The following is a 72,089-nucleotide window of genomic DNA, read 5'->3' on the forward strand; positions in this document are numbered from 1 at the left end:
ACGGGACTCACCACCAGACAATGCTGGGTTTGTGTCTGAGCCCGTGGCTGAGGTTTCATTTTCAACTGGGTCGGGAGTATTAATGAAGGGATTAGACATGTCATGTGTGTGTGTGTGTGTGTGTGTGTGTGTGTGTGTGTGTGTGTGTGTGTGTGTGTGTGTGTGTGTGTGTGTGTGTGCTAAAGAGAAAACCGCATGGCGTGTGAAGCATAAGGGGATCCAGTCAGTGAGCGCATAAGGAAGCGCTGTTACAGATGATGTGAACAGACACAGCCACTTATCGAAATGACGAAGCATAAATACAAACACACACACACACACACACACACACACACACACACACACACACACACACACACACACACACACACACACACACACACACACACACACACACACACACACACACACATTCACATACACACACAGTACATATACACACACAGTACATACACATTGTCTGTGTGTATGCCTTACACTTGAATGCACAATTCTAAAGTGATTTCACACTTTCTTGACTGCTTGTAGCAGCACGTTCACCGGCATGCCACTGACCTCATTTGAACCTCCATCTCTTCCTTAAACCAAAGCCACACTAGTGCTCAAAGAATACAGTCTTTTCATGCTAAATAAGGAGCCAAAACACTGAACCTCCAGTGAACTTGGAAATCGCACTCACAGTTGTCTAATAGCAACCTGCCAAGGCTCCATCTCTGTAGACCACAGACAAGAGGCTCTTCTCATGTCTACAGTAAACACCCAGCTCAAATGAGTCATGGTGGGAATGCTATGTCTTTTGAGATATAGATGTTCCCACACACATCTGTGTTAAGTTACAAAACCCGGCGCATTTACAGAATTAACTGTCAACTGCCATTTTTTCAATCAAAGATGTGTGCTTTCCAAAACTGTTTAAGTGGTATTTCTCAGGGCTTGTATTCTCAACTTAAACACTGCTCAGATTCAGATGTATCTACTGTATGCCATAGATGGGCCTCAGGAGGGTTGCACAGTACAAGTCTAGGTCTATTACAAACAAATGATCACATGGCTTTAAATTCAATCACTAACAGAATTGGTAGTCATTAGGTAAGCCATAGAGTACATTAGGAGGTTTCAACAAAAAGGCCTGATGTCATTTCAGTCCCCTGCCAACAGAACCTGGAGATAAGAATACATTCTTTTGACAGTGTTCTCTGGCCTGGTGCGCCGTTGGTAACTAAATCCAGCCTAATTCAATCTTACAGCACAACACACACAAGAGTCCCTGTCCCACTGTCCCTTTTCTTCAGCACTTCTAGCCTACCAATCACTCCCACTCTCAGTATCTCCCTCTCTCTCACACTCACTCACTCACTCACTGTCTCTCCCTCACTCTCTGTCCTTCTCTCTCCATGCCCCCCATTCCTCCCTCAGAGTTTCTCCACCTTGTTGTTGATCTGCAGTCCATTCTTGACTCACATTTCTCTGCTGTCTTCCACTCTGGGCTGGACCTGATTCCGAGCAGGGGCCAGGGTAAGGACAGTACGCACACTATGCAAGTTGCATTGGGCCCCGCAAGTTTATGAAGACCCCCTCCTTCAATTATATTTTGGCGCATCAAGTTTGTCACATACAGAAGCTTCAAGTTACATAGCCTTAGATAGAATGACACAAGAAAATCAACAGTTTAGACAGGAGTAGATTTCATATTTGTGGGTTGTTGAAGTGTGGACTATAACTGCTCATATAACTAATCCAAAATGGGGTGGGATGATTGTATTGGGAGCATTGGGGTGTGAGGTGCGACTCTAAAAATTGGGGTGAAGCGATGAGGATGGAGCGATATCAAAAGAGACAGACATATGCTGAGAGACCAAGAGAGAAAGCGAGAGAAGAGTCAAATTGAAGATTGAAAGTCAGTCTTGCTATTCCCAATGAGAGCTGTCAGTCTCTGTTACAGTCACGGGTGTCAGTTTAACAAGCATCTAATTTTAATGCCCCATTCTGCAGAGGGAGAAATCTATCAGAAGCTAAGCACTTCTGAATGATTAGCAGAAGCAGACAGCTGCTGTGGGTCTAAAGACAACTTCGGCTGGGACGGGGGAGCGACTGGGACGCTCTCGCAGTTCAGCTGAGTTCACCAGGCGGCAACGCTTCACTTTCCACAGCGAGAACACAGCCAGCAATCAGGACCTCAGTGCTGAAAATCACACATCATTTGCCTAATGGAGAGAGACTGAGAGACCTCCTGAGTCCACATCCTCAAGGACTTCAGTGAGAGAGAGAGAAAAAGAGAGAGAGAGAGAGAGAGAGAGAGAGAGAGAGAGTGTGGAGGGGTCGAAGGGAAAAATCCATGGCTTGACTGGAGTATCGGACCAAATCTAAACTTGACGTTTGCCTTGATCTGACGTGGGTATTGCCAGGCAGGGGAAAGCCTGAAATCAGAGCCTGAGAGGAATAGTAAAGAGGGCTTATCGGGTAACAGAGGGAAGTGAAATGGAGTAAGGAAGGAAAAATGGCAGACTATAATGTCTGCATGCTCCTATTGTCAATGATGTTTCCCTTATAATGCTTTTTGGGGCATGCATTTTCTTCTGATGCTGATAGCAAAATTTGATCTCCTACAATCTGCGGATCTACTGTTCCATTGTGTGCATGGACATGCATATGTATGTATTTCTATGTGAGTGTGTATTTGTGTGTGTGTGTGTGTGTGAGAGAGTGTGTGTGTGTGTGTGTGTGTGTGTGTGTATGTGTGTGAGAGGGTGTGTGTATAAGAGGCTTAGCAGGGTAGAGACATTACGCAATTCAACAGTGCTGTCATTTGCTCTATACTGGCACATTGGCCCTGCTCAAAACGACACACACACACACACACACACACACACACACACACACACACACACACACACACACACACACACACACACACACACACACCAAAGCATACTCCCACTGACATTCCAACAAATTAGTTTTCTGAGCTGACATGGCATAATGACTGCATGCACAGCCACATGCCTTACAAACATTTATAACATTTTTTCTCTACCTCAGCAAGAATCAGCTTAGCTATAAACTTCCAGCCCCATCAGTAGAAATCTATTTCTCTGGTGCTTCATGGGCAGAGGGGGCGACATGCACATCAGGGTCAGGAACAAAGTCAGAATGAAGGATAGAGAGAGGGAACGAGAAAGAGAGAAGTGAACACAAAAAGCTATGAACACGGGCTACACGTATTCACTTATATTATAATGGCCAATGCTATACACTTATTTCGCACTTCGCCCCCTAATCTAAACCTGTGCCATTTAATCACAAATAATGTTTAAGATATCTTACACATCAAACACTAACCTCATTTCCTCAACTCTTATCATACATATCCAGGTCTGTGTGTGTGTGTGTGTGTGTGTGTGTGTGTGTGTGGCAGGGTGGTTAGGGAGGCTGCGTGAGTGATTTCAGATCTAGAAAGAATGAGTAACACAGTGTTCTGTCTGGTCCTGTGGCAGACGGTTCAGGGCTCTGTAGTTCAGACAACTCGGCCTCCCGTTACTCATCAGGCCTCTTCAGCGCAGACACTTCACTCTCCTCTACCTCGAGGCTAACAGCTCAGCAGTCCACTCTGGGGCATAGCTCAGTAGCCTCAGAGTCCCTTTAGCACCCTATTAGCTCCCATTTAGACGTCCTATTACCACAGGATGCATGGAGGTCTTGTGCTCTGTGTTACTGATCTCACCACGGGGGATAGCGTAATTAAGCACTTGCCCAAAAAGAGTATTATGAGACTGGTAGGAATGCTCCCCGATCATAAACACTGAAGTTACAGCTGCAGAATGAGGTTGGGAAGCAATAACGGCACAGCTAGATATATTACACTTCATAACTGCACATGTTTGCTGAGGTCGAGAGATATTTTAGCTGAGTGGGCAAACCGTGCAGAGTGAGCCACAGTGAAGTCATTTCGGCGCACGGGAAACAAACCGTCGGTCGGTAAGCCGGCACGGTCCTGAGAGGAGGGATTTGAGTGGCAGGCCCTCATCAGTGAGCTCTGCCAGCCGGGGCTCGGGGAGCTGGATTTATTTGCCCCGGCGATAGCACCGTGGTACATCTGCTTTGATTGTGGACGCGTGCACAGATTAGCTTTAGCCAGATGAGCGCTGGGCAAAAGGTGACCTTGGCATTGCGATCGTCCTCATGCCCGCTCTCGCCATCTCTCCCACGTCCCCCTTTTTTATCACAGTCTCCCTCTCGATGTCATTTAATGTTCAGTTTATGATCACTCTCTCTGTCTCTCTATCTAGCTCAATCACCATTCCCCTCCACAAACTGTAACAATAATTTATATCTACTGAGGAAATGTTTAAGCTCTATCCCCCTCACACACATGCTTTCTCTGAGACACACAACGGAGAAGGTTTTAGTGCCATGACACCAATAACTAGCTGCACCTCATGAATTAAATAAATCATCAATAATGGCTTTTTCTCCCTCAGAGATACCATACCCATGGGTGGTCTACGGAAATACTCCCATCTACGTCTAAAGCCATTATGCGTAGAAAAGAACAATGCTGCTTCTGTGGCTTGACTCATGAGAGCAGGATGTTATAGACCAGTGTTTCTCAAACTTTTTCAGACGAAGGACCACTTAACCAATAAAAAAGAAGCGCACGGACCACCTAGCTAAAAAAGATCAGACCTACTTCACTAGTATATTAGTCTACACAATAGGCCTACTCACTGAACCACCTTGCTTATTGTCTTTGCACTTTGCTTATTGTGTCAGAGGAGTCATATTTAAACTGGCATATCTTACATAGACAGTGTTGCAGAACTGTTTGGATTTAGCCTACATACAAGTTGGTTCAATATTGCAAACAACTCATCTATATTATATTTTACCACGTCTGATGGCGGACCACTTGGGATATCTTGCGGACCACCAGTGGTCCCCGGACCACACTTTGAGAAACACTGTTATAGACTGCCATCACTGCACCACACATCACCTACACTGAAACGTTCCCACAACATAATCAGCCTAAATCAACATCTACTGGATGAATCATTTTATGAATAGGATTCCCTACTACTCTGAACCTATGACTTTACTAGATAGATAGATAGATACTTTATTGATCCTCAAGGGGAAATTCAAGGGTCTCAGTAGCATACAGACATAACACACAACATGCACTTACAACAGAAATGGTAAACATTAGTATAAACATATAACTAAACTCCACTGTACACTAAAGACAGTAGAAGATAAGATAAGAAGCTAACAAAACTAAATACTAAATACACTATATAAGTTAAATTAAGAAAGTCCAATGTGCTTGAGGGTGATCAAGCATAAGACGCTTGTACTGACAGGGCCAGGACTGGTGAGGTGCTAAAGGGAGTGAGTGTCATGGTGAAGGTGCAAACAGTAGTCCAACCATAGTCCTTAGTTGTGTGTGCCTGGCAAGGTGCTCAAGAGAGTGGGTGTCATGGTGAAGGTGCAAAAAGTAGTCCAACATTAGTCCAGCAGTGCAATAAATAATATATACAAATAGGAGAGTAAAGTGTAATGTAGACAAGGTAAAATAAAAAACTATTTCAGTGCAAGAACAGGTTGAGGTAACAGTGTAGCAGTAAAACAGTAGTGAAAACATTAGGCTGTGTACAATAGTAAAACAGTAGTAAAACAGTAGTAAGCAGTAGTGGGCAGTCAGTACTAAAAAAAAACATGGACATGGAGAGGGTGGAGAGGCAGACAGACTAAGCAGAGAAGTCTATCTCTCCTCTTCCCTTTAGTGAGGCATTGAACAGTTCAATGGCCCTAGGAACAAATGACTTCCTCGGCCTTTCAGTTGTGCATGGCAGTGGTTTTTGATAGTGCTGTAGAGCGGATGACATTCATTGTCCAAGATGTTTATCAGTTTGTTTAGGGTCCTTTTGTCAGATATTGAAGTGATGCACTCCAGTTCAGCTCCCACTACAGAGCCAGCCTTCCTTACCAGCCTGTCAAGTCGCCCCACATCCTTCTTCCTTGTGCTTCCTCCCCAGCATACCACTGCATAGAAGAGGGCGCTGGCCACAACAGACTGGTAGAACATCCTGAGGAGCTTGCTGCACACATTGAAGGACCGCAGCCTCTACTACTTGAGGTCAGTCCAGGTTAATGGCAACCTTTTTGTTGTTCTGACAAAGGAAATAGCCCATGCAAATTATATTTCTTTTCTGCCACCAGTATCAATGTCTTACAGCAGCAAAGCCCCAAGCACTCTAGGCCATTATAATCCAGTCCGCAGGTAGCCATTAGCAAAGCACTTCAGCACTTGAACTGCAGCCAAACAGTAAAAAGGCCTCTAGATTAGAGAGATTTATACTAAAGGTGTCGTTATAAATATAAATATGCACCACTTGTAGTCAGTTCTTCAAGGATATCTTGAAGTTTGCAACACAGAAGGCATGTTGGAACAGGGAGTGAACCACTTGATTTTTTACTTACAAAGCGAGCAATGAACCATGTATAGAGCTGTAATGTACTGTAGGCGCACACACAAACAGAGACGAACAAACACACACACACACAGACACACACACACACACACACACACACACACACATACCAGACATTATTGCATTTCAACCACAATCACTAAAGTTATCACAACTACACAGGCCTTAGCGTAAATAACTTTACACACAAACACACACAAACACACACAAATACACAATCACCACAGACACACACACATGCAGACATCATGTCATGTGACATGTACTGTCTATGGCCAGCAGTCACATTTTCCTAGACCACCAAGAGCCTCTGGGTGACACCACCCTTTACCACCAGAAAAGAGAAATGGGGTATGAATCATCTGCTTCATAACCAAGGCCAAGACTGTTCATTCCTATAACGTTAGCACATGTACAAGATACAGTATGAACTAACCAAAGGAAACACACACACACGCACGCAAGCACACACACACACACACACACACATACATACACACACACACACACACACACACTCAAGCAGTCTGCTTGAGGTAGCAGTGGCTGCAGTGGCGAGAGCTCTGAGTGGAGATTGTCCTGAGGGCTAATATCTACACACTTCAGTGACATGCACTGTTGACACCTCAGCTGAGCCTGCTAGGACTACACACACACACACACACACACACACACACACACACACACACACACACACACACGTTATTCATGTGCCCTACATATTCCAAAGGACCTACAATGTTAGATAGGCGTACATTTACCTCAAACCACTACACCACAAACAAACTGCTACTCTGCTCTTTTACTCTGACTGCTAGTCTGTGAAACTCTTCACAGAATCGATCAGTTTGTTGTAAGAGGAAGCCTGTGGGAAAGAAATAAACAGAGTGACTGAGGCAACCGTCTCCTGCTTGTCACCTCAGATAGTCTCCTCTGTCTGTCTGTCACTCTCTCACACTCAGGGGATTATCTCATTTACCCACAGACATGTCACACATTACCCCCATAAAAGCCTTCAGTGTCCACGCAGCATCATATCTAATCCAATTACATCTCTCTATTCTGGTCAGACACACACACACACACACACACACACACACACACACACACACACACACACACACACACACACACACACACACACTAGCACACCAATTCACAGGCAGATACACACATTCACATTGGCTAAGTATACACTATACACAACACTACACTGTACACACACACCATGCACATACGTACACACAAGTCTCTATTTTAATTACCAGTCTCCGCTGAATTCAAACTACACAACAGCCAAGATAGTCTTTATGCAGTATACCCATGTGTCAAGTGAGCAGTATTTTGGGAGTGAGTTCTGCCATCAAAATGTCAAATTCTGGTGCACAAAAATTAGAAACTACAAGTAGGGCAAATAGACGAGCTAGGCTGAGCTGATTATTTACTGGGCTGAGCTGCTGCCTCAGAAACCTGCAACTTGGAGAGCAAAACTATTTATTAATTGCTGTCTCTTTCTATCAGGTTGTACTGTAAACAGCAGATTACATGGGCTGGTTTCAGGCTACACAGCTATTGAGCGCATTACAGCGTTTTAAATCTTGGCTCCACTGTCTGAAAGACTTCATGTGGAGCATCATCAATTGCGTCGTGAGCCCACTTCCCCTGTCCGCCAAAGGGGCTCTTTGTTGGACGAGGGCACTGATGATAAGGACACTGGAGAGGACAGCAGAGACCTCGCTAGCCTCTCCGTTGCACAATGATCTCCGAGTCGCTGGCATGGAAACCACATTCCTCTCCTGAATAGTGACTGTGTGGCGACCAGACAACCTGTCGCCAGGTAACCAAGCAAGCGGCCAAGGCAGACACACAAACAAAATCACAAAAAGGACCTAGTGAGATACACACACTAATGCACAGACTTTGTGTCGCTCGATGGTGTTTTATGCCCCCAACGTCGTCTTCCAGGCAGCGCTGCCTCCGCTGACTTAAAGGCACATAATTATAAACCTAACCCCAACCCTAACCTTAACCTTAACCCATGGCTAACCCTAGTGCCTTCCAGGCAGTGCTGCATTCAAGACAACGTTGGGGGCATAAAACAGCAAGAAACCTTTGAGTCAGGTGAGTTTTCCGCTCATGTGTTTGGAGTGACATGGAGAACCAGAGAGGACTTCTCACCTGCACACTTAGTCCTATCTTTGTCCCAAACACTCGGCCTTTACAACGTCTCCCCTAATGCAATACTGAGGACAGCAGGCCTAGTGTGCAGAGGAATGCATCACATTCCTTTCCTCCCCATCCTCACACAACCAAATACACACACACAAGCACACAGACACAACACACACACACACACACACACACACACACACACACACACACACACACACACACACACACACACACACACACACACACACACCAGACACAGCAACAAAGACACACTTCACAAACTCAGTGACCTGTTTCTCCCTCTGCTCTCTTCTTTGATGACTTGCTTAGAACTACGAACTACAACCTCCTCTGAGAGAGAACCGTTGACAAACACACGCAAACATACTCTACCCTCTCACACACAGGGCCTGAGACTGCAATCACACCCTCACAGCTGTGATTGCAGAGTTAGACTCAAGTGTGGGGTGAGATATAGTCTGTGTGTGTGTGTGTGTGTGTGTGTGTGTGTGTGTGTGTGTGTGTGTGTGAGAAGATATAATAAGAGATATAATCGGACAGGTTATATCAGTGGGTGTGACGTATTTGCCGCCCGTTGTGCAGAGCTCATTTAATCACGCACAATCTGATCAAGCTTATCAGACACAACACATTCAGACTGCTGGAAGCATAACACACACAGACAACTGAACAGGCAGACAGTGTGAGGGTGTGTGTATGTGAGCTACAGATCTTACAAGCATATAGGGGTGGTACTATATGGAATACACACACAAAGAGGAACACCGTTTCTCATGGTTCTGTGTAGGTTTGGAAAGCATTCTGGCTAGACATAGACAACAGAGTTGAACCTGCAAGCGAACTGAACATGAAGTATGTTTTGGACGTGATTCCACACAGGGGGTTCTCTTCTGAGAGTGTGTTTGTAATATCATTGACTACAACGCTGAAAGTTGTATAATGGGCACACGTTCCATGTAACTGAACTAGTATTCAGCAAGGAGGAACAGTCACACAAGATGGAGGGGAAAAATGTCAGCCATATCAAAGTTCAAACTGCAACTGTGTTGAACTTTGACGTTATCATAAATATTCAAGACAAGTTTTTACAAGGTTGTATAATGGCTCATCATCAGTGCATCACATCATTGTAATTGTAACACTTGCCTTGTAATATCTCTTCAGTTACCTTACAGACCAGCCCTTCCACATTGTGTGTGCATGTGTGTCACTGCATAAAAGCTTTCAGAAAAAGATTTGAAAATGAAACAAAGACAGGAGAAAAGCAGGAAATCTCTCTTTTACTCTTTCTTTCTGTGTGTGTGTGTGTGTGTGGGGGTTCTAGAGATCGTTCACTTACAGTATGCCTGTGGTGTAGTGATAAAATCCCCTGTTGAGGGCTACAGAATCGTGCTGTGTGATGTGAGTGTGTGTGTATGTCTGCACCACATATGCATGTGTGTGTAAGACAGAGTAGAGAGAGAGAGAGAGAGAGAGAGAGAGAGAGAGAGATAGAGATACTGTGTTCTTTACACGGTGGCATGCAAATGGAAATGTGAGTGTGTATGTATGAGTGTGTGTTCTGCTATGTTGGGAGTGCTTTGTGATAATTTGTTGACTGTGTGTCTGAAGGCTGCTGGGCTGCGCTGTGCTTCTGTATAGTTACTCATGAGTTACTCATGTGGAATAACAATGCACAGATTAAATAGGACTGTGAAATCTACTTAATCTCTGTGTCCAGACAGATTAAACATTCATCCAGCAGGGCTATTTGCTCTTGAGGTGAACTGTTAAATGGAGGCACTTAGTCATCATATGCTTGGTCATCATCATTTGGCAAGAGAGACTGACTTCTGAACAATGGCACAGAGGAAGCACAGAAGAAACAATCAAGTCACTTTTAAACAATAAACTATATACACAGGTAATTTACATCAACATGCTCTGGGGTATCCTTTGCTAATGCTGAATGCATATATTACATTACAGAAAACCCACAGCATCACGTTCAGCTCAAAATGCAGTTGAGCAGCAGATGAGGTATTCATGATGAGGCCATGATGTTTCCTGTCACCATCAGTCCATGAATAGCTTGTGCAAATGAAATGATATAAAAGCTCTGATTAAGACTCCAACTCCAACCTTGATGATGAATGGAATGGGCAGTGTCCCCATGCGCATGCAGATGAGATCATCCTCCATGACACCCTGAATAATGGCTGCACTAAAGGGCTGGAAGCCTGTGCCAACGAAGGGCCTATTCTCTGAGCTTCCTAGTCGAGTTCCCCTCCAACTGCCTCTGCTCCGCTACACTGCACACAGACAGAGGGTTAAAGCAGTGCATGTGAACACCTGTGGCCTGCCTCCCAGAGAGAGATAAGTCTGTAAGACCCTGTGGTGATCTAAGGAAGTGGGTGTGGAAGGAAGGCATTCGGAGGCTTTCCTGGGCCTCGTAAATTCAGCTATCGGAACAGTTCAAGATTAGCTAAAGTGGGATTATGCCCTTGTCTAAAATGAGAAATTACTTTCCAGAGTGACCTTGACATGGCACTGGAGGTCAGGACCTAAATGCAAACTCAAGGAGTTAAAAGAGTATTTTAACAGACATTCCAGAGCTCACTGGAGTAGACTTCAGCCAAAAATAGCCTGAGAGTGTGAGTCACAAATATGAGCATTGAACCTCAAGATAAGGCAGATCTCCGTTCGTAAAGCATCAGTCCAGGAATACATAAACAGGGCTGACCATGGCCATAAGCAACTTGTGAACACAGAACACACTTGTGAGACAGGAAAATGACTGGCGATGAAAAGTGCCCAAGCACAGCGGAATTCAGAATTCAGTGTTCAATGATCCAAATCAGAATGCAAAAAGACAAGTCAAGAGTCCAGAATTCAACACACGACTTGACAAGCACTAACTTAAGACTTTGACATGGCATAGCATGGTTTGGCATGAGAAAAAGACAACACACTAGCACATTGCATAGACCACTACATAAACTTGACAAAATCAACCAGCAAAACAAAGAACACAAGATAAGGTTTAAATAGTGAGGGCTATTAGGTCCATGGGAGCAGGTGAAAAGGGATCAACTCAATCAACAGAGAACCAGGAAGTGTAGCAACATGACAAGAGTGGACAACAGGGGAACATGGTACCACACACACAACCGAATCACAACAGAACACATGGAAAACATGAACAGGTTCTAGAGCCTGGGCCGGATCATGACAAACCTAGGCTCTATACAAGGTAATAGCCAACATCAAGCCATGGAAAGGAAAGTTTTAGTATTCAGTGGACGTGTTGAGTGACCTTTCTCAGAAGTCTACAGTGGGTGTGCGAGAAAACAGGGCATTCATAAAGTGCCTGTTTAAATAACACAACGCAATCTTTCCAACGTAAGAGGGCTATTCAAGTACCTAACACAAAGCTGTGCAGATATTTCAACTCTCTCTGACTGCAAGCCTTCAATTATACGCTACATGGTACTCTAAGCACAATCTCTTGATCTGTTGTTTGATCTGCTACCCAGACTCCAAACATTTGCCCCACTCCTCAATTACTCAGCCTATACGTAAACTCTCACAGGTCTGAACAGGTGAGGTGGCCCCGAGACCCTGGGAGTGTGTCTCTCTGACTCACCCATCCTCTGACACAGTTTATAAGCGGGCGCAACCGGACGTCATCCAGATCACCAGATACCAACACAAAGCAATAAGGAGGCCACCAAGATCAAAGGTGATCTTGTGTAACATAAATACACACACACACACACACACACACACAATGCAGGTTAATGCATGTAAGACCATGGGGGGGTATTTTAGGTGATTTTATGACACAGAGTAAACCTATCATGACATTGTTAACACAAGGTGAGATTTCATATCAACACCAGGGCAAACTGAATGTTTACATATCTGTTTGCACATGCCAAACAGGAATCCATTTTGTTTTGTGGTTTAATAGCACACTGTGAAATGAATAGGCTCATGTTACATGGTACCCACAGTAAGTGTATATGTGAGAGGAAGAAACTAAGCAGGGAGAGTCAGACAATGAGAGACATGCAAAGGGAGGAGGAAAGATTTACAGACAGACATCGATCAAGCACTGACAGAAAGAGAAAGAGAGAGAGAGAGAAGAGGCAGACTGAGGGGGCACAGGATATTCAAAACTTCCAATAGGTAGGTTACTTATATGGTTTCAAACTTTGCCAACTCCAGCAACTCATCCCAACTTTCACAGTTGAATTGAAGCAGTCAGTGTTAGACTTGCATAAAAAAAAATCATTTTCAAGGATGAGTGAAAAAGCCTCACTCATCGTGACATACCATAAGCCAGACAGACAGGGAGGAAGCAAATGAGCAGGAAGCTGTGGTTAGGATTAGAGTGGATATCTGTGCAAGCCATGAAGACCAAGAAATCATAACATCTGAAAATTAACCCCTCACTCTCAATGACAAAGCGCAGATAAAAAAAAACATAATATTTTTTAGTTTAGTTTGAAATGTAATGGTAATGACAGTCCTGTAATGTTGTGTTAATAATGTTGTTAATATGGCGCTTGCAACATGGTTACACATGTCTTATTGTATCATTAGGAAAATCTATTGCCCTATGTTTGCTTGTGGAAGACAGGTCCAATAGAAAAGGATACAATAACTGATTCTGAAACAAAATACGCAAAACAAAATGTCAACAACCTTTCCGATGGACAGGAAGAATTAAATTGGGATGAGGCTGGACCAAAATGATGTTCAGTGTTCACCTGTGCCGAGCTCTCTGACCCAATCAATACATTCTCCATTAGTAATACATATAGTAGCCTACCACTCTATCCCAGGGCGCCTGGTGCTGACCAAGGGAGACCATCTAGGACTGTGGATGCCCAGGCATTGTCCACTGACTTTATTGAGCGTGTTACTTAGTAACCTGATACACCACACTCTCCACTGAATGTAAATACACAAGACACACAGGAGTATACTCATAATGCTTACAAGTGGCTCACACACACACACACACACACACACACACACACACACACACACACACACACACACACACACACACACACACACACACACACACACACACACACACACACACACACACACACACACACACACACACACTGCTCTTAAGGGAACAGCCCATGTAGATGCTGTGTATTTATCATGCATCATCAAGCTCAGAAGAGGGGCTGGGCAGGCTGTCACATCAGTCAAGTGTAAAGAGGAAGGGAAGGCAATACAGAGACAAAGTATCTTATGATGAACATGCTGCATGCTTAAGGAACAAAACATGACATGGACTCAACTGACAGACCATAATAGAATGGAAAAGAAAGAAAGAAAGAAAGAAAGAAAGAAAGAAAGAAAGAAAGAAAGAAAGAAAGAAAGAAAGTTGATGATGAGAAATAAACTGGGATGGGTCTGGTCCGAGCAGGCACAGATAAAGGTGAGAGTCAAAGACAAGACGAATAAAAATGGCTCCATATCATTTGTCTCATATTGAACTGCAGACAAAAATCAACATCGACATTAGCTATTCTTGGCCTGGGGTCTATTATTTTTGTCAATAAACATCCAGAAGTTCTACAATGTCTCCAGCACTTGTTTTTCAACTCAGCAGTCCATGGAGTTATGTGTCTGTAGATGTGAGAGCAAATTTGTTTAAAGAGGTGGTGGTCAATCAGATTGCCTGCTGTATCCTCTCAAGGAAATGTAGGCAACAATGGCTATTCCGATTCATGATTCTAGAGCGCTAGAGAGCATATGATGGGAATAGAACGTACCCCATATGAACAGACGGCACAAATATTTCATTTTTGTTCAGAAAATGTATCTGTACTGCCATACCATCAACAATCCAACCAGGGAGGAATAGCAGACCTGTCTCTCTTTTACACTGACTGACTGATCTGAGGTGACAAAAGACAATACTCAATGGAGCCAGTTCTCTTGGTGTGCCAAATCTGCAGCTCTCAAAAGGCATCCCCAGCAAGCTTCCTCAAACTCAGGAAGGGTAAAACGCCAGAAGGAGGACTAGAAGGCTCAGTTAGCCTGTTGATAGATTGCACAGTTCACAGCCCGTAATCACAATGTTTCAGGGAGTAGCAGTGGTCATTTGAGACCACTTTCCCTCTTCATTTGGAAAGTGATCTGACAGGCCGTGGCTGAGAACTTTCCATTTGAGAGACAAATGAATTGAGGAACAAGAAGGGAGAGAGAAGGGTGGGAGAGCATACACTGTACGCGTGCATACAGTATATTTGCATACATTAGTATTTTCTGTATTCTGTATTGAAAATGTGTTCACGTAACACAATATTCACACACACATTAAAGCAAAACAGGAAGGGGAGAAGGAGAAGAAATCTACTTCAAAACACAGTCTGTTCATCACAGTGGAAGGCCCTGGAGAGAGATCAAGACCCTGACTGACCTTAAAGAGTATCAGCTTTCTAAAAACCACTCAGCCAGAACTCAGACCTACATCTCATACGCCCGGCTTCCGTACAGAGAAACATTGTTTTGAACACACTTCAGTCACCCTTAATAAGACCTGTCTGTTTTAATGCACCTGTCAAAAAGCCAGTCACCGGTGACAGAACATCTTCATGCGTTCAGTCTCATGTTATTTGATCAGGGAATCCGCCTTCAGATCAATACATGACCTCTATGTGTTGTTCCGGGTAGGTGTGAAGGAAAGGAATCCACAGTCTGTTTAAATGGTTAACTTAATGGAGGTCCACGTCACCATGCGCTAAACACAGGGGCAAGTCAATGGGGATCGATTCCGGCATGGAACAATAAAGAATGATGGGGGTGATGTCACCAGCAGTCACTCAGTTAGGAGTGACATCATCGATTGCCTGCCCGGGCAAATTCTGACATGGAGAGGGGGGTGTGGTGCCATAAACTGTAAAAAATCTGGCCTGACGTCAAGAGCTAGTTCCACAAGGAATGATATTAAATTGCACACTGGACTAGATAAGGGACATCAGGGAGAAAGGACTGCATATTTTCACAATGTCTGGATTTTAACTCTTGAAAGCTCAAGACCAACGAGTTGAATCATATACTGATTCTATACTGGCAATACACTGTACCATTAAGAATTACCAAAGGTCATGAAGTTTGTTTGTGACATAATTCAACCTACTGACCTAGACTGACTAGTCAACTGGCTTATTACTTGGTTTTTCACACTGACTAAAAGCATCACTACATTGCAGGAAAAGTGTGTGCTAGAGAGAGAGTGGACTGCTACTAAGAGTTAAGGCTAATATGAGTGGCCTAATGTAAGCAACAAATTACACTGTCATTTTATGTGCCCCAAGGTAATGTGTATTTGCCCAGGGATTTCACCATCATATCATTTGTCTGTCATCATATTATCACGCCTAAAAACACACTCTGTACATGAATGTGTGTGTGTGTGTGTGTGTGTGTGTGTGTGTGTGTGTGTGTGTGTGTGTGTGTGTGTGTGAAGAGAGAGAGAGAGAGAGAGAGAGAGAGAGAGAGAGAGAGGATGAAGGGGTAGTGTTGCATGTATGGTTTGGGGATGGGAGCGCAGGACCAAAATCCCCCATTGGTGCCATGCAGTCATTTGCTGTTGGACAAACATCCATCTACAGCAAGAGTAAACTCATTAAGGTATAGTATATCTTGCTACTAGTAAAACAAACTCACCCACCAAGAAATGGTATTTAATCAAAGCAACAGTATCTCAAACTAACTCTAAGTCTATATGATGCTTCCATCTATGCGTCAAACTGCGAGAACCGAGAATTTACTGATTTGTTTTGCTTATTTTTACCCAAATTGTCTTTTGGTTAACTCCATTAACTTGATGGTCAATGTTGACATAGGACTAAGGTATTCAAGGAATGTGACCCTGTTGGCAAATATATAAGGTCTCGTAGATCTATGTCTAAAACAATACGATGATTTCCACGCAGACAACACAATGCCCTCTTTGTCCATATTTAAGTTAACTGTGCTGGTCCTATCCTGATCTACTTCCTAAACTAAGTAGGCTACCCTCCTCCAGGCCGGGGGCATGAGGTTTTCGGCTTAAACGGTCTATTCTTCTGGGATACCTTACTTACAACTGTTGTTACTTTACGCATAAAGTTTTTTTTCCTTTAACTGTCACACCTGTTGAAGCCGCCGTTGAATCGGCGCTAAGAACGGCTGATAGGCTATAAGCTCGATGAACAAGTTTACTAAATGTCGCATATTGCTTACTGATCGTAACAGTACATAGCAAGGGAACAATAAAAAAGATGCCAAACAGGATGAGAGACAGGATGTAGGCTAATGCTTAAGCGACACGACGAAAGAAAAACAAAAACCAGACAGGACATGAACTGATTGTCGAATAACAGTGAAAATGAAAACTGCCTATAAGCTAACGAGCCAGTAAAACATTTGGTTGTCCTCCCGTGTAACCTATCACAGCCTACTTGATTTTCAGAGACAGTCACTTGTTAACAACGTTCCCTTCTGATAACGTGGACAAAAAATAAAAAGCATTGATGCGCATGGATAGCAATTAAGGACAAATAATGATCTGACCTCTAAGTGCTGTTAAACGTTCAGATGAAACGATTCAGCGTCGCATTAGGCAAATGTGCCAAGGCAGTCTCTTACCTATGTATTTCATGGAGCCGCTACATGTGATCTTCACGCATCCAGATATCGATTCTCCGGGGCTGTAAACCACTTTATTATTAGTGAAAGTAATGTCGAATTCCTGGAGCTTGCCCATTTTGCCGTGTATGACTGTCCCTTTCCGACGCGCTCACTACTCGGGTTGAGTCTGAGCAGGAGAGCGACCAAAGCGGCGCAAGAGCGTCCCACCTGCAGCACGCGCTCCCTTCTTCTCCACCCCGTTTCTCGTGGCAGCGGCCCTGTGTTGACGTCATTACGATAACATTTGATTCATTCATTGAGATCGGGGTGGTCTGTTCCCTGCATCCGTTCACCTCTTGCCGTTAAATATTTCCAAACGCCGTAACACATTTGCTGATGTCTATTCAATGTCCAACTCTACATTTATCTCATGATTTGCCCAAGGCACAAAGAAACACCTGAAATTATGTAGGCCTATAATACAGGACAGGATAAACTATCAATATATCACGGCAACTTTAATGATAGCATGTAAACTTTTATATATAACCGGTATAAAAACTCCCCTTTCAATTATCTTACTACTCAAAGCAAGCCACTCAGGGCCATACTCCCTCTCTCTCCCTTTCTCCCTCTGTATGCAAAATATTGTCCTTTGTAAAATTAACGGAATGGCTGAGCTTTCACAACAAAATTTCCATGGAATAGCTAGATCAATTCTGGGCTACCATGATAAAGTCATAATGCATGTGTGTTTGTTGACATTAGAAATAAGTCAGTGACATTCAAATGAGTCAGTATTGAACATTGATGTATTCACTTAAATCATGTTTGAATTACATGTAGATTGACCAAAACTATGATCTTTTCTGTCAACCAACCAAAATAACAATGAACTGCTGTGGCATATTGAGACAGGCCTGTCAATAACACATGTCTATATTTACCACTTGGAAATGAAGGCAAAGAACATTTGTTTTGTTGACAATGGGTATTTATTTATGTAGATTAAGTTAAATATCCAAAATGAAAATAATAATAATAATAATAAACAATTGACCACACCTATGTTGTTCTTCAAATTGACATAACACTTGCAAATTGCTTAGATCTGAGTAAGGATGGACTGACACCTTGTGGTTATATTGAGTAAGTGTTGAGTATCCATCACTGGAGGTACTTTTGTTTTATGTATAAAGTTACTGGTAGTTACTGGTTAATGTAAACATTGAACTAAAAAGCATCAGACCCACCTCTCACATTAAATAGCACATGCATTATGTTGTTTTGCCATTTCTCACATTAGAAACAAGAACATATATTATGATTTGCTATATAAACACCACCACTAGTTATATTGCCAGCACTGATAGCTAACCAGCATGTCAGGAAAACATTTATTCGCAGTATTACAATATATACGATACAAACATGAAGGCTACCTGTCAGCAGAAGATTTTTTAAGGCATTCCGTAGAAGGCATACACCTAAATACACCAACTCTAACTGCAAGCTGTTTTTATCCATTAACTTACACTTAAATATAAACCAAAATATATAAATGTATCTGTCACAAAAAAAGCCATATTTAGACTATTAATTTACTGGCCAAACAGAGGCAAGGTGCTGGAGACTCAACTAGTTTAATTCATGTTTTATTTTTAATGGACTGTTGACAGTACCATCCTCCATTATACGCCCCTGCACTTCCTCAAGCCTCTTCATCATTTTCCGTTTGATCCAGGAAGCAGGTGCGAGCTATGGCGCCAGTGACCGCATACGGGTCACAGTTCGCGGCAGGCCGCCTGTCCTCGAAGTACCCACATTTATCCTGACCGACCTGTCGTGGGATTCTGATACTGGACCCGCGATTAGCCACGCCAGCAGAGAACTCCTCGATGCTGGATGTCTCGTGCCTGCCAGTTAGGCGTCTCCAGTTGTCCTTGCCACCATGAGGATCATACACAAAGATGTGCTCTTTGTGTCGTTTGCTGAGTTTCTCAATGGCATTTTCGATATGTCTGCAAATACAAGGATTAGTTTAGCCAAATCTGCCAGTGTGTATGGGTATGGATCAGAATGGACTCTTATTATTAATGTAGATTATCATGGTTAGTCAATGTCTTTTTTCTGTTAGCATAATTCAAGACTGCATGCAATAGTGATATTGATGTGAGTGTCTGTGTCTTTGATATGATTTCACACTCACTGCAGTCCCCCCTCTCCTCTCATTGCTTCCGTGCTGACGTTGGTGTGACAACCAGCGCCATTCCAGTTCCCTTTCATGGGTTTGGGGTCCAGAGAGGCCACCACCCCAAAGTCCTCACAGACTCGATGCAGCAGGAACCGGGCCATCCACAGGTGGTCTCCCATGTCTATCCCCTCAGATGGACCAACCTGGAACTCCCACTGCAGGGAAAGGAACAGCAAAGGCTTTCATTAAACAACCTTAGGAGAATGCAAATGGCCAGGGAGATATATATATATCAAAGAGGAATCAATGATCTACCATGAACTTCCAAATGACCTACCTATCCAGAATGATCTACTAACATAACACGTCTAATATACGGTATCTACGATATGTTCGGAAATCTGAACGTGTCTGCTTGAAATGGACTTTCTCCCTGCAAGTTGTAGGTGATGAATGCGACCTCTAGTCTGTCAGATGAGGTAATGATGACAGAGTGATCTACCTGTGAGGGCATGACTTCTGCATTGGTGCCACAGATCTTCACTCCGGCATAGAGGCAGGCCTTGTAGTGGCACTCTACAATGTCTCTGCCATAGGCACAGTTAGATCCCACTCCACAGTAGTATGGTCCTGAAGAAGTTCAAGAGGTTCAAAATCAGTTTCAAACAGGTATCCAATGTTTATATAAAGATATAAATGTAGGTATTTATATATATTATAAAGTTATTTATGCAAACACACAACAACAGTTGTTAATGATATAGGTGCACTATATTGCTTCATTTTGTAACCAGATATAAGCTTACTGAAATAAAATAACAGCATGAAACAGAAAATTTGATTTATTCTTTGAATAAACTAAGTGTTTCAGTGGCCAATATATGTCCATATGGAGATCAAAGGCATCATTATGATCCACCCACAGCAACTCTCAACATGCTCCCGAGAGCTGCTCTGCATCATTGCCTTTTGTGACAGAGCTCTTCAGAAAATAAACCTCCACACTGCTCCACTCTGATTCATCAGGGGCCACACACTCACCCTGGGGCCCAGGGAAGCCATTTTCTGGCCAGCCGTATGGGTGTCCATTTATCCCTAGGAGGGTGTACTCCTGCTCCATCCCAAACCACGGGTGCTCATCTTTTACCCTCTCCATCACCTGATTGCATTTGTGACGGTGGTTTGTCTCTGCATACAAAACAAAGATTGCAACAGCGATTATTGCATAAGAAGAGCACTGGAAAAGTTATCATGATGTATACATTGCATAGGGTTTGTATGTTATTTGTATACTATTACAGACCTTGATTACTTTAAAAGCAGTATAAAATGTGTTCAACTTCACTTCAAAGTTAGATTTTTGTCAATGCCTGTTTTTTGGACAGAAATTATGCTGTACAGGACTATAATGTAACCAGATTTTGACTGAGTTACATCAGTGAAAGGTGCTTATGAAGTAAACACACTCCACTGCATTGTCCTCACTATAAAAGTCAACACCAGAGAAGCGTTGAGATGAAATTGCCTTTACCTGCAGGCTTGCGGTTGTACTTGAGAACTTCACACATGACAAGTTTGTTGGGGTCCAAGGTGAAGGGGTCCCTGAACATACAGACAGGGATGAGAAACATGTCGCTGTTGGAGCCTTCTGCCTGGTCTGTGCTGGAGCCATCAAAGTTCCATTCAGGGATATCTACAGCAAAACAAGGCCCACATTCAGTGAGAAGGATTTCAGACGTAAGAGTTCCAATAAAGACAGACAGGATGGGATGAAATAAGCACTGGATAAATCTTGCTTCTTTTTGACACCATTTGCTTCTGATGTACTTCTATAGAGAGAAAAAGAGAATAAGAAAATGGCTGAATACCATTGATCAGTAAAGGTGATTATACATGGGGCAACTATTTGAGCAATGCTGCTGGGTAACCACATAAGCAGTTCCATTTATTCAAATTAGAAGATCGTGATTAAAGTTCTCCGGAAAATGAATTGTTGCATATATTAATGGGAACATGCCAGAATAACAATGATGAGGAACATTGCCCTGCAACATTGCTCAAAAAGCTGCCCCATAAATCATCAGCTTTAAGGGACCACCTGTCCCTTCAAGGGTGCTGTCCTCTTACCAGCGACGCCCTTGGGTTCTTCCTCCAGGGTTCGGGTCTTGTTCCGCAGGCCCTCTCCGGAGCCGTCGATCCACACGTACGTCACCTGGCACTTCTTGCCCTGGGGGAGCGAGAGGTAGTGCTGGCGCAGTGTCTTAGGCAGGAGGGAGCTCTTTGACACAGACATGGCTGATCAGTGGAAGAGTACAGGGACATGTAAACCCCAGCAGCAGAGACTGTGGACGGACAAGAGGATGATCACTAAGAAACCAGCTATGATAAGAATGATGTGCTGAAGAAACCTGTGGCAGAATTGCTGGAAAGAGGATACCATTCCTCATGGCTCCAGCAGCTAAAGCAAGCGTGTTAAACTGCTACTTATACAAATAAAATCTCTTTCAGGGCATGTGTTTTGGACTCATTTATGCTCTTAATTTGACCTATCCCCAAGAACTCAAGTATACATTTGAGATCCTCCAGAAGGTGTTAATGAACTTGGATGGAAATAAACTGCCCCCAAAGGTCTAAAGACTTAAAGGTAAACTATGCAGTATTGGCATATTCCTTACTGTTTTCTCGGTTTTTGCTTCTTTTTTGCTGGCTCTGTCATGATGAATGTCTGAGAAACTCCATCGCTACCTTTTTCTAGCCGGTGTCTGGCATGTATGTGCATTTGAATGCAGTAAAGCAATTCGTTACACTCGTTATACTTCCTGACACTGAGGCCGTCGGCCCACCGGCCCACAGTTGCAAGGGTGGTTTTTCCGCTCACAGGCGCTAGGGGGAAGCGAGACGGCCACCATTCAACCCGAAAAAAGCCATATAACCATTCCAATGACTCTGAAGCTGTTAAATTAAGGTAAATTAAGCTAAAAAACGTGCACATTAAGCTAAAAACTGCATAGTGTGCCTTTAAGATTAAGATGCTCCAGTAAGTGATGCTCTAGACACACAGTCTTGTTGGACATTTCTTGGACAACAATGTTTTACAACATTTACCTGATAAAAAAAAACATACTATTAAACTTTATCCTTCACATTCAATTTATGTAATATAATTAGATGGAAAATTGTCATGTGATCAAATGACATAAAGCCAACATTTTAGTCAAGTCAAGTCAAGTCAACTTTATTTCTATAGCACATTTAAAACAACTGAATTGAACCAAAGTGCTTACAAACAAACATAAAACAATGACAATGGTACAACAATAATAATAATATAATATGGGGGGAAATAAATAATAAAAATAATAAACAAATTAGTCGAAAATAAAATAAAGAATAAAGAGTGTGTGTGTGTGTGTGTGGGGGGGGGGGGTATTAAGGTAGATTAAAAGCTTGGGAGAAAATGAAAGTCTTTAAGTTAGACTTAAAGCAGTCTTAAGAGAGAGAGGAAGAGAGGACTTAATATGTACAGGTACACTATTCCAGAGTTGGGGGCAACATTTTAACATTTTAAAATGAACTCTGTGCTCCACAGGTAACCAGTGCAGATTAGCCAAGACAGGAGTTATATGCTCACGTTTCTTAGAGCCACTTAATAATCTAGCTGCTGCATTTTGAACTAGCTGGAGTCTGTTGAGAGTGGAGTGGGTTAGGCCTGCATATAATGAATTACAATAATCTAGTCTAGATGTTATGAAAGCATGTATAAGAGTTTCAAGATCGGAGAAGGACAGAAAGGGCTTCAGTTTTGCAATGGTTCTTAACTGGAAAAAGCTGCCTTTGACCACACTATTTACTTGCTTATTAAAATTTAAAGAGGAGTCAGAGAAAACCCTGAGATTCTTGACTTCACTGTAGCAGTTTGCAGAGAGAGGTCCTAGTGCATTTTTCAGGATGGAAAAATATTGATATCAGTTTTACTTTCGTTCAGTTGAAGAACATTTCTTGCCATCCAGCGTTTGACGTTACTGAGACAGTTAAAAATATTCTCCAATGAACAAATGCCATCAGTGTTAACAGGCAGGTAAAACTGAGTGTCATCTGCATAGCAGTGATACTGATCAAGTTTTAGAGTAAGTCCAGTTTGGAAATAACCATGGCCTGTACAATAAGTTTTGTGGATCAGTTTTTGTCAGATAAGACTTACACAAAATAGTATGACATGGTATCTGGTACAGCCTGTTGTCTTTGTTTGTGAACAGATTTTGACATGCCTTTTGACAGATCACCTCTCCAGGTCAAAAAGAGGGAAAAAACATGTCACTCAAAATACTGCACTTAAAGTGCACTAACAGGGATGTGTGAAGTTTTACCAATTCAATTATAGTTACTGGCATTAAGGAGCAGTTTCTGGCCAGGTACAGTATTTGTTCAATAACTCACTGTTCAAAACCAAGAAAGTTTCATTGGCTGTTGGTTGCAAAAAATATATTATCTGGACAGAATACTTTTTAATGATATTTTTTGTTTTTAAATTTAACCATCATTTTTTGGTGTTGTATCAATGACAAAAACATTCAAGTAATTTCTTTGAAATTATTACTGTTAAATCTGCTATGAAAACCACATAAACTATTACCTATTACCTTGGATTTTACTTCCAATTCATTTTACATTCTCCAATGTATTAACATTAACATTTTTCATAACTCCATGTACGTTTCTGTACATAAATGTAAGCACTGTGGCAGTAGTAATGCAATATTTAGAAAATGTAGGCTACTCTTGTACTCTTGATACTCAAGTACTTTTAAAAACAAGTACTTCAGTACTTTTACTTAAGTAGACATCTGACTGTTGTACTTTTACTTGTACTTGAGAAAAATGTAGCAAAGGGTATCTGTACTTTTACTCAAGTAATAAAGCTGTGTACTCTGTCCGCCTCTGTTACCTACACACTGACAGATAGATGATGTTTCTGATGCCTCTAACACAAAAAAAAGTACATAGGATCAAAAGGTATAACATCAAAGATACAGTACTGTTCAAAAGTTTGGAGTCATTTAGAAATGTCCTTGTTTTCATCATTAATGTTGTAAATGACAATTGTAGAAAGAAATGGCTGATCTTTAATGCAATATCTACATTGTCCATTATCAGCAACCATTCATCCAAGTTCAAGTTTACTAAAAAAAAACTGCTGACATGACTAAAAAAATACAACTGATCTCAGCTGGTATTCTGTCTATAATGGAGTGGAATGGAAATTTGTGACCCCAAACTTTTGACCAGTAGTGTATCTTAAAATGTATAGTTCACATATCTTACCTTACAGGAGGAGCTGTGTGTTGTCAAGTATCCCGTCTCTTGACTGAGGTTTTTAAAAGCAGCCAGTCCGTTTTGTCTTCCTGAAACCAAGATTCCACTCGTGAGGAAGGACAAAGCGCAGTGACATGCACTGCAGTTTACCTTTATCTTACAGTACCTGGAATAACCTGTTTAAGCTGACTGCACATCTGCTGTATAACCAGTTGTACTAGGGAAATGCTGATGTGGCGCTAGGCTATGTGTTGTTTACTTTCTTACTTTTAATAAAATACATAGAATTAAAGCTCTGATTAAATCAAATTGGAATACATAATTTCTCTGTGGAACTTGATTTGCATACTGCACGTCGTATGGTTGTATGGATACATAATTGTCGTTGTGCTCCCAATTTCACAAAATTGTCACATAGGCCTATGTATTTTACATACATATTTTAACACTGTACACCCCAAAATATCTCAATATAGGATGCTGGACCAGCAGATCTTGGTGCTGTTTGAGCTGGCTCCTTCCCCAGAGACACAGAGGAACACTCACTCGCTGAGTGTTACAGGAAGCAAAGGGAAGAACAGCCCCTCTGATCTGATCTGCTGAGCCCAGCACCTCACCTGAACACATCTCAATACACAATTACTGCACAGAGCTGCACAGGCCCATTCTCTATCGCTCAGCAGTATGCTTACTGTACTTTTCATTTCACACGTATCCCAAAGCACTCATCAGAGAAGTGATGCGTCAGTGGGAAAAGCTACATGTCCACATATTTACAATGATGATATAAACAAGACAGTAAGCATTCGTGGTGTAAGCAGTTAACTAAGAACAGATTAATTAACTTGTTAATCATTAGTTTCTACAGCACAGAGTAGTATATTTCCACAACAGCTGTATTAGATGTATTACTATCTTTCTTGGAAAAGATTCAAAAGTCAAAGAAAATTCAGATGAAAAACTTTGGAAGGAAAACTTCCAACAAACCCTTTTGCCGGATATGACACATATAAGGAAATCAAGGTTACTGCATTCCTGAAAACTCATTTAGTCAGAATATGATTTAATTTGACAGCAATTCCTGCTTCTATGAATATTTATGAATTTATTATTAAGTACATCCACTTCCTGGAAAGACATTTTAAGTTCACACCCACTGACAACCAGGGCTGTAGGGCTTAACAAGCTTAGACATATTGTGACTAGCTTTAAATTACTTTGTTTGTTTTTTATCCCCACAGACAGTAATATTGACTAAAGGTGGCTAGGGTGACTTTTTGAGCAAAGTTGCTGGGCAACTACATAACCAGTATCATTTATTCTAATTGGGTGATCATGACGATTTGAAACGGGAAAGAAGTTGTTGTCCAATTTCAATGGGAACATGCCAGAATCATAATAGTGAGGAACATTGCCAAGCATCATACTGTAGCTGAAAAAGTTGCCCCATGTTTCATCAGCTTTAGAAACACCATGTCATTGTCTAAAAGTCTAAAACCTTCATTCGAAGAATTGTGCTTCACAGACTGCTACTATTACCTGAGGGTGAAGCTACTCTTCACAGGCTGCTACTATTACCTGAGGGTGATACTCTTCCTCCTGCATTTCCTACTGCTGGATGGCAGTCACGAAAAAAGGCGCCCTAAAGGGACCTCAAGATATCATCCAATTCTTTTAACACGCTCTATTATGACATCACGATGACGGACTATTGTAGGTATTGTATTAATATACATCATATATGTATTATGTATTGTCTCTGAACATTGTAAAGTATTAGGACATCCACTTTGGTGTATTTTCTATGTTAGGTAAATTTGTAACTGGCCTAATTAACCAGGTACATTTTTGTTGATAAATGTTTTGTTTATTGTTAACTCTGTTGATCAATCTGTTTTTACACTATACCCTCATTTTACATAATCAGTCCTGCTAAACTGCAAAGTATCAGAAAATGCCTGTCCCTAACAAGTAAAGGTTATTTTAATCAATGGGCTTTGCTATTGTCCATGTGGTGAAAAAAAGAACAAATCTAGTGAACTTTACAATTAGAATTTATTCCAAAACATACAGAATATTTCAACAATAGAATTGCAATGTAAACAGTTATCATCATACATGAAAAACACATTGAGAAACACCAAAATGTGTATAGAAATACTTCATACATTACAATTTGTATACACAATGGACTCTGAATGTATCAAATTGGGAACAACACACACACACTCTCTCCCTCTCTCTCTCTCTCTCTCTCTCTCAATTCAATTCAATTTTTCAATTCAAAATTCTCTCTTTCTACAAAGGCAGTCAGTGGCATAGTTGACCTGAAGTCTCTTTAATTAAAGTAGGGCCCTTGAGGGAGCTGGTCTCACATCTCAGTCTTGCATAGTCTGTCTCCCTGTTTTTTCCCTTCATGCCTTCCTGACGATGCGCCCACTCTTCCTCCAGTCCCTCCCTCGGTCTGTCCTCATGGACTGGCTGCTCACTCGCCAGGTGCCTTGGCACACACGAGAACTGGGGACACAAACGAGGCGTGGCGCAGCGACACCAGACGCGCAAGCAGGGCAAAAGACAAAAAGAGATGATGCCACGGTATGTTTTAGTATCACATGCAATAGCAGAATAGAAATCTGCTAACGTTCATTACTAATGCATGCGATGAAACGAACACAAACACTAAGGTACACAGCCTACATGCACGCTCACACCAAACACACACAAACGCGCGCGCGCACACACACCCACGCACGCACCCAGGACAGAGACCTAACCTGGAGCACCACATAAGTGCAGCGCGTTTTCTGGGCTTTGCCGCTTCTCTCCGGTATTGCATCCAGCCGCAGACAAGCTCGTGGGCTATCATCACGTACAGAAGAAAGATGAGCACGGCTGGGTCCATCTCTTCAGCATGCACGCGCTGTGCTGGTATTCACTATTCGTTGAGCGACAGGGTCGAGGATGGATGGACGTCGTCAATGGAGACGAGAGGAGATTGGACAGATGGAACTCGCGTGGGATGCCCGTCGTTTGGATGAATTTATAACGAGTGGAGACGTCAACATTGACATGAGTGTTCACCACTTCGCGCAGTGCTATTGTGAGACCATTATTGTCCCCGCCTCTTATACATTTGATCGATAACGGCCTGCTCATGAGCTGACAATCATAACACAATTAACCCATTTCTTTAGGCATAGTATTGTTGCGTCCGTAGCCCATGGATAGATGGTCCAGACACAAGATTGGAGAGGATGTTGCCTTGGAGACCTGCCCGTTGCTATGGAAAATGTACTAGCTGAGTACGGTGACTCAATACGTATTCAATGATCTATATAACCTATTATAGCATAGGCTACTTAGTATTTCATTGTAGCATACCTTACGACACATGTTGTAACACATTTAGCTTCCATCAGCCCACGCGACAGGGTATGTTTAATCATTGAGCACTTGGTGTGTAGATAGATATAAGTTTAGATAGATAGATGGATGGATGGATAGATGGATACATAAATAGATAGATAGATAGATAGATAGAGATAGATAGATAGATAGATAAATAGAGATACTTTATTTATCCAGAAAGAAATGAAGGTGTCCAATAGCTTATACACATCATACACAGACAGGACATCCACGCACACACACATACAACAAAAATACAAAGGAAGATATTAGTGTGCCCTTACAGTAGCCTAAAGTTAGATTGTAACATGTTAAAGGAGCGGTAGGAAAAAATGCAGAAAGGTGCAACATATCATAGTGCAAGAGAGTGTCAGTGCAAGTATACATTTCCAGTGTAAATTATATACCTATTCAAGTACAGGCTACACAATATTGTAACGTTTGAAGGTTTCAGGACACCAAGCGTTGCTCAATGCAAGCTTTATTGTGAGTACGAGGGCAGGGACTCAGACAAAGAACACAATGCAAACAGGGCAGGTCAAGTAGACACACACACTACACATACAGGGGAGGACGCAGCCCCCCACACAAAAAGGATCACACACGAGGGAGAACTAAAAGGGGAACATGTTACAATAAAGACGCTAACTTTACACTTATAACTTAGGAGAAATAACGACATAAACCCAAATGTTCACTCCCGTATCCCAGCATGCCCTGCGTGGGAGAACGCTACGCAATGTCTTGTGCACCGACGTTACATAGCTCCCCAAACAAGCCATTGCCGTCCTCGGCAATGCCCACGAGGTAGCCACATGCTAACGTTGGCGCGCGTCGCCCGCCACTCAGTTCAGTGCGACAGTACCGCCAACTCACGCGGGGGTGCGCCGCAGGAGCTCACTCAACGGGCCACACTGCTAGCAATCCAGTGCGGGCGTGCTAGCAGCCACGCGTGGCCGCCCCCCTCGTCACCAGCTCCTCTCAGCAGCCGCCCTCAGGCTGCACTTTCCTTGGCGTGTCACCGCAGCACTCCTCCTCTCCTGGCGGGGCCCTAGGTGGCCTTTTTTCAACCGTCGACACTGTACCAAGCACCGGGTTCGAGGGGATCAGATGAAGCTGCACCAACGCCACTCCGGCTCTGTCGTTTTCACCGACCAGGACAGACAGGCACCGACTCCGCAGCAACCGGACCGCGCTGAGCTCTCCCGCTGCAGCTACCGTCTTCGGCGTCCCTCCTCGTGTTGCCTCCTCGCAGAGCCGTCCTGCTCTGCTCCCGGCCCGTTCCACTCCCTCGCGGCCTCAGCGGAGGCACGACCTCCGAGATGGCCATGCTAACGAACTCCACACAACTAACTTGTTTTAAAGGCGCCGGCCAACAGGCCAACTAGAACGGGCGCCCACACAGCACGGTGCCTCTCACACGCACCCAAAAGTTTTAAAGTTCAGAGTTCAGAGGGCCTTTCCGTCAAAGCTGCCCCACCGTGTCGGAGTTCGCTGCCCCCCAGCGCCTCTGCCAACCGTCCGTCGTCCAGGAACCTCTTCCTCGCCGCTCTCCCTCGGCTCTGCTCACGTGTCGCGGCTCGCAGTGGAGTCAGCGCCCAGGCCAGCGTCGTCTTCTCCGCGACCGCTTCTTCAAGCCCCTCTTCCGGCAAGATCTCTTCCCATGGCAGCAGGCAGGTCCAGGCGACAGCTCCTCTCCTCCGGCGGCAGTAACGATAGAAGGCCTCAAGCTCTTTAGCAGCCCTTACAAGGGCTCTCTCTGGATCCTCTTCCGTGGGCCTCCACCCAGTGGTATGGTCTTCCATTCCCAGCTTCTCTCGCTGGGCGGAGGCCATGGTCGAAAGTCGCTTCTGACACCAATGTAACGATTCGATAGCGACACACACAGTTGTCCAATCAAAAGGTTTATTAGTTGAAGCGAGAATCAGCCAAATACATAGACCAAGACACCATTACATAGGAAACACAAGGGAAGTCAATAAAATAAGCACGATACACGAACAGGGTTGTCACATACAATACACCGGGTAAACACATGAGGTAAAACCTAAAGAAAGACTACACAAGCTAACACATACATAACAAGGAAAACACAACAACACTAACTAAAACCGACATTACACAAACCAGCATTCTGGGAGGCTAGCACTCAGTCCAAAAGACACCGACATTACACATATAAAAAAAATAATAATAATTACTTAACTATACATGGACAAAAGTAAAAGACTTAAAGAAAAGTTTAAGTTAAAGTTGAACTATCCATACAGACAAAAACAGCGTGGTGCTGAACAGCGTGGTGAATTGACCATGCAGGCAAGCTAGCAAAATAAACAGGTGGGGATATAGCCAGTAAGGGAGTCAAACAGTGCCAATCAATGCAATCCAGGGTAGTCCAGGGTAGTTTATGTGTGTGTATAAAGGCACCCAGATGAAGGCATGGTACAAAGGGCATTGTGCAGAGCAGACTTTTAAGTCAAACACACCCCTCTCCCGTGTAGCATTGAAGAGCTAAATGGCCCTAGGGACAAAGGATCTACGCAGTCTGTCTGTTTTGCAAGACAGAGAGAGGAGCCTACTACTGAACATGCTCTTCTGCTTGGAGAAAGTGGAGTGCAGGGGGTGGCGGTCATTGTCCATTATAGAGAGCAGTCTGCTCAGGGTCCTCTTATCTGCAACTGATGTCAGTGACTCCAGCTCCATGCCCACCACAGAGCCGGTTTTTCTCACCAGCCTCTCCAGTTGTCTAGCATCCCTCTTCCTAGTGCTGCCTCCCCAGCATACCACAGCATAGAAAAGGACACTGGCCATGACAGACTGAATTTTAATGTTTTTATTGTTAAGAGGATAACCCCTTGAGATGAAGCATCTCGTTCTCGAGGGGGTCCTCGGGACAAAAAAGACAATACAGCACATGTACATTCACACCCTCTAAAGCTCTCCCTCATCCCACCTCGCCCACCACACCCGCCCCACCGACTCCAAAACAAGACCATGTATTAAACATAATACAGTATTAAGAGGCATGTGCATACATACATGTATACACACATAATATAGGTCTACATACGCACACCTACACCCATACTCGCATATATACACATAAATTAAAAGAAAGAATAACATGTATCCCAAGTATTTGGGTATTTAAAACAAAAATCCAGTCACACATGAGGAAAACATTTACAGGAACAGTTTACTTGCAGGTGCAGAGCAATGTTTTGATAGCTAGTATAAGTATATACTCTTTTGATCCTGTGAGGGAAATTTGGTTTCTGCATTTATCCCAATCCGTGAATTAGTGAAACACACTCAGCACACAGTGAACACACAGTGAGGTGAAGCACGCACTAATCCCGGCGCAGTGAGCTGCCTGCAACAACAGTGGCGCTCGGGGACATGGGTGGACTGGCCATCTGGCAAACCGGTGGGCGATATATAATTGAATCATTTTGGCCAACGATCGGCCCAAAGGAAGGACAATCAGCGGCCCATTGGTTACATTTCCTTATTGACACTTGACTGATCCAATAACAGCTCACGTCAGGCTCCACCCCTCCTCGCATTTTGGCTCAGAGCCAGGATATTGACTCCAATCGGATATTGTGAGCGCATCAAAAGTTAATCGAGCATAGCCTACCATCGAAATTGCGGCCGGGTGCGGTAATGACAATAGTGCAAAAGTAACACTAATGTAGAAGCTTAAAAAATACAATATTGCAAGTAGGCTAGCATATGTCAGCAACATGTTGAAGTTCATTGAGTTTGAACGAGGATGTAAGCAAGCATACAGAGCAGAGGGACAGTGAGCAGGTGGTGGAGAGTACAGGGAGCCTAGTTGAGGCTACATAATAAAAACTCAGTGGTGGAGCAGGTAGGCTATGTGTGACATGCCATGCTGACGATGATGATTACGATGACTTATTAATTGCGATAATGTAGGCTAATGATATGGTAATGATAATGTAAGGCCGTGCTGTGATTATAATGACAAATAGCGCAACTTAAATGTTCTAAATGAATAATTTGCAAGCCCGGATAGCAAAAGAGAGTCAAATCGATGTTAATTGTTGGTCAGATTGATCAGTTTCCGTCAGACGCCCAAAATTCAACATCGATGGCATGAGTGGTGGTTGGTCTCTCAAAGTAGCATCAAAGGGTTCTATCTTGGAAGGGTTATCATGGGCTAAAAGATGGGCTAAAAGACTAGACTGACGAAAAATGTAGGCTACAAAACATCAAGTCACATTCATGCACAAGCCAACTAATATACAGTAACCTATATGATAGGCTACTGGAAGACATTAAAGATAATTAGTTAATGTAGCTATAATGTTCCAAAATGTACCAGCAATGTATAGCCTACAGGCAGGGTAGGAATTTCAAAATGAAATTGAAAATCATAGGTTTACAGGCCATGGTGGCCTTGGTGCCCCCTTCTTTCAATGTTCTGCTTTGCGTCCTACTAATAGCGATTTTTATTTAGCGTGTGGCCTGTCAAAATAATCTTAGCATTCACAGTGCAAATTAATTTAGTCTTTTACGCAGTGGAGAAAATGACAGCGCAGGAAAGAAAGTGCGTCCAAATTCACCCATTCTTCTCAGTTGAACTACTCACGAAGTAGCCTATTCATCACACAGACATCACAAGTATCACAAGAGCTTTTTCTCAGCTTTTAAACGATGTTAGCCGATAATTGTTGTGTTGAACGGTTCGCGAGAAAAGTAAATAATATAATTAAATTTAATCATACATTCTACTGAAGGTTTTGCGTCCATGATCTCCCTACCCATTCATCTCGGTGGAATACTTCACGAACCCTTCTTTTAACACACGACAAACCGTATATCAGAATAAACAGCAGACCTTACCGAACACAAAGGTGTAAAGCAGTCCCCTGTACAGTTAGTCGTTCCAGAGTAATCCAGTTTTGAATTTGCAGTAAATTTCTTGGATGTCTCCAAATTTGGGCTTTAAGTTTTACAATGTGTTTAAATTGTTCCACATGATTTCATAATGGGCCAAATACAAAAATAAATGTTACAAATATCGCCTAGATATTAGTAAATCAGAGGACAGCTGACTAACAGTTTGTGAAAGTAGCCTTAATGATCACAAAATGCTAAGCATGCATCTAGGCTATTTGAGTTTCTTAAAGCTGAGCTGTGCTTAAATTTAAATTGTCATGATTTCATAGCAGGCCAAATATAAAATAAATGTTATATATAGCCTAGATATCTGTAATTATTAGATGATCAGATGATTTACAGTTCTATGTAATATGTCATGTTTCATGTTTTTGTAATGTTTCATACAATGATGCAGGTCTACTGCAGTCAATAGGCTAAATACAACTTTGATCATTTTTATAGCCTACTACTGTATAGTTAACTTTGGCCTTGGTGCCCTGACATGTGGCCTTTGTGCCCCCCACCAAATATGCCCAACTGAAGGCCAAGTGGCCTTGCCCCCAGAATGGTGAAATTCCAAGCCTGCCTACAGGAATAAAATATTTCCAGCAACAGCCCTGTTTGGGTTTGTGTTGTTTCAGTTGTCCTACACACATGTACAGTGATTAACGTCTACGACAATCTAGGTAATTTAGCTCTTTACACATAGGCTTCAGTAACTGTTTGGTGCTGCTGTCAGTTGAGCATTGTATAGTTTAATGTAGCCTATTGAATCATTTGAAATGATACTTTGAATTCAAGCAGAAACTCTTCTTTAATAATTGCTTGTATAGCCTAGGCTACTTGAATATGGAGATCATGTGCTTCATGGCTACCTCTGATCAGTCAGATCAGCCAATGAGGCCTACATCACTTTCAATGCTCCATGACAGTTGAAATATATGCATATTTAAGGGTAATGCAAAGATTTTGTATTTAACCCTTAAAGGAGTACCGTCACACCGGTGTGACGGGAATGTTGAGAAATGAACATTCTAAAGAATATCTGGGTTCATTGAATTCAACATAGAATTTTAGAACCTTCAATTGTTGCGGAACTTAGAATGTTCAAAAACCTACTCCTTTAAGGGTTAATTAGGTGTGCCCGACCGATTTGAGGGCCGCTTGGGCCAAATATGCCAGGGCCGATTTTTGGTCCCAGTCCGCCCCTGCTCGGGGAGCAGTGAGGGGTTAGGTGCCTTGCTCAAGGACACTTCAGCCGTGCCTACTGGTCAGGGTTCGAACCGGCAACCCTCCGGTTACAAATATGAAATGTGAAAGCCAGAATTCCAAATTGTTTAAACTTTTTTCGATATGAACTAGGCCTATGCTATGTCCATTGTTCAATTCATCCCATTTTGTTTCAAATTTGCGCATTAGACAACATATTTTATCTGGTCATAACAAGGAGAGGCCGACAGTAAGCCTATACTTGTTTTTTTATGCTGGCAACAAAACAAAAGGGTTCATGAATGTCTTTTTTCTAAGTGTTTCTTTCAATACCACCATGGCGACAAAGAGAAAGACGTAGGCTATGATTCGAAATGTAAGCTGACTGTTGACTGAAATGTAAGCTGACTGAATTTGGCAAACAAAATTCAGGAGAAACTGTATGTTTTATTCTTCCTCATGCTGTTTCATTCGTCCTGACCAGGAGGGATAATGAAACATTATGCACGTCCCACTTTTGCTTAAATAATTCCTGAACAGTTTTGGTCAGGGCTGAAAATGCAACTGTATTTGACAGAGGACAGATGAAGGTTGCTAGTGACAAAATATTAGCTTTCAGTGTGGTACTATCTCTTTGTGTGAAGGGAATTAAAGGCCTCTCTCAAATACTAGCCGGTGCAGTTTGGCGATATGGGAAAATAAAAGCCCAGGCTATTATTTGAAGTTTTACGGATAACCAGCCTTTATTTATCCAAACCTGTAGCAACACAGGCGTGTAAAAGAGACAGGCGTCTATTTGGGACTCGGCTTTTATTTGAAGTTTTACGGTATGTGTACAAGATGGATGTGTACCTGTAGTGGTGCCAGCACCAGGGTGGGACGCCTTGGTACAGCAGCTACATTACGGTCACATTGGCATCACTAGAATGAAAACTTTAGTGTGAAGCTACTTCTGGTGGCCAAACTTAAATGCAGACATTGAAGCTGTAGTTAAAAGATGTGTTGCATGCTAAGAACACCGCAACTCGCCAGCTCCAGCACCACTTCATCCCTGGAAGTGATCGTGCAAACCATGGCAAAGGTTACACATTGACTATGCGGGACCTTTTATGGGACACGTTTTTGATCCTGATGGACGCTCATTCCAAATGGATGGATGTTTACCCTGTAACAACCTCAACTTCAGCCATCATGATTGAGTGTCTAAGGAAGAGTTTTAGCAATCAAGGAATACCAGAGACAATTGTGTCTGATGCTCATGTTTTGTGTGTGCAGAATTCAGGGAAGTCATGCAGAAAAATGGGATGAAACACATCACTTCTGCTCCTTATCATGCTTCCTCCAATGGTTCTGCTAAGCGCACAGTCCAGACATTCAAGTCAATGATGAAGAAGGCAGGTGACGGAAGCCTGACCACTAAAGTGTCAAGAGTGGTTTATTTACCGCATTACACCACTAAAGTGTCAAGAGTGCTTTATTTACCGCATTACACCACTAAAGTGTCAAGAGTGGTTTATTTACCGCATTACACCACAGTCCACCACTGGGCTGACCACTAAAGTGTCAAGAGTGGTTTATTTACGCGATTACACCACAGTCCACCACTGGGCTGACCACTAAAGTGTCAAGAGTGGTTTATTTACCGCATTACACCACAGTCCACCACTGGGCTGACCACTAAAGTGTCAAGAGTGGTTTATTTACCGCATTACACCACAGTCCACCACTGGGCTGACCACTAAAGTGTCAAGAGTGGTTTATTTACCGCATTACACCACAGTCCACCACTGGGCTGACCACTAAAAGTGTCAAGAGTGGTTTATTTACCGCATTACACCACTAAAGTGTCAAGAGTGGTTTATTTACCGCATTACACCACTAAAGTGTCAAGAGTGCTTTATTTACCGCATTACACCACTAAAGTGTCAAGAGTGCTTTATTTACCGCATTACACCACTAAAGTGTCAAGAGTGCTTTATTTACCGCATTACACCACTAAAGTGTCAAGAGTGCTTTATTTACCGCATTACACCACTAAAGTGTCAAGAGTGGTTTATTTACCGCATTACACCACTAAAGTGTCAAGAGTGGTTTATTTACCGCATTACACCACAGTCCACCACTGGGCTGACCACTAAAGTGTCAAGAGTGGTTTTATTTACCGCATTACACCACAGTCCACCACTGGGCTGACCACTAAAGTGTCAAGAGTGGTTTATTTACCGCATTACACCACAGTCCACCACTGGGCTGACCACTAAGGTGTCAAGAGTGGTTTATTTACCGCATTACACCACAGTCCACCACTGGGCTGACCACTAAAGTGTCAAGAGTGGTTTATTTACCGCATTACACCACAGTCCACCACTGGGCTGACCACTAAAGTGTCAAGAGTGGTTTATTTACCGCATTACACCACAGTCCACCACTGGGCTGACCACTAAAGTGTCAAGAGTGGTTTATTTACCGCATTACACCACAGTCCACCACTGGGCTGACCACTAAAGTGTCAAGAGTGGTTTATTTACCGCATTACACCACAGTCCACCACTGGGCTGTCGCTTGCTGAAATGTTACAAGGAAGGAAGTTAAGATCGACATTAGACCTAATTCATTCGGACCGCAGAATAAAGAAACGGAAACAGAGCATTCAAAAGAAGCATCATGACAAGGAAGTTTCAGGGAGAAGTTTCCAGGAGGGAGACAAAGAGATCACAAGGAATTTCAATCATGGACCTAAGTGGATCCCCGGGTTCATTACCAAGATAACAGGTCATGTCTCCTACAAGGTCATGCTAGGAGATAGGACAAGGACTTGTGGTGGAACCCCTGGGGCTGTCTGCATCTCCTGGGGCAGCTTTTGCAGTGTGTTTCATTCCTGAGGAAAATCGCTGTGTTCCAGAAGCAAACACTCAGGGCGTAGCAAAACCTGCTTCAGAAAATGGCAAACCATCAGCGATTGACTTTCAACCTCCAGGCACTCCAATGCAGTCACAATCTTCGACTGCACCTGCACAACGGTCGGTGAGACCTGTATCGAAGCCAAGTTATTTGAGAGACTATGAGTGTTGGAGGAAAACAAAATGTGTGCTTTGTACTTTGGTGTTGATTGTTACTCAGAGAGTCATGGTTACATGTAAATGAAAAAGTGTTTACACATTATTTACTTTTGTTTCAGTGTCAGGGTTAAATAGGAGTGACTGACCATGTTTAATTGATTTTGCAGGGAGATGTATGTTTTTCACAAGAAGTATATTCTGTTGTAATGTTTGTTTCACAGGATGAAGGCAATAGCTTAAAGGGAAAATCCGGTGTAGCGTCTTAAAACAACACAGATCTTGCATGTTTTTGACAGAAGTACTTTAGCATAAGTGACTTAATTTCAAGATGGTGCCGACCGACAAACGACTCAAGGTACAGATAGTTTAATAAACTATCTGTACATTTACAAAGTTGTCAATGCCTCAGTTTGTGTGTTAGGACCCTCATTATACTACCAAAGGGAAAAAAATACATATTTCACTTTTTTAACGTTTTTTTTTTAATGTTTATTCATTTTCAATTTCACAACAGTAAACAAATATCCAATATGCAATACCTTAAACAAACAAACAAACAAAAGAAAGAAAAACACACACACAGCGACTCAGTTACACATATACAGTTCATAAAAAAAAAAGTACAACAGTATGCCTTCCTTTATGACCTTTCAGGAAATCCTTTTAACAAAAATGGCTGAGACATTCGGGTCAAGGTAATTCAGATAACTTTTCCAAACTTTATAAAATTGTTTTGATTTGGAGTGTACTGTTGGATTATCTGGTTGTTGCGCTGTGTTTTAGTTCTAATGTCTGTATTGAAGATGGTCAATAAAGCTTGATGGCTGGGTCAGGATCGGCAATTAGATGATTTATTGTAGATGGTACAATAATGACAGATAACACAGGCTAAGTCTCGAACAGTAAAACTGCAAGAGTGCAGAGTCTAACAGTTGGTTGTTAGAAGCGGCTACTTGAACTTCCCGACAGAAGATGCTCCTGGAGTCAATTCCTCGATCTGTCTCAGAGTCAGAATCTAAGACAAACCCTGTTACAGTATACTAAAACATACAAACGTCAATCATGCCAATGTGGCAGCCTGGCAGGTGCCAACCAGTGTACAAAACCGGCTCTGACCAGATGGAAATACCAGTGTTGTAATGTAACGGAGTACAAATACTTCGTTACTGTACTTAAGTAGAAATTTCACGTATCTGTACTTTACTTCGCTATTTAAATGTATGTCAACTTTCACTTTTACTCCACTACATTTCCTAGATAAAACGTATACTTCTACTCCGTTATATTTCCACTAATCATCTTCGTTACTCGTTACTAAAACATAAAATTAGAAGAAATGTGTGCGACTGCAATAAGGGAGGTTTGGTGAATCACTGCTCCTAGATAGCATTACGCGACGCCCTCCGCACGCTCGCGCTCTATTTCAGCTTGTTTGTTGCTAAAGGAGGAGGGCGACAACTGAAACTGCCATGGAAGCACGAAAGCACCAACTGGAGGACCTCCCGTTATCATAGACGACCACCCGGCGATAGTGATGAACTCGGTGAACATGGTAGTGGTGAAGATAACGTCATATACCCGTGGCCGTATTTGCAAGAAATGTTTCTGTACATTGTCAGCTTTCTGTGAAGCTGAACACTCCGCTACCTGCCTCAGCGGCCTGTGAAAGGCTATTTAGCATCGCAGGACTTGTCTTCAGTCCAAAAGAGTAAGACTGAATCAGGCCCGGGTGGGTAATCGAGAATTCCCCGGGCCGCTTCACTTTTGGGCGGTCGAGGAAAAACATATATATAAAAACATATATATATATATATGTTAGTCTATCTTTTCTTAAAGTAGGACACGTTCCGCATTATGTGTATGACACCAATGCAATGCCTCTGCATGGGTTGTAGCCTACGTGAGGGAGTTCTCCCCTCCCAAAAAGAGTTGGTTGGGTCCATATAGCGCTTCTTTTCCAAAAAGTTTTCTCAGATATTGATAGCCGAGCCGGCCCTACAGTAGACACAAGTGCCAGGAAGGATGGACGGTAGAAAGAGGCCAGGAGAGACTGAGCAGCAGATCAACTAGTCGACCACTGAAAATGATGAGCCCTAATTAGTGATGAGGAGGCCATGACTACAGGGACAAGTAGAGAGGAGAAATAGTAATAGGATAGTAAGAGCTGAAATGTTGCTTCATTTATCCAATTTCCCCACTATGGAAAACGTGGGCCAGTCTTGGACCTGAAACTCCCGGGCACTGAATTCTGGCAACTTTGAAAACCAGCTTCTTTTGAAGATGAACAGACACCTTTTCAGTTTCAACTAATGACTGGCATATTCGTATCTGCTGGACATAGGTGGCCTGTTTGGAAGGTTTAGGACTGTATCTCTGACTAAATGTGGTTGTAAAGACTCCGGTGTGTCAGTCAAAACTCAAATGATGAGGAGACAGGATTTTGGAGTTACGTTTCTTTTACCTCCGAATGCAATGTAGTCTGTAATACACAGAAAGTAACCAAAAGGCATATTACAATCAGGGTATTATGAAATACAAAGGCAATGCACCATAAATTGGATACACATTGTACACCAAACATAAAATTGACATGGCAGACAGCCAATGACTTTACTAAGAGCACCCTCTACTGGTCGCTCAAACACAACCATGAAACAGTGTAATGCTATATGCAAGGGCAAGTACTATCACATGTCTACTTAGAAAGGACAGTTAAACTAGTAATTATCAGAGCCATGCAAGGGCAAGTACTATCACATGTCTACTTAGAAAGGACAGTTAAACTAGTAATTATCAGAGCCGGACAGTAACGGAGCACATTTACTTGAGTACAGTACTTGAGTACAGTTTTGAGGGATCTGTACTTTACTCGAGTATCATTTTTGTACTCATGACTTTACTCAAGTAGATTTGAGAGGCAAATATTATACTCTTTACTCCACTACATTTCTATCCATAACGTGAGTACCCGTTACTTCTTCTAAAAAAAAAGAAAAATCTCGGAAACCCTCAATTTGTTGTTTCCCTCTCAAACGTGATTGGATTGTGCAGGCGCCACTGATTGGGACAGCCTATCAGCAATCACCTTCAGCTTTCTGCCAAAGTCAACTCCATGGTTAGATTTAGATAAGAGACGAAACCATGGACGAAACATTGGATGAAGATGCAACAGGTCCATCCCGGGAATGTGCCAACCTGTGGCCCCACCTCGCCAGACTATTTCAATTTTCTGAACAAGTTAATGACAGTTTTCGCTTCAAGTGTTTCAATTACAAAATAGTATTTTGTATTTGAAATACGTATTTTAAATACATGTATTAGAAATACTGCCCATCCCTGGCAACATGGTAAAAAGATGAAAATGACTTGATTTTACTTTCAATTCCTTTTACATTCTCCATAAAATGTAATGTTTCTGTACTAAATGTAAGGTGGCAGTAGTAATGCAATATTTAGAAAATGTACTCTTGATACTCAAGTACTTTTAAAAACAAGTACTTCAGTACTTTTACTTAAGTAGACATCTGACTGTTGTACTTTTACTTGTACTTGAGTAAAATTTAGCAAAGGGTATCTGTAGCCTACTTTTACTCAAGTAATGAAGCTGTGTAGCCTACTCTGTCCGCCTCTGGTAATTATACAGTTCCAAACTATAGGCCTACAATATATCTCTACAATTTCGCTAGCAGACAACAATAGAAAGGAGATGCTAACACACTGCAAGAAAACCCGCGGCTTTATGCATTTAATCTCGTCTGTTAATCACGCATTTCTCCCGAACTTCCGCGATTATAATTAAATTACTGCCTGCACATTTACCTCGCGGTTAACATCATCGTTCACAATAGCACTTTAGAACATTCATTACTTACATTATGTCATGCACTAGCACTCGTGGCGACTTCAATATTACAAGCAGGAAATGTCTCTGTGTAGCCTAAACCTTTCTCTGCGTAAAACTGACCACACTAACGTTCCCTTTCTTCTTCACTGTCTGAACTATTTCGCGGGAAAATGCTGCGCAATGAACATGTGACTCAGCAACTACCAACGGGTCATTGCTACCTATTAAAGACATAGTCACAATTTACACATAATAAATGAACATATTGATAGAAATTAGGGACCATAATTATAATGCAAATATTAACTGGATTAGTCCAAGAAGTCTTTTCTACATGGCCTGTGTGTGTGTGTGTGTGTGTGTGTGTGTGTGAGAGTGATGCTGCTTTCGAGATGTCTCGTAAATGTCTCGTAAATCCGCCGCCCGAGTTGGAAAGTGAAAATTACCCAGCTTTCTTGCGGCATTTTGGGCAGGCACGCCCACTTTACCTCGGAGTACTTGAGGGTACACCGAGGTGGACGTACGACCTTACAACAAACATGGCTGCGCCCATAGTTGAGATGAGATGACATGTATTTTTTTGCATATGTACAGTACTGTGTTGGTCATGTTAAAGTTGATGTAATGCTCTTACACACTAGATTACATTGCTGCTTCAATCCGGTCACCAATTCATGCATTGCACGGTCTTGCTGTGCCTGTAATAAAATGTAACAATTTGTTTTCCAGCCGTTTAGTTAGAGGCTACATGTAGCATAAAACAATAACAATGACTAGCCTCCTGCTAATGCCCCTCGTGGCTCGAGAGAAAGGCGTTCCTAAAGCCACTCATTGGTACATGTTGTACGGGTGAGTGTACGATGATTTACGAGACATCTCGAAAGCAGCATGAGATGGTGACCTGGGGAGTAAGCCCTAGAAATGCTCATACCACATGACCAAAATGTTCTCCCTACAAGCAGGTCTTTTTTTTTTAAAGAAATAAGTTATTATGAACGCCGCTAGCAAAGCTAGCAAAGCGGTCATATAATGATTGTCAAAGTTTTTTTTTTGTTTTGTTTTGTTTTTTTTCGTCATCTACTTCCTGAATTTTTGGTCAACGATACCCGGGACAACGAAACACCGGTGCACATGAAATTTGGTGGGTATGTAGCCCCACTAGACTTTTACGGAAAAATTTTGTTTCGTCCCCGGGGGCCACTCCCCCCCCGTGCTGGGCCCCCCGAACCACAAAAAAAGCAGTTTTTCCTAAATAACTACCTGAACCGTGGCACTGAGGATGAAGAATCTTTTATGGTATGTTGGTCTCAAGGGCCCACATCAACCTGGCCCATAATCACTCATTTGTGATTTGCACCTGTAAAAAAATGAAAATGCAATATCATTCTGCTTTAATCGCCCCTATCTTCAGTTAAGATGTTCAGAACTGCACCAAATTGTATGTGTATGATTGACCTGGCATTCTCTGGGGTATGCCAAGTTTAAATTAGAATTTCATCCATGGGGGTCTAAAAAATTTAGGTTATGTGTACATTTAGTGACTGTACACTCATTGGCCTGTAGATGGCGGCCTTTATATACACATGCACACACACACAGGTAACATACTATTGGTATTAGAACGGCCGATACATAATTACAAATTCAGTTGGATTAAAAGAAAGCCAAATATTCATCATCATCATCATGGCTGCATTTCCAGTATTGGCGATAAGTAGTCGTTTGTCCACTAGATGGCGATCGTTGCAGTGAGACGTAATTTTGTTGGAAGTTAAAAGTGGGTTGGAAAAACAATGGGCTTCCTACAAGGAACTGTAGTTTACCGCAGAACATCTAAGGATTGGACGATGTTCACATGAAATGTAATTCCCATTTCTTCTTGAAGCCGAAATAAATCTGAGAATGTTTATCGGACATGCTTGGTTTTTACTGCAGGTACGTTAATCTTATAATATCAATAAGGACCTAGGTACAATAATGTTACTGTTAAGCGTTGGTTGAGTGATGGAGGCCAATTTGATTGCATTTGTAGAAAACTATAAATGCGGTTATACCAAGCAAATTGATAGCAGCACTGTAATTGTATCTTTTTCGACTGTCATTTGTTGCAAGTGCTACAAAAATCATTCTGTGCAATGGAAGATTTACCAACGTTACACCGGTCTGATACAGTTTTGCCTATACATGGAGACTGAGACGCCTGTTTATTTGTTTTTAAGTGCGTGCAGGGTGTGAGAGGGGAATCGATGTGCTTTGATTCCAGCTTGGTAGTTGTAGTCTGTGAGATTAAAAAGCACGGTGTGTGAAGAATCCAAACAATGACACCTTCATTTCATTATGGCTGCTTTAGCAAAACACCTTAAGCTACTGTGTAGTGGGTCCCATTTAGAAGTGTCTACTTCATTCTGTCTACTTCATGACTCATGGAGCTGCGTGAATTTTATTATAAACTTTTACGCCGCGATATGGCAGTTTAAGTCCGCTTGATACTGTAAGGCGTAGCCATTGGTTTCAAAGGAGATTTTATTTGTGTCGCCAGCATAGCCTATTGACAATTTATGTTGTAAATAGGCCTACCTTATAGGCCTACCTGTAGCTTAGGGAAGCTAACAGCTTTCTATTATGATCTAGTTTGTTAGTTACAGTTTTGTCATAACTTCGCTGATGCATTTTTTGCATTTAGAATAACCAGAGCGTGGATATCTCAATCGAAAAATTAAACAATATCGGAAGCCTATGGACTAGGGCTGGGTGAACCCAGCCTGATCTGCCTGCTATTTATTTTTTTTTGATTTCTTAAAGATTGAGCTTGGTCTGGTGAAAGCCAGACAAGCCATGGACCTCAGTTACACACTGCAAGGGAACATGAATCAGCCTATATTTGCACGAACAACAACGGACAACAGCTCTTCAACTTTGGCCCGTTAAGATGTGTATGAACAGTCTAGCGACGCATTTCATCAAGGCCCATTTGGACATGTCAGTTATTTGCACCACTGGTTAGATGTAAAACAGCATTTTGTTTCAGACTACTGGTACTTAATTTGTGCATTGACAATAAAGTATCACATGAACTAAAGATGACTAAAATCTTATGCAGAAGAAGAAACATTCACAAAAAATCCCTCTATCCAAAAATGACCTTTGTTTTTGATAGCTGTTGAAAACGGCATGGAACTGACAGAGATGTTTTTGTTTATTAATAAATAAATAAATAAATAAATAAAAAATATATAACATTATGCTGATACCTTTTGCTTTTCCCAAATACAATGTAGCCTACAGGTGTAAGTGACCTTTCATCAATCCAGTTGCAATGGATGAACTGTGATGAACTGCCCTACTTGTGATTGTTTAGAGATTTTAAAGGTTTTATAACAATGTTACAACTTCTTTGGCTATTCTACAATCTATTCACCTTTTCAGCGCCAGTAGGCTACTTTCTGTGCAGCCGCACACACACACACAGGCATGCCAAACAAGCATACACAAAAGTTTCAAGAGTAGGGGATGGAGATGGAGACAAATTGATTAGTGTGATTTATTTTCACGCTATGCGGTACATCTAGTTTATTTTTCATTTTTACCTGAACTTCATACAAAAGTGACATTTCTGTTTCTGTTTTTTTCTTTGATGTCAGCTCTAAAAATATGCTGTTTGTTCTTTGAACTTAAGAGAATTGTGTCTGAAAAGTCCTAGAAAAGAATGTGATTTTGATTTGATGAGTGAGATTAAGAAGATATGGGAACCCTGAATATGCTTTATGCTTTACTATAAGAAAGCCAAAATAAAGTTCACAATAAAAGTTCAAAATAAAACCGCTTGCTTTTTACTTTTTACTTCAAATACTTTAGTACATTAAATATCAGAAAATTACTTTTGATACTTAAGCAGGAATTAATGCTATGGTACGCACACCCATCACTGAAAAAAAAAACATTTCACTAATGGTCCCCACACCCTCATAGATGTTGGGTTTGGAACTGAGCACTAAAACAAGTTGGATAGGTTGGATACTTGGATAGGCCCTCTCCTCTTTAGCCCAGATGTGTCCATGATTTCCAAAAAGAATGGCACATTTTGATTAGGACCTTTTGAACAGGACCTTTTTCCATGTTACCTCAGTCCATTTTAAACAAGCTCAGGCTCAAAAGATGGTGGTATTTTCTGTATTGTGTTTCAATACAATTTTGGCTGTTACAATTTTGGCTGCAGTTTTTGAATTGAGTATCAAACTGTGCACATAGATAATGGTTATCAGAGGTTGTCCTGAGCCCATACAATGACAGGTGTGGAAACAGGTCTGGTGTTGATGCAGTGCCATCTGAGGTCCAAAAGACCACAACCATCCAATGTGTTTTTCAGCTTCTCTTCCTTCCCTTGTTTGCAAAGATTTCTCTGGATTCTCTGAATGTTTTAATAATATTATGTCCTGTAGATGATAAACCCCCCAAATACTTCACAATTTCATCTTAAGAAGGATTAAAATGGCATTGTTTCATCATTTGTGCACACAGGTTTACACAGAGTGATGAATACCCCTACTTCTTTACTTCTAAGAGATCCTGCCTCTCTGGGATGCTCTTTTTCATACCCAATCGTGTTGCCATAGTTACCAGTTGAGAAACATTCCTCCTTTTGTTTTCTTTATCATTACACACCTTATCCAGCATTTTGTTATCCCTGCCCCAACTTTTTTTGAAACATGTTGCTGGTATCAAATTAAAAATGAACATATATTTTCCATGAAATAGTCAAATTTGTCATTTTCAACATTTGATATGTTGTCTGTGTCATTTTTGCAAGTAAATATGAGTTTAAGAGATTTGCAGATTATTACATTCTGTTTTTATTCACATTTTACACAACGTCCCAACTTTTTCTGTTTTGGAGTTGTAACATACAGTATGAACACATCAGAATACAGTGAGAATACCCCAGAATTCTACAGTACCATGTTACTGTATATATTCCAAATGCATCAAATCAAACAGCACCCTATACCAGCCTTTTTCAGTTGAATCTCTATCATTTATCCACTGCAATACAATATTCTTCCTAGCTGCATATGTAAGAATACAATACAGTCTCTGATTTGTAAACAAAACATATCTGGCTGGAAGGCCTAGAATAAGAGACATTGGGTCCATCTGTAGTTTCAGTCCTAGACCAATATCTTTGTAACTCATGACCAAAAATAATGAGTTAGTGTTTCAATTTCTGTTTTACATTTAAGACACATTGGTGATAAAGTGGGATTGAAATTGTGTGGATATATGCATTCTATACAAAATCTTAAATTGTATTGACTTGGTACTGTTACATACTGAAATTGTCAATATCTCTTCCCACTCATTATCATGAATTGTTACAGAAAGCTCCTTCTCCCATTTTTAAGTATAAGTATATATACTCTTTTGATCCCGTGAGGGAAATTTGGTCTCTGCATTTAACCCAATCCATGAATTAGTGAAACACAGCACACAGTGAGGTGAAGCACACACTAATCCCGGCGCAGTGAGCTGCCTGCAACCACAGCGGCGCTCGGGGAGCAGTGAGGGGTAAGGTGCCTTGCTCAAGGGCACTTCAGCCATGGCCCACTGGTCGGGGCTCAAACCGGCAACCCTCCGGTTAGAAGTCCAGAGTGCTAACCAGTGGGCCACGGCTGCCCTCAGGATACGGAATATTTTTCTCTTGCAAAGCTACAGGTGGAATATCATGCATAGCTCTGTAGAGTAGCCTAATGGACATTTTCCCAACTGTTCCAAACAGCACTTTCTGAAGCGGAGATACCTCAGTATTACTAATTAGGGTATATCTTATTTGCAAGAAACGAAAGACATCATGTCTGGGGATATTGTATTTCTCAACCATCTGATCAAATGACATTAGAATTATCAGAGAATAAATCTTTCAATACGTTAATGGCAGGGTTACCCCACTGTCTAAAGCCAGTGTCAAGCAGCCCTGGTTGGAAATTGGGATTGAAGAATAGGAGAGAAAACGTATAGTTTGGACCTACCCTCAATTCTACGCATTAATCGCCATACCTTAATTGTGTTGAGCGTAACAGGGTTGTCACAGCACAGCCTGATAGTTCTAAAATTCTTAATAAACAACAGGTCTCTCAATGAATATTTTGAAAGGGAGGTTTCAACATCCAACCAAGTAGAAGTTTTATCTTTAAGATCCAATCATAAATAAATCGCATATGAGCACATAGCTGATACTTTCTAAATCTTTCTAAGTCTAGACCTCCTTCAGCGCTTGGCAGCTGTAAAGTAGCTATATTTAGCTTTGGTTTGTGTTTGCTCCATATAAAAGAACTAAGCCAGCCATTTAGTTTTTTTGCAACTCCATTAGAAAATAAAACAGGGATCATTTGGATATGATAAAGTACTCTGTCTAGGCAATATGTTCATCTTAATGGAGACGGGAAGAGAATTCCAGCGCTCCAAATCTTGTCTCACTTTCTCAAACAAGGGAACAAAATTAGCTTTATACATTTGCTTAAATGTAGGGGTTATAGATATACCTAAATAGATAAAACCTACTGGAGACCACTTAAAGGGGAAAAAGGGCAGTGCTTTAGGTATTGAATTTAGACTTTCAATCGGCATGGCCTCTGATTTTGTCAAATTAATTTTGTAACCAGAAAATTTGCTAAATAATGGGTGGCTGTGGCCCGGGGACCAACCGAAAATTTTCTGTAAAAGTCTAGTGGGGGGAACAAAAAAAAACCTTTGACAATCCCTATATGACCACTTCGCTACCTACGCTAGCGGCGGTCATAATGAAATAGATGCCAGGAGAAATAAATGTGGTAGGCCTATCGATCTCTGGCGGTCCTCAGCATCTGTAATCACATTCAGATTGATAGATTTATTTGTCACATACACAGTGTACAACAGATAGTGAAATGAAACCCTATTTAGCTCCATGACTAAAATGGAAAATAATAAAATAAATAAATAAAATAAATAAAAGATTAAAAGCAATAATTAATGATTAAATTAAATAATAAATGAGATGAATAAATATAGCTTCTAAAATATATAATAATAATTATAAAATAAAAAGACTACTGTAAGTGACTCTTTGAGTACTGTTGGTAGGAGTGTAACACCCACCAACGTAATAATTTCCCACCAACGTAATAAAAATCTGCACAAAATCTGCACATTTTAAACGTAATAATCCTGCCAACGTAATCATTTCCCACCAAAGTAATAACTTTTCCCTACTGCCAACATAATAACCAAATTTCCCACCAACGTAATAATTATTATGTTTGCAGGAAGTATTACGTTGGTGGGAAGTTAAAAAAGTTATTACATTAACTTCCCACTAATGTAATAAATCACTGATTTAGTGATATTATATCTGTTTTATCAGTTGTAAGTGTATAGCTTTCAACAATTGCCATGTAAACCATCTCATGACCATAAAACATGGTACTTTACTTATACCTCTACTTATTATTCATCACCTTTACCAGGAGCCAAGCAAAACTACATAGACATCCCTTGTGTGTTTTAGGGGTCCAAGTAGTGAAGCTGCGGGACTCCTATTGTTTTTGTTCTGATTTTTAACCCATTCATGAAAATGTTTCTGCAGCAAAACCGTATCTGCAGTCATAACCATAATAGGTACAGACACCAAATGTTCACCTTAGGTCCCAAATCAGTGCATGATCTCACAAAGAAGAAACGACCGAATTCCGTCTATAGTGGGTGCTATAATAAGCAAACTTACATTTTTGCTCGTATTTCAGGAACTGTATGGAATGGACAATGGACTAGTTGCACGAAAGGCTCTTGGTGAGCTTGTTTGTTTCCTGTGGAGCTAGGTGTGTTTGAACCTAAGTATATATTCTTTTGATCCCGTGAGGGAAATTTGGTCTGCATTTATACCAATCCGTGAATTACTGAAACACACTCAGCACACAGTGAACACACAGTGAGGTAAAGCACACACTAATCCCGGCGCAGTGAGCTGGGTGCTCGGGGAGCAGTGAGGGGTTAGGTGCCTTGCTCAAGGGCACTTCAGCCGTGCCTACTGGTTGGGGTTCGAACCGGCAACCCTCCAGTAACAAGTCCGAAGCACTAACCAGTAGGCCCCACACAACCTGCCGCTAATCTGAATGTAATTAGTGTCTACACGTCCTTCTTTATCGTAATGTGCTGATTCACTTGGTGCTTCACCCAACGAGGTCCGTGTAGACACTAATTACATTCAGAATAGCATCAGGTTCAAACACACCAGGTTCAAAAGGTCAATCCTTCATATTTTCCCGCCATTTTCCAAAAACTCAAAAGTGAAACTAATCTATCTCCTCCTTGACCCTTGATCCAATTCCTATGAAATCCAGTACACATCATCTTCAGACCAAGCGGAATAGGTTGGCGTTTTTCAATTTTTGATTTGTCACTCCGTCTGAAAGTTGCACATCAATCCAGTTTTGGGACATGGCCTATAATGATTATATTACCTATATCGTATCTTGTAAAGGTCCAATACATTTCAAACTTGGTACGCATAATAAATACTACATCTTCTGGATGGACACCAAACAATTCTGGACAATTCGGTCAATAGGGGGCGCTACAGCCCCCACCTTTATTCTACTAAAGCGCACTACTTGCCATTTTGTTTGGACCCCGACAATCACCACTTGTGGTTATATTTTGTTATTATTTCACTTAGATAAATAAATGCCATAATTACAGTTTGTAGCAGCCCTAGAACCATATAGTAAACAATTTTTAAATGTAGTATAGGGACAGGGACTGTTTAAAGGGACAGGTCCCAGACTCTTTAGGCATCCATTGTGTTTTTGCCTTACATAGTTCAACACCTTTAGTGTGGGCCAGGCAGATTACTGCACAGAATATCATTGTCTTTCTACCTTTAGTTATTTTCGTCACCTTTTTTCTGGGGGCCAAGCAGCTGTGAATGCACCCAATAGCCGGCTTCAGACCGTCGAGCCAGGCCAGGCTAGGTTAATTTGAGGGGCCACCTGGTTATAGTAGTCCAGGCTACAAGCCTCATGTCCCTGACACGTTTTTGTCTAGACTGTCAGGCCATTAGCCTCTCCGCATTATACCTCGACACGCCCTCGCTTGTGAAAACGTCACCAATACCACCCATTTTCAAACAGGATAAGCAGAAGGTCGCAAATCTCTTTCCTATACTGTAGCCTACGCTATCGAAGTCAGTCATTTCATTTCTATACAAACCAAGATGGCGGATTCCTAAAAACGCAAGCACACACAACATACGTGTATCTAAATGAGCTATGTACCATAAATTACATTTTACCGTGACTCGAAGAGCTGTAAACAGTGTTGTAAGGCTGTGTGTACAAATCCGCTTGGTTCATTTATCAAATGTTATTTTGAAGTATTAAAACACATCTTTATTTTAGAATTTCTTAACAAAAGGGGCTGAAACTGAAATTGGAGCTTTTACGATAGTTCTTTAAGTAGCCTAGGCTATTCCACACTATCAATAGCATAAAACACACTGGCAGGAATAATTTAGTGGGACGCTTGTCTATGTTAATTAACTCATAAGTTCACTTTTCAATTCTAGCCTACTGTGCTACATGGCGACCTCTGGACAGAGTTAGCTTACTGACAGGCAAACATCTTTAATAAGGACGTAACCGCTATCTCTAAACTCGGTATACTAGCAAATACTGCTGTGCTTCCATTCCATTCTATCATGTTTCTCGACTTCACACACAACAACGGGTTGACCCCGCCTTCACCTTGACCCCACCCCTAGACCCGCTCTTGCACCAAGTGGCCCAACGTTTGGGCCAGAAATCAGGGGCCAGTAGCACCAATATAACCCCCAAGTGGCCCCAGTTAGCACCCCCACCTGAAGGTGTGAAAGCAATTAGCCCCGGCACGGCCTGGCCTAGCTCGCTTTGGCTCGACGGTGTGAAGCCGCCTATTGTGTTACTGCCTTCTCTTACTGGGGGCCAAGCAGTAAAGCTGCAGTGTTTCTACTCTTCTGACTTATGTTTTGATAATAAATCGAGGTGTACCAATTTAAAGAAGTAATGGACAAGGCAGAGGCAGAGCTCCACGACGCCCAGCGGAGTGGAGGTTCCTCCACCCAGTCCATTAATTCTGTATATTGGGACACCTTGAAGGCCGCCTTCAAACTTATTCTCCAGTTGGCACTGTGTACACTGTGGGTAGCTTGTTTAGGGTTAATTCCATTGTTGTGAAGCCTGCTTCCAGCTTAAACCTTTGTTTGCTGTGGCTGATATATAGTTACCATTCAAAACAGCATTGATATGGAATGGAACCCTACCAGCCAATTAGAAAAGATTATTTCTTCTGGGTGATAAATCATAACACTATAATGGCATTTGCTATCGATATAATCACTTTCTTACATACTTTACTTGAGACGAGTAATAACAACTAGAAAATGTAATTTCGAGGAAATTACCAGTGCATGAAAATGCAAAACATACTGTACAGTATATGAACATAAAATGCAAAAAAACCTTTTATTTGGAAACAGTTGTGGGCAGAGGAAACAGTTGGCAGGAGTCATAGTTGATAACAACTGACAGTTGAAATGGCTGAACAGTTAAATAGTTGAGTAGTTTAAATAGTTAAATTATTTAATAGTGAATTATTGTAGTGAGGACACTTATTATGACGGCGGTCATATAGGTTTAGTCAGATTTTTTTTTTTTTTTTTTTTTTTTTTTTTTTTCGCATGCCCAAATTTCTGTCAATGATTCCCGGGACACTGAAAGACCGGGGTACACGAAACTTGGTGGGCATGTAACCCCACATGGATAGCATGGAACCATCATTTTTCGTTTTGATCTGTAGCCCCCCCGCTGGACTGGACCCCCCGAAAGGAGGGTAGGGCAGACACAGTTTTCTGTGAATATCTTGAAAACCGTAGGGTTTAGGAGGACCATTTTTTTTTGTATGTTGATCTCAAGGGGCCATGTCAACCCATTCCATAACCACTCATTTCATGTATAGCGCCACCTAGTTAAACACAAAAAAGTAAAAATGAGGTGTTGTAATTGAAGGTATCTGTGACCTAACATAGTCAAAACTGCACGAAATTGGAAGTGTATGATCATTATGACACCCTCTGTATGCACGCCAAGTTTTGTGGAATTCCGTTCATGGGGGGCCACACAATAAATTCATTTATGTTACTATACACCAACTGGCCTGTAGGTGGCCGGAGACAGTTTTCTGTGAATATCTCGAGAACCGTAGGGGCCTAGGAGGTCCATCTTTTTTTATGTATGTTGGTCTTAAGGGGGGGCATGTCAACCCATCCCATTACCACTTATTTCATGTATAGCGCCACCTAGTTCAAAATTAAAAAGCAAAAAATTAGGTGTTTTCATCACAATATCTCTGGCTGACAAGGTCAAAACTGCACGAAATTAAAAGTGTAGGATCATTATGACACCCTCCGAATGCATGCCAAGTTTTGTGTACTTTCGTTCATGGGGGCCTTACAATAAAATAATTTATGTGTACATTTAGTGGCGTATACACCAACAAGGATTCCCGGGACACTGAAAGACCGGGGTACACAAAACTTGGTGGGCATGTACCCCACATGGATAGCATGGAACCGTCATTTTTCGCTTTGATCTGTAGTCCCCCCTCGCTGGACTGGACCCCCCCCAAAGGAGGGTGGGGCAGACACAGTTCTCTGTGAATATCTTGAGAACTGTAAGGCCTAGGATGACCAATTTTTTCCGTATGTTTGCCTCCAGGGGTCATGTTAACCCATTCCATGTGCACGCATGTGCATAAACAGATACACACGCACACACATACATTTACAGTAATCATCGTACTCACACAGTAGACATACTCACACAGTAGACATATGTACGCATGCATGCACATGCACAAACACACATACACACACACACACACATAAACATAAACTTGTACACGCACACATGCACACAATTCAATAATTTTTCCCGTCATCTACTTCCTGAATTTTTGGTCATTGATACCCGGGACACCGAACCACCGGGTTACATAAAATTTGGTGGGTATGTAGCCCCACTAGACTTTTACGGAAAAATTTCATTTCGTCCCCGGGGACCACCCACATACTATCGGTATTAGAACGGCCGATACATAATTACAAATTCAGTAGGATTAAAAGAAAGCCAAAATAAATATTCATCATCATCATCATGGCTGCATTTTCAGTATTGGCGATAAGTAGTCGTTTGTCCACTAGATGGCGCATCGTGACACGTAAGTGCAAGTGCAGTGAGACGTAATTTTGTTGGAAGTTAAAAGTGGGTTGGAAAAACAATTCCTACAACGCTTCCTACAAGGACTGTAATTTACCGCAGCGAACATCTAATAAGGATAGGACGATGTTCACATGAAGTGTAATTCCCATTTCTTCTTGAAGCCGAAATAAATCTGAGGATGTTTATCGGACATGCTTGGTTTTTACTGCAGGTACGTTAATCTTGTAATATCAATAAGGACCTAGGTAATGTTACCGTTAGCGTTGGTTGAGTGATGGAGGCCCATTTGATTGATTGCATTTGTAGAAAACTAAAAATGCGGTTATACCAAGCAAATTGATAGCAGCACTGTTTGTATCGCTCGACTGTCATTTATTGCACGTGCTACAAAAAATCATTCTGTGCAATGGAAGATTTACCAACGTTACACGGTCTGATACAGTTTTGCCTATACATCGTGAGACTGAGACGCCTGTTTATTTTGTTTTTTTAAGTGCGGCAGGGTGTGTGAGAGGAGAATTGATGTGCTTTGATTCCAGCTTGGTAGTTGTAGTCTGTGAAATTAAAAAGCACGTGTGTGTGAAGAATCCAAACAATGACACCTTCATTTCATTATGGCTGCTTTAGCAACACACCTTAAGTTACTGTGTAGTGGGTCCCATTTAGAAGTGGCTACTTCATTCGCGCTTTCCTTCACTCATGGAGCTGCGTGAATGTTATTACAACTTTTCGCCACGATATGACAGTTTAAGTCCGCTTGATATTTATGTTGTAAATAGGCCTACCTTATAATCCTACCTGTAGCTTAGGGAAGCTAACAGCTTTCTATTAGGATCTAGTTTGTTAGTTACCGTTTGTCATAACTCCCTGATGCATTTTTGCATTTAGAATAACCAGAGCGTGTATATCTCAATCGGAAAATTAAACAATATCGGGTGCCTATGGACTAGGCTGGGTGAACCCAGCCTGATCTGCCCGCTATTTATTTTTTGATTTCTTAAAAGATTGAGCTTGGTCTGATGAAAGCCAGACTAGCCATGGACCTCAGTTACACAATGCAAGGGAACATGAATCAGCCTATATTTGCACGAACAATAACGGACAAAAGCTCTTCAACTTTGGCCCGTTAAAATGTGTATGAACAGTCTAGCGGCGATTTCATCAAGGCCCATTTGGACATGTCAGTTATTTGCACCACTGGTTAGATGTAAAACAGCATTTCGTTTCAGACTACTGTTACTTAATTTGTGCATTAACAATAACGTTTCAGACTACTGTTACCTAATTTGTGCATTGACAATAAAGTATTACATGAACTAAAGATGACTAAAATCTTATGTAGAAGAAGAAACATTCACAAAAAATCCATCTATCCAAAAATGACCTTTGTTTTTGATAGCTGTTGAAAACGGCATGGAACTGACAGAGATGTTTTTGTTTATAAATACATAAAAAATAAATAAATAAATAAATAAATAACATTATGCTGATACCTTTTGCTTTTCCCAAATACAATGTAGCCTACAGGTGTAAGTGACCTTTCATCAATCCAGTTGCAATGGATGAACTGTGATGAACTGCCCTACTTGTGATTGTTTAGAGATTTTAAAGGTTTTATAACAATGCTACATCTTCTTTGGCTATTCTACAATCTGTTAATCTTTTCAGCACCAGTAGGCTACTTTCTGTGCAGCCGCACACACACACTCAGGCATGCCAAACAAGCATACACAAAAGTTTCAAGAGTGGGGGATGGAGTAAAATATGGACACAAATTGAAGTGTGATTTATTTTTGCGCGGAACGGATGTACAGGACTGAGCGGCGGTCATATTTTGTACCGCTATGCGGTACATCTAGTTTTGAAAGTTTTTGGCAGAGGAAATAGTTGAACAGTATCTGTAGTCTTAAGAGAGCCAGATTGTATGCTTAAAGCCTGAGACAGAGTATATAGTTTAAAAGTTAAATGTAGGCCCCAGCCATGGCGCAACTGGCTGGGGCACCTGCACCGTACGCCAGCGACCCGGGTTTGATTCCCGCCCCGTGGTCCTTTCCAGATCCCACCCTGACTTTCTCTCCCACTCACTTCCTGTCATTCTCTACTGTCCTGTCAATTAAAGGCATAAAAGGCCAAAAATATTCTTTAAAAGTTAAATGTAGATAGTGTAATGGATGTGATAGACAGAAAGTTGAATGGATGTTGATAGGCAGATTGTTTAACGATGTATTGCAACATCAGATGCAAGTCAAATTTGTAGTTTCTTATGTCTCATTCTATCAAACTACATATCCGCTACCCGATCTGGCAAACTTACATAGCCTGGTTATAGCCGATAGAGGGCCGAATGCCGTTCACCCTGTTACAAGTTGATGAACCACTAAAATGATTTTGAAAACATTATGTTAAGGTACAAAAAATTCTTTGGTGTTGCTTTAAGTTTGTAATTGTACAGAAACTGTAGAAATCATGTTTGCCCAAGAAGTAATAAAGGGTATGAAAAAGTCGCATAGCATGGATGTGTAATGATTTTAAAAATAATTTCAGATGATTATGCCCACCCACAATGCACAATGTCCCTGCTACCCACAGATGAGATGAATCCAGAATGCCTTCCTTATCCACAAATGAGGATATCTTTCCTACCTTCCTCAAACTTAAATTCCCATAGGTTAGGCTACAGAACAAAATTGTCCCAATTTTTAATTTTAACATTTTAAAAAACGTCAGGACCATAGAATAATGTGTGTAATGTCACTGCATTTACAATACAAACCTTGTGCCAGCTCCAAATGTGCATTGCATGGTATTGTGTAACATTCTTCTGATGACACCACCAGGGTCAGGTCTGCAGCCAGTAAACACACTGCAGAAAGCAGAAGCAAAGGGCTCTATCTTGGCGATCTAAAACGCATGGTCACTGGCGAACAGCTTAAATACATTTAGGGGTTTGTCCAGTCCACATTCGGGATGGTTTTGTTATCAAATGTTGGGCGCTTGGCGCAAAAAGCCGGTTCTTATGTTTCTTAATCAGTCATGGGTGTGTTTTGGGCGTAACAACCTTTAAACCAATGAAAAGGACATCTGTCATTCCCTTTACTGTAATAGCAAGCAGCGCAACTTCAAACAGCGCATCAGTATTTTGATAGTCAGCGGCACATTTGAAGGAATCTGCTTGTGTGCGAGACGGTATGGAACAGATATTTCACTAAACCATGTGTAGCAGGATGAAGTGGTGTAGTGCCCACTTCTCATTTGAGCTCCGATTGCTGCATTGTGAATAGCTCTCTGTAACGAGATGTGAGCCAACCACTATCGGTGCGCCTCTATTTAAATCCAGAATCACTCTCGTTACGAGGTGCCAGACGTCAAAGGCCCATCCCGTTTTTGCCTCCCTGACATTCGTTGTTGCCGCAGGTATGATTGAGCTCCCCATGTTTCTTTTAGGCTACTAAATCTGTTTACATTGCTGCTTACACCTAGCGCTTCCTCTTTATAAAATCCCTTGTGTTGGACTTCCACCTGCCAAGCGTGCATCCTAGATTACGATGGTACTTTACCCATTTCACAACATTCTAGGGAAACTTTCAGTATGTCATTTTAGCTTTGTAAACAGATGTTTTGGGGTTTTAGGAATTTACACCAGTCACGCTGGGCTCCTTGAAGTAAGACCTCGCTTGAACGGTATGTTGCCTTCACTGGCACTGGTTTTATTTCTCCCTGAAGTTATGGTGTTTTAATCAAGTATTTTGTGTAACAGGGATGGCCAGTTAGCACAAGGGCGCGGCAACCATCACGCTGGTCCTACTAACACCTGAACATACTGCTGCTTTGTCGACTGCTGGTTCACCAACCTTCCACAACAACGTCTGCGGATAGCGTGATTCGCTTGCCAGCTGGATTGAACTGTGTTCTGTTCTGTGTCTTTCGTCTTTGTGTGTGCAGCGTCTAAATGAATGAATGAATGACTGAATATGTTGTGATTGTGTGTGTGCATTGAGTGTCTAAGTATCCTGATTGACGCAACTGAGCATTTTTGTTCATTTTGTTTATGAATTTGTCAGTTATCTCTCTTTGCTACTGGAAGGAGGCCATTTGTGTAGCACTGCCGATACCCAGTGTGACAGCGTTTGGCTCCTTTTACTTGATTGTGTTACTGTGTCATTCCTTTTATTTTACATCTCATCTCATGGTACCACTGACAGAGGCCCTCCATAGTGCTGCTGATCCTCAGTGTCTGCAGCCTCGTTTTGAGAGTATTTGTATTTTGTGTTTGTTCTGTGTTCATATGACCCACCACTAGCCGGAGGCCTTTTATAGCTGTGGATCTCTAGTGCCAGGGCCATCAAGGTCCCTGGCCTGTACTGTATTTTGTTAACCTGTTCAGTTGTGTGTGTGTGTGTGTGTGTGTGTGTGTGCATGTGTGTGATCCCCTTAACCCTGTGTTGTGTTCCTCTCTGTTTCCCAGGAGCTGAGGCCCAAGGTGGAGGTGTAGCGTCCCTTTTGGTGGCGGGATACCCCGTGTCTTTGTGTGCCGTGCCTTCTTTTTCACTTGTTGTGACCATATTTTTCCAGTGTGTGTGAGTGATTGCGCACGTGTGAGTGGTTGACCCCCTGGAGGCTCGCTGGCCTCCCACTGGTCAGCGTCAGCCCTGCCTATCCTTCTCCCCTTCCAGTGTATGCGCATCCATGTGTGTTGGTGCAACATGTTTGTTCATTGTCAATAAAAGCTTGATTTCCTTTATGGAACCACGTCTCCAATTCAGTTCACGAACCTGAGTGCCTTTTTGGGTTAAGGTTACTGATGTGTGAGTTATATCTTTGGGTGCAAGTCCCATCGTGGCGTAGTCAGCAAATGTATCCGGGCTCAAAGCCCCTAACAACCATACCACTTGCCACACATGCTTTACTAAAACCTAGCAGAGAATAGCCTACACACATTTGCACTCGTCTATTATTTGCACTCATTGGGAAAGTGAAACTAACTTTACCGTGGTCTCATAGTCAACCACAACAGTTATACACAGTTAATTACTTTCACTATTGACTGACAATGGGTTACCATCGAAAACATAGTCTGAAAAAAGCAACACTTACCCCAATAATGTTCAAATGACTGAATAAAAAACCTAAAGACATTCATCCTGCAGAGGAGCTGCTACTTACAGTACATCTCGTGACAGTGCGTCTTCAGCTGTGCTTCATATGCGCCTTTCGCTATGGACCAGGTTTTTCTTGGTCAGTGGCGTAATGCTTTTTAGATGGTGTAAGATAGCGATTTTTAGATCATGCGCCAGACCACACCTTATGTCGTTAATTGCCACACCCCTGGGCACATTGTTTTATAAAGTGCATGGCGAAGTGAAACGCATGGCGAACATTGCAAGATAGGAATAACATAAGCTTTGCGTCATGATAAGAATATGCTTTGCGCTGTGTTCTAGATCGCCAAGATAAAGCCTAAAATTTCGAGAATAAAGTTGAGATATCATGTTGACTTTAATCTCGACGTGTTGACATTAAACTCAAAATAATTCATAAAATTTCAGAGAAGTTGCAATACAAGAAAATATTGACTTCATTTAAATATTCAGCTGTGAAAGTTTTGTGCGGATATCAATTACTTAAAATGTTAAGCCTATTCACCTGTGATGTGTGTGAGTTCAGAGTTCGGATGGCCTGGGGATAAAAACTTCTCCTGAGTCTCTCAGTTCTGGCTTTGTGACTACATAGGCGTCTTCTTGATTTCAGCGGTAGGAATAATCCATTGTTAGGATGAGAAGAGTCCTTCAGGATCTTTTGGGCTCTTAGGAGTACTCTTCTGGAATAGATATCTTGTAGAGCAGGGAGTTGAGTTCTTATAGTACGTTCAGCTGAGCGCACTACTCTCTGCAGAGTACTACGATCTCTAACTGTGGAGTTCCCATACCAGGTGATGATGCTACCAGTTAGAACACTCTCAACCGCTGAAGTGTAGAAGGCCTTCATGATGGATGCAGAAACTTTGAATTTCCTTAGCTGACGAAGGAAGTAGAGTCGTTGTCTGGACTTCTTTAGAACATATTGAGTGTTAACAGTCCATGTTAAGTCTTCAGTAATGTGGACACCAAGGTATTTAAAACTTGTGACTCTCTACAGGTTGCCCGCTAATCATTAGTGGGGTGTAACTGTAGTTCTGCTGCTGCCTTCTGTAATCCACTACCATTTCCTTGGTTTTATTGACATTCAGTGTCAAGCTGTTAGATTGACACCACTGTGCCACCTCATCAACCTGCTCCAAGTAGAGCTGTTCATTGTTGTTACTAATCAGGCCCAAGATCACTGTGTCATCTGCAAACTTGATGATGGAGGTATGACTACTGTTGGCTTTGCAGTCATGTGTGTAGATGTTGTACAGCAGTGGACTCAAAACACAGCCTTGGGGAGCACCAGTGCTGATGGTTAATGTGTCAGATGTCAGACCCCCCACTCTAACCACTTGTGAACGGTTGGTGAGAAAGTCAAATATCCAGTGACACAGGGATGTGTTCAGTCCTAAGGCCTTCATCTTTGTGACCAAGGTGAGAGGTACTATCGTGTTAAATGCTGAACTAAAGTCAATGAACAGCATCCTCACATAATTCCCATTCCCCTCCTCCAGGTGAGTTAAGGTGGTGTGCATGAGGTTTGAGATGGCATCCTCTGTAGACCTGTTGGAGGGGGTCGAAGGAGGCAGGGAGGGATGAGCAGATAATGTTTTTCACAAGCTTCTCAAAACACTTCATCACTGTAGACGTCAGGGCTACTGGGCGGTAGTCATTCAGACATGATGGACTTTTGTGTTCCGGTACTGGAACAATAACAGACTGCTTGAGGCAAGTAGGAACTGTCTCTTGAGCCAATGATGTGTTAAAGATATAAGTGAACACAGGAGCTAACTGAGCAGCGCAGGATTTCAAAACCCTGTGTGAAATTCGATCCGGTCCAGCAGCTTTTCTACAATTTACCCTCCTAAAGGCATTGCTCACATCGACCTCAGAGACACAGAAAGGTGCATCCTCATTTGCTTCACATGCTGCAGCTAGTGCAAGATAGTCTGTGTTTTTCATGTCAAAGCGAGCATAAAAAAGCATTAAGTTCATCAGGGAGGGCTTTACTCACATTCATCATAGGAGGGGACTTTCTTTCAAAGCCAGTGATGGTTCGGAGTCCTTTCCACACTCGTGCTGGATCACCCTCCAAGAAATCAGCTTCAACTTTGTCTCTATAGCGCCGCTAGCATCTTTAATTGCTCTACGTAAACTATAAGATGCTGCTTTGTAATCCGTCATATCCCCTGAAATAAGCCCAGCATTATAAGTCACGGTGCGTGTCTTTAATGTCGTTCTCACTTCTCTATCCACCCATGGCTTCTGGTTAGGGAAGCTTCGGATTTTTACAGTTGGGATGATGGAATCAGTTAGCATATTGATGTAACTCAATGATACTTCCGTAAACTCATTGATGTCAGCAGAGTTCGTCTTGAACATCTCCCAGTCAAGGTTGCTAAGGGCGTCCTGTAGCCTGGCTTCCGATTGGTCAGTCCAGTGCTTGACCTCCTTCGTCACTGGGGGGTCCCTCTGACTTCTCTGTTTGTACATAGGCAGTAGGAAAACAGCGGCATATATATAAGTATATAGTATATATATACTCTTTTGATCCCGTGAGGGAAATTTGGTCTCTGCATTTATCCCAATCCGTGAATTAGTGAAACACACAGCACATAGTGAGGTGAAGCTGCTGTTGATGCCGACGCAGTGAGCTGCCTGCATCAACAGCAGCGCTCGGGGAGCAGTGAGGGGTTAGGTACCTTGCTCAAGGGCACTTCAGCCGTGCCTACTGGTTGGGGTTCGAACCGGCAACCCTACGGTTACAGGTCCGAAGTGCTAACCAGTAGGCCACGGCTGCCTCTAAATCTGATCTGATGCATGATCTGATTTTCGAAAGCTGGTAGAGACTTTGTAACTAGCTTTTCTGTTCTTGAACTGTGTGTAGCAGTGATCCAATGTGTTGTCACCACGTGTAGGGAAGTGAATGTGTTGAATAAATTCAGGCATGGACCGGTTCAGATGTACTTGATTGAAATCACAATAAGCACAGCTTCAGGGTGCGTGTATTGTTGTCTATTTAACACTTCTTGCAATTCTGAAACCGCAGCACCTGTGTTGGCTTGTGGAGAAATGTAGACAGCGTTGAATATTACCGAAGTAAACTCACGGGGCTGGTAGAAGGGTCGACCCATCATCGCTAGATGTTCTAGATGAGGCTTAGCAGGACTTTGAGAGAACGGTGACATTTCTAGGATCACACCACTTGCTGTTAGTCATGATGCAAACACCGCCACCTTTCAATTTTTCCAGATTCCTCAGTCCTGTCAGAGCGAGCAGCAGAAAAAACTCCACCGAGTGATGGCACAGTCCGGTACAAGTTCAGTTAGCCATGTCTCAGTAAAGCATAGAATGTTACAGTCCCTGATGTCTCTTTGAAACTGTATCCTCGCTCTTAGTTTATCCATCTTGTTCACAAGAGACTGGACATTGGCTAGGAGAATGCTAGGCAGTGGAGGCCTATGAGCTCTATTCCTCAATCTGTTACGGGCCCCAGCTGGTATTCCTCAGTGTTTTTTCCTTCTGCGCCGAGATGCGTCTTCATGGTTCCATGATGCATCTCGGAGAATCTCAGTCGACCAGGTAGAATGAGTCAATTAAAACATCCCGAAACAAAAAAGGCAATTCATTTCCGATGTTTCTGAGTGTAACGCCATCATACGTAATCAGTGCAGTGGAAAAGTGCAAAAAATTAGGGGTTAATAAAAGGTAAAAGAGTAAATATAAGCACAAATTAGGCGGAGCAACCAAAAAGGCGTCCGAACGCGGCGGCGCCATGGCAACAGTCCTGTTGAACAGTAGATCCTGTTCAAAACACTACAGGATCTGTCTCAAGGACTAACACTCCTGCTGTCGGTCCAAATTAAGCTATATGTCCTATGAGTCTAAGCCTTAGTTAAAAAATGTCTCAGGTGTAAGCAATTAATCAAAGAACATTGTGTTGTGTGGTTAAGAAAGATACTTCTAGTCAATTAAATGTACATCTATTCATATTGTAGGCCTAATATGTAATGCCTTCTGATAGCCTGACAGTATTTTTTTTTTCCTAGCCCCCACTGCTAAAAAATCTAAAGGAAACACTGTAGGGCCTACTTGGGCTCTCTCATCACTAACAGAGCTAGTGAGAGGAGCTGAGCGGTGCGTATATCCCGCTCCTCGCTCAGGTGGCTGTCCACTTGGCCGACTCCTCCGCTCAAATTCACGTCAGGCCGTTCCGCTCAATTTCACTCCCCGCTCCAATTCAAAATCCTCCCGCCCAAGTGAAATCGCTCCACGCTCGATCCAATTTAAAAGAGGGAGAAATAATCTACAAGCCGAATTGTCACCTTAGAAAACTTAAATCCTAAAGAACTAAGAGCAACGGCAATGTCACTCATAGAACATGTATTGTAAAAGATAGCCTAATGCAACACCGACAGTGCAACAACGAACAAGCTTGGCAACGTCAATACACATAAGCCTAAAACTAAAGGGATCAGTGGGATTAATTGCCTAAATAATACAGGTTTAGCATCCAAGTTTTACTTCAGCCTTACTTAAAAAGGGTTGCCACCTGTCCAGGATTTTCCTGATTGTCCAGGATTTTCATGGTCTGTCCAGGAAAATAAAAATAAATTGCTCATGCTCATGTTTTTGTACATGATGCGCAAAATGTGTATTTCAGTTTAATTGAAGCGTGCCTACAGTACGTCCATAAACGTATGCACAGCCTTATTGGCTCTACAAAAATGACGTAGCATAACATGGGTGGTGGTGGTGGGGGCACGCACCGTGGAGGTTCATTAGAAATGGTAAGGTGGAGAGGGAGAGTGTGTGGGACAAGGAGAGACAGAGAAAGGAAAGTTTAGGCTATTCCACATAAGCAAAAAAGCAGAACCTAATTATGTATTCCCCCTTTTTTCTCAATACTGCCCCCAGGTGTCCACAACTAAAAACTGTTGAAAATATAACAAATTATTCCACTGCTTGGTTGAATTTCCCATTGTCCCTACGTAATTTAGAACGACCATTAACCGTATGTTATCTGCACACCTATGAAGTAGATCCATTTTTTTGGCCGTATCACACTTGTATATTAATTCGCCGAACTCGTTGTGAAGTTTAAATGAACTGTCACGTTGCATCCGAGCTGTAAAATGCCGACGTTCAGAACATTGCAACATTGTAGCATATGACGGAGGTGGCTTTTTGCTAGATGGATGACAGCAGTCTAAGTAAAAGCGATGTTTCAAAGCTAAAGTTCATCAGAATCTTGTGATAATACCTTGACAAACGAGAGATAGAATTAACGACTGGCCTTTGGCGTGAAAGCAACCATCCATTTAGAACTAGTAAACGCAGTTTGTCCTGTGACTTGAGAAATTAGTTGATATGTGTCGGAAGAAATTAGTTCTACAAACAAGACAGTTTTAGCGATTAAAACGTTTAAATTGTAACAGGAAATGAACAACGCAAGTGGCAACAGTGGAATAAGCGGGATAATGGACTCCACGGTGGTCTGTTCTCCGCTTCGCGTCGGGGCCTCGACCGTGCCTCAACTTCTGTGAACAGACCACCGTGTCGTCCATTATCCCTTACAATAAAGGTCTGCTATTAAATAAAGCAATTAACTAAACAAATAACTAGAAATTGTCATTCTTACTAATTTTAGCTATAAAAGTGTCGCTTAGAATGACGGTTTTTATCTTGGGTTAGATGTGGGAAAGGCACCGTTGCTTAGCCTACAAACAAAAAGGTCGATTGGATGGTCAAAATGTCCAGGATTTTTGTCAGACACAGGTGGCAACCCTATACTTAAAGCATAGGCTATTCAAATTGCTCATGTTTTTCTTTGCTCTCCGTAGCACACTCATGTTTCCGCGAAAATGTGTCTTCTTAAATTCCAAAATAAATCTCACTGGAACAGTGTCACCACATAGTTGTTCTTGCTCTACATTGAAAGTATCTAGTTGTTTTGTAGGAATAGTACGCTTGTAAGCCCTATGACTTTCAGTTTCCTCTCTAAAATATTTAGCGACTTCATCCCCAACAAACTTACTGTAACGTCGGCACGCTGGACTAGTCCTAGTGCTACGGACTCTGGGGTTGTCTGTGTGTGTTAATGCCTTTATTTACTGTTTTAATGTCCGTGTTTTAGTGTAGCGTGCTACCCTTTTAGGTATTCCTCGTGTCTGATCCTTTTTGTGTGGGGGGCTGCGTCCACCCCTGTATGTTTAGTGTGTGTGTGTGTTTGACTTGCCTAGTGTGCGCTGTTTACGTGATATGTAGGCTATCCTTGCCCCTGATTCTGAATAGCCTACCAGCCAATAACGGTTTCTCTCGAACAATGCTCTGACCAAACTTAATCTTACAATACTATGGCCAACATGTTTGCTTTGAAATGATACGGTCTTAGTTTCACTATGAAGACGTGAGTGCAGGGTAGATTTGGGTATACCTCAGACTCGTGGCGTGAGCGGTATCAGAGCGAAAATGGAGCAGGACAGAACGGCCGCTCTGGCCTCTAAATAAAAAAGCGCTCCGCGCTCCAACAAAATTCCATCCGCTCCGCTCCTCGCTCGCTCGCGCTCCACTACGCTCACTAGCTCTGATCACTAATCTGCACTTGTCAGCAGTGCAGGTTGGTGGATCTTCTAATTTCTGACTTCCCTATTAACTGGCTGCGACCATAGTTAATTTGAACTTTCCGGTTGGGCACTGTAGGCTACACGACAATAAGACTTCTGGTCAATCCTGATGTCGCCATAATACAGGCATAATGCTAAAACTCAGGATATGGACGAAAATCACATGCTTCTGGCGGTATGTTGGCTAAGTCAGAACAATGACCACTCCAAAGTCCTCGTTAAATCTTAAGATACGCTTCTCTTTTGAGATACAGTACATTTCCAGTCTACTCAAAACTACTCAAATTAATGTCATTTTGGTCCCCAAATGAAAGTTTACACTCATTCACAACAAACATGTAACGTTCAGGGAACGTTCCCTGAATGTGTTCTGAAGGTTACACAAAATTAATTCTTTAGAGGATGTTCTGGGAACGTTCGCGGAACTTAGGCCTACCTCAAACACAAAATGAAACCTTTACACTCCCGAATCCGAAAATTGTTTGCTGTGTTGTCATCCCAAAATAAACCGAACTATTCCTTGTCCGAACTATTCCTCTAACTCTTATGTATGTGATCTCAATGGCAAAACACTATTTGTTTTCCCCAAATGCCTGAATGTTTGTTTCAAAGAATGAAGCCATACAGTCGCAATTCAGTCAACAAGCAAGTAAGATCCATAACACCGGCAGTAAGGAAGACTTAACCAAAATGAACCGCATAGTTGTTCTTTTTTTCTCTTTTAGACAGTTTTCGTTTGTCCGTGTGACATGTACTTTTCCAGTGAATGTCAGTCTGACTCTGACAGAAGATGCTCACAAAATTCTTCATGTCAAACAGATAGCGTCAAAATTTGTGATGAACGGTTCCTGGTATTCTTTTCGAACATTGCAAGCCCAACTGCAGTCAGACCTGCCTACTTTGCCATAACAGGTCGATTTGATTGGCTAATCAGTCAGATGTAGCCATTAATCAACCCGCATCCAAATATATGATTTCCAGAGCAGTCAATAAAACCTTATTAGACATTCTCTGATAAAACAGAGTGGCAAAACTCCCATAGACTTCCTTAGGAATGTTTATAATATATTTTTCAAACCTGATTTGAGCAAATGAATGTTTATTGTCTTTAAACTGATATAGATTAACTTGCTACACTGTAAAAAAAATAACACTACATCTTACTGCAGTAACACAAGTATACTTTTACTTACTATAGGCTGACCTAGTGTTCTTACTAGAGTAACATTAGTAATGTGCGAACTTGCAACAATGGGGTCTAAAACTTGAGATACACGAGTAAGCTTTCACAACTCAGACCTGAGTAAACTGGACTCACGCAGTGCACACGCGCAAAGTTGCAGAGGGAGCATTCTGGATTCCACAGCCAACGGTCGTCGCAGTGTTACGGGTGTGGCTGACTTTTGGGATGGGAGTGTAACAGCTTCACCAGTGACTTTGCTCTGTCCGGTAAGTTTACAGTATGTATTAATGTGTCAAATGTTTACAGTATAGGTTGAACTAACAGCATTTGTGCAAAAAACTGTACATTGGTTTCATTAACAAACTGGGGTAATGTTAAGTTCAACTTGCTAAGTGGCGATATATCGCTAGCTGCTAACAGTTTGCAGCTAACTGATAGCAGCTATGCGAATTAACACCAAACCAACACCTCCCAGACCATGCTGAGCAGAAAACAAATATTCTAGGTATTCAAGCCCTTTGATATTTTTTGTTATCGAAGTTATGAGGAAGTGGTGGCGCCTGAGGTCTAAAACTAGGCTGTATAAATTTGCCAATAGCAGTTGTCTTCATGAGCTCTCTTAATGAAGTTTAGTTCCATTTCTCATGAAAACGCTAGCCATTTTGATTCAAAAACGTGAGAAAACTGTGTATCTTAACTAGCATGCTTCTAAAACAACGTTGATTCAAAATAACATTTGCTAAATATTTTTTCAAAATGTGAAGTTTGAACAAAATGGTTTACGCGGGAGCATTTACTGATATTCCTACTGTATTGATTTACAAAACAATTAGGATAAAAATTCCACTGGACTCATAACCTTACAACACTGACTGAGAAAATGTCATATTTTATCTAAAATCTTTTCTTTAGGAGATTTAGGTTTGTACAAATTGATATTAAGGACTTAGGTTGCAGTGTGTGGAATTTGATTGATAAAACAATTAGGATAATTGTCATAACCTTTTACTGACTGAAAGTGGTCTTTTATCTAAAAATCTTTCGTTGTGATTTAGCAAGAGGACTTAGGTTGCAGTGTGGAATTTGAAATCGAATGTGCGTTATTGAGGTGCAAAATGGCATCATATAATTCCAACGTTATGATTGATATTTTAAATTCTATTGTGATAAATGTACTAGGCCTGAAGCAATAGAGAAAATTAAGTTGCCAAATCATAATATTTTTTAGCTTAACAGTATTAATTAGGGTCTCTGGAGAAATAATTTAAATTAACATTTAATGTGAAAACTTAATCAGCTGTTTTAGTTAAACATGGCCAATAGATGCATATTGATTTTTTGCCCTCTTTTTCTTTTTGCAGTTGGAAAACTGAAAAATGCAGAGCAATGAACTGGACATGTAAGTTGTGCTTGTTTGGATGTGAAGTCAGAGGTCAGTTGCTCAAACACTACTGATTGAAACATGGAGGTTACACCAGAATACGACCCGAAAAAAACTGCAGAGGTGGTGAAAACTGGCCAACGATCACCGGTTTCTCACTCCCCCCATCAAGGCCATCCAGGGCAAGTGATGCTTGCGTAAGGCAGCAGCATCATCAAAGACTGTTCTCACCTCAACCACAGACTGTTCACCCCACTCCCCTCTGGGAGGCGTTACAGGTCTCCCTGCACCCAAACCAGCAGGTTCAGAGGAAGCTTCTTCCCCGCGGCTGTCACCCTACTGAACTCTAGCTCTGCATCCCGGTGACAACCAACCAACTAAGCCCCCCCGATGCCTCCTTTGCCTGTGCCTGTTGAGGTGTCCACCATGACCATGGAAACCTTGACGGGGGACACCCACCCCCATGACAATTGCCCTATCCCACCCATAGTGTTCTATTTATTTACAAATGTACATACTGTAATTACACTTATACATGGCATTTTCTACTGCTCTTCATACTATTCATCCTGCACATACACGTATTCTTACTACTGTTATAATGTTACTGTTTCTGCACTACAGTACTGTTACCACACTGCACATAGCTGTATACTGTACATATATGTCTATATGGTTCATACCAGATATATCCATATTTATTCTGCTAATACACTGCACATATTTTTATATAATTTATATTACTCTAAACCACCTTCTGTAAACCAACTGTATACTACTGTTTACACCGCATATTTCCTATCCTGTCTATGCACCACCTGTCTTTGTATATCACATTGCATTTTTCTGCTTTTTTTTTTTCACTTCTAGTTAGATGCAAACTGCATTTTGTTGTCTTTTGTACTTGTACTCTGCAAAATGACAATAAAGTTATCTAATCTAATAGTGCCAACTATTTGTGTATATTCTGCAAGTAAACTTTTACTATCCAACATAAAGTACCCTTTACAACTCAAAGTAAGGGTAACTCATTTAACAGTAGTAAATACAACTTTGTTTCAAGTAAGCTTTTACTTGAGGGCATGAAGTAAACTTTACTAGCTGGAAGTAAGTAACCAGAACTTTAAAGTCTTAAGTAAGGATAACTTCTTCTAAGTAAGCATTACTTGTAGACATCAAGTAAACATAACTTGAAAGAGAAAAAGTTTTGTTTACTTAACTTATTTTAAGGCAACGAAGTTTCCACCCTTTTTCAAGTAACCATTACTTATTATTTTTTTTCATTCACATACATAGTGTTAACGCTACAGTGTAGAGGCATGGTAACCCCATTCAGAGGGTTTTGTTTCATGAAAAATTGTGAACCCCTCACCAGTAGGCTGAACATGACATGAAGTAGGCTTCAGTGTCCAGAGACCAAATAAATGCAGAGACCAAATTTCCCTCACGGGATCAAAAGAGTATACTTATACTTATAAATTGAGCAAATGAATGTGATTATTGTCTTTAAACCTGATATAGATTAACTTGCTAGAGGGCAAGTTTTGTTATGAAGTGAACCGTGGGCTGAACATGACATGAAGTAGGCTAGTGTCCACAACTCGTGAACGAGGGGATTTCAGTTATTTCAGGGGAAGCAGTAGGAGCAAACCCCCAGACTATAAATTATTGTTGTTGTTAATTGGTGTGTGGCTCTTGTGTCCCTTGCGAGCTCAGTCCTGTGCCACTATCACTGTTTCAAACGGGACAGTGGCACAAGCGGTAGGTGAATGTGGCACGAGTGTGGTCGTGGGACAGTGGCGTGTGTATAGCCTACAGTAGGAGTTTTTGCTCCAACTGATGATCGATTTCAGGTTTCAGTTCATTTAGTTTTCAGTAATTTTACATTTTGTGTTGGTGTTCTTGATGTAATACATTTTTATTGCTTTGTCTGCCAAGTCATTTGTCAAATACATAGCGAAGTTTGCATGGAAGAGACTGACATGACAAGAGGACAGGGCATTATTGCCTTTAGGGCAATTACTATTTGAGCTATTACCATCTGGCAAACGATATAGAAGCTTGAAAGCTCGTACCACCAGACTCCGAAGTAGTTTCTTTCACCAAGCAGTTAGATTGCTGAACTCATGCTGAAGACAACAAGGCACTTTTTTTCTCCCCTCCTTTTTTTTCTACAAACACACACACACACACACACCCTTTCATTTATTTATTTTTTGAGGAGAAAAAACACAACAAATTTTACTCTATTATAAACCTATATTGAGATGTAATAAAAGAAATCTTGATCTTGAATCTTGATCTTTGTAAGTAGGACAAATGTCTTTTTTTGGATAACTGAAAAGTGTAGTCAGGTTAAAAGGGCATAGATCACTCTGAAAGTGATCCCCAACAAAATCATTCTTCATGTTGTTATTGTTATAGTTTTTGTGTGGACGTGTGGCACCCCCAACCAGCCTTGAATGGTTGGCTGTGTATGGGTATGTAAAACTCTTGCTGTCCTCTTGCTTAGGTTTCTGGTAATGACTTAATGTGACATGTGTGAATGTTGTCCCAAGTATACAATGAGTGTTACCTGCTTTGTTCTCTCCCTCCATTCTCCACTGTGCCTGTTCTGCTTATCTCGGACCAAGGATGCAGAGGACAAGAAGGATGTGCAATATATGACTGGAATGGTCATATGTTTGAGGTCCACACGATGGGGCCCTTACACAAAGGGAGGTGTGTTGATCCAGGATCTTCCTCCTGACTCCAGCCAAATGTGTTGCATCCTCCTTACCATGTCCCTCTTATAGGTGTACAGAGTATATGGAGAGCTACCCATCCTTTCCACATTGTGTCTTTTGTGTAGTTCACTCACAATTGTTGTTCAGGAAACTGAAATCCTTTTATTTTTTGGAAACCTAAATAAGTGTTACACCTCATTTTTATGTTGCAGTGTCACCATACCTTCACTGTAACAAGATTCTGTGATTTTCACAGCATCACTGCTGTTTTTGAGAAAAATGTGTACTGTATTTGTGAATACAGTATGTTGCTGTAGTTTCGCTATGAATTATGGTCAAAAATGGTCAAACTACAGTAATAAAAATTTGCTGCGAATCATAACACAGTAATAAATCTGACTCCTCCCTCACTTGTCAGCTTTTTGAAAATTTTGAAAAAACATGGCGGAAAATCAGTTGGGGTTTTCTGTTTTCTTTTTGCACATAAATACAAAGTTAAGCTCCCAGATAGCAAGGTGACATTGATATTATGTTGATTTTCCATCCAAATCATCATTTTGAAAAGATATTGAAAAGTCATGGATTTATGGTTTACTGGGAAATTTTGACGTGGTGATTGAAACGTGCACCGCGCGACGACGTTTGAACTGTCCGGCGGAGATCATTTTGAGCTACAGTTCAGTCAGTCAGACCAACGGTGTTCAGCACTCTGTCAAGTTCGCAGCTCCACCTTAATGGTAAGCAAGCATTTATTTATGTAACGTTAATGTTTCATTGTGAAATTGTACTACATTAAATTCGGGCATGTGTACAGTCTATGTACGTTGTACTGTCTAACTTACAAACTCATCCATACTTGTTGGATCAACTAAGTTAGTAACGTTAGGCTAGCTATCATAGTTGCTGTTGCTGTGAAGGTGGCATTAAGTTTTATGTTACGTTAACGTTTTGGCAGTCTCGTTTATATTAGGCCTACCTTAGTTCTCAGTAAGTTACAGTTTATTATATTCATATAATTTATATAAAACATTCGCTAGTAGTGCTAGGCCTAGTATGTTACTGTCACAATGTTAGGCTGAAGATGATGTGCTGCTGGTTAACGTTAACGTGGAGGTTTAGCTGCTACTAGCTAACTTATGTAACGTTAACTCATCGTAATCAGTACATATATCTATGTGTTGCTGCAAGCAAACATCATCAATGAGCTCACCCAGCTGGCTAACGTTAGCAGCTAAATATACCTTACTTAAACTGAGTTATGCTAACACCATGTTCAGCCTGGCATTTTGACAGTAAACTCAAAAACATACAGTATATATATAAATGATTATTCTAAAGTTTCACTTGTAAGTAGCCTTCAGTTTCAGTTGAAAATTGTTATCTAACACTGTTTATCTTTTTTCTTCTATTTCTGCTAGGTGCTGCTTCACTCTGCTACTGGTGGTGGATCAGGCTGACTGCAACCGTTGGTCTAACGTTAGGATGCAGCACCGATAATTTCTAAACGGAAAAAGTG

General features: G+C 41.7%; 2 protein-coding genes and 1 long non-coding RNA gene across 5 annotated transcripts in view; all 3 read right to left on the reverse strand.

Moving 5' to 3' along the window:
• Nucleotides 1-17,554, reverse strand: part of arrdc1b (arrestin domain containing 1b) — a 51,229-nt gene extending 33,675 nt beyond the window's left edge. Inside the window, exon 1 of the mRNA XM_048258911.1 lies at nt 17,331-17,554. Within this exon, the coding sequence (XP_048114868.1) occupies nt 17,331-17,448 (118 nt within the window). The 5' untranslated portion in view covers nt 17,449-17,554. The remainder of the gene's footprint in view (nt 1-17,330) is intronic.
• Nucleotides 17,555-18,349: 795 nt separating this feature from the next.
• LOC125304537 (glutamine synthetase-like) lies at nt 18,350-26,376 on the reverse strand. 3 transcript variants are annotated; one of them, XM_048258913.1, is made up of 8 exons: nt 26,359-26,376; nt 24,829-24,908; nt 21,634-21,848; nt 21,038-21,199; nt 20,548-20,694; nt 20,009-20,136; nt 19,522-19,721; nt 18,350-19,333 (listed from the first exon to the last, which is right to left on the reverse strand). In XM_048258913.1, the coding sequence occupies exons 3-8, from the start codon at nt 21,797-21,799 to the stop codon at nt 19,024-19,026; spliced, it is 1,113 nt and encodes a 370-aa protein (XP_048114870.1). In that variant the 5' UTR covers nt 21,800-21,848; nt 24,829-24,908; nt 26,359-26,376; the 3' UTR covers nt 18,350-19,023. The 3 variants fall into 3 exon arrangements, with proteins under 3 accessions (XP_048114870.1, XP_048114869.1, XP_048114871.1); XM_048258912.1 differs by lacking the exon at nt 26,359-26,376 and having other exon boundaries at nt 24,829-24,925; XM_048258914.1 differs by lacking the exon at nt 26,359-26,376 and having other exon boundaries at nt 24,834-24,908.
• A 481-nt stretch (nt 26,377-26,857) lies between these two features.
• On the reverse strand, nt 26,858-28,080 carry LOC125305034. Its single transcript, XR_007195322.1, has 2 exons — nt 27,594-28,080; nt 26,858-27,336 (listed from the first exon to the last, which is right to left on the reverse strand). It is a non-coding gene; the product is annotated as an uncharacterized LOC125305034 (long non-coding RNA).
• Nucleotides 28,081-72,089: the final 44,009 nt, after the last annotated feature.

Source organism: Alosa alosa, chromosome 12 (assembly GCF_017589495.1).
Source record: "Alosa alosa isolate M-15738 ecotype Scorff River chromosome 12, AALO_Geno_1.1, whole genome shotgun sequence".
Taxonomy (NCBI): domain Eukaryota; kingdom Metazoa; phylum Chordata; class Actinopteri; order Clupeiformes; family Clupeidae; genus Alosa; species Alosa alosa.

Excerpts from the sequence above, each read along its gene's own strand:
- LOC125304537 (XM_048258913.1), bottom strand. The coding sequence starts at position 21,799 with ATGTCTGTGTCAAAGAGCTCCCTCCTGCCTAAGACACTGCGCCAGCAC. Across the intron at positions 21,200-21,633 it reads AGAACCCAAGGGCGTCGCTG|ATATCCCTGAATGGAACTTT; the intron begins GTAAGAGGACAG and ends GTTTTGCTGTAG. Across the intron at positions 20,137-20,547 it reads TGGCTTCCCTGGGCCCCAGG|GACCATACTACTGTGGAGTG; the intron begins GTGAGTGTGTGG and ends GAACTTCTTCAG.